The sequence below is a fragment of the Mytilus californianus genome, unplaced genomic scaffold (assembly GCF_021869535.1).
Source record: "Mytilus californianus isolate M0D057914Y unplaced genomic scaffold, xbMytCali1.0.p SCAF_11, whole genome shotgun sequence".
Lineage (NCBI taxonomy): Eukaryota > Metazoa > Mollusca > Bivalvia > Mytilida > Mytilidae > Mytilus > Mytilus californianus.
Window position 1 is genome coordinate 33,718,927 of NW_026262593.1, and position 66,452 is coordinate 33,785,378.

A 66,452-nucleotide genomic window follows, 5' to 3' on the forward strand; every position below is an offset into this window, starting at 1 on the left:
CTTGAGTCACATATCAGTTAGTAACATATCAGTTAATAACATATCAGTTAGTAACATAGCAGTTAGTAACATAGCAGTTAGTAACATAGTAGTTAGTAACTAGGTTTCAAAATCCTAGTACCCTGTCTCTTACAAAGGTTGTGATTTTTGTGATGATCAATATTTAATTCACTTGTATAGTTGAATGGGTATAAAAGTACATGTAGGGTCACCCCGAGATTTCTCTTGTAGGGCCTAACAAATCCAATCTAAATAGTCCGTCTTGCTGTGTGTGATGTATTAAAGATACCCATCCACATCCGATTAGAATATGACCGTTGAATCTCACATTTTTTGTAAGAAGGATGACACTCTCTCTGTACATTAACGAACCCTTGTAACAATTGTTAGGTGGGACTGTAGGTGGCCCGATGCGATACAAAATTTCAGTTCCTCTCCGACATACCTCATTTCCTAGACGCATTCGAAATTACAGCCTATTGGATTATCAATTTGTTCTTACCTTGAATAGGCATGAATAATTTGCCACTGGACGTTAATCAAACACCAATTAATCAATAAATCATTCTTTTTTATTTCTATATCTTACGAAGTCTCATTCATTGTCTTTTGGTGATTTTTATTGCAACTTTGGTACATGTATCTCCTTACTGTTTTTAAAAATGTCCAACACTTAAAAACTAACTATAAGAATATAACGACACGTATGCATATACCAAGGAAAAATTATAGAAACAAATAAAAAACCCAAACGGTACAAGAAAAATACTCAACAATTTACTAACACATCTAACATACAGCAAGGTCGGGATAACATGTAAACTACAAGACAAAATTGGAATAACTAAATATATACACATATATACATTGCAATTATTGAAGCCCCTGACCACATCAAACACTGCATGTAAAAGACATTTGCAAATTAAAAGCTTTCGTGACATGCAAAGGTAACACTACCCACGTGAAACTTTCTCTTTGAAGATTGTGGTTAGAGTGGTGTTTATCAAATTTGCCTTTATACATGCTAGGAGCATGGTCGATGAAAGATGTAAAAGAAAATGTTGTAAGTTCGTCTCTGGAGAGATGACTTTAAAATCTAATCTGTGTGTACAAATGATTTTGAGGGTTGAAATTACTTTGACATTAATATTGTTTGGTTAATCTATCGTATCGTAGACTGGAATTACTTTTGAGACTTGAATTAATGTTTGAATTGACTGGAATTTTTTATTTACGTGCATGAACACACGAACTATATAAATCATGTATTACATTATACGGGAAAAAATTACTTCTACAGTAACAGTAGACTAATTATTTATGTTAATTATTGTCTTTCTCATCTTTAAATCAAACAAATCCACAAGCAATTCAAATATTTAACTTGTAATTACAGACGATGATATGTATAATCAGACTTGTAATACGTTACTAGATAAATAACAATGGGTTTTTTCTAGTTAAGATAAATATTTCTGCACAGTGTGAAACCTACTTGGCATGTATTGCTTTTCTTTATATCAGTTACATGTATCAACATAATGCAAGCATTTGTCACTTTCTTATGTATCCACCATAACCATCAATCGGTCGCACAACGCATTTCCCAATTATTGTGCTTATAGGCACATGCACAAAGATTAAAACATTATTTTGATACACTAATAATTACAGTAGAGCAAATTGAAAGTAGAGGTTTCTTAATTACTTCCAATTCATTTAGTCTCTGGTAGATAGTTGTTTCATTAAAATCATACCACATCATCTCCTTATTTTTATATATTTTGGTTAAATCGTGTAGCTTTTTACTTTTATTGTATTTAACAAGGCAGACCAAAAATGTACCAACGAAAACCCTATCAACAACATAACGATTGTCAATCAGTGTATAGTGTATATATATATATATATATATATATATATATATGAAAAGTATAGTGTTTAATAAATGAAAATTAAAGAAAATAATATTTTCAGAATGTTATTACAACTATAGTTCGAATGTAAAGTCATAATAATATGGGGTTTTTATTAATAAAGAGCTGCGCAATGAGCGCATGATACGCTCGTTGCCCTTTTAGCTCGTCTTTTGCTTTAAATGAATTTATATGATCAACTAGAAATACTGTGAGCACTCTCAAATAGACCCCCCCCCCCCCCCAAAAAAAAAAAACAAAAACAAAAACAAAAACAAAACAAAAAAAAAAAAACAAAAAAAAAAAAACAAAAACAAAGACATGCACAGTGGTACCCATTGACACAAAACATGAATAATTTGGCACTATTTAGGCTACATGTACCTCAAGTTTAACTTAGTGTGTTGCCTCCGTTTTTGAACGAATAAAATTCTATTGTTGTCCAAAGTGTGACAAATTGTCAGTTTTCGACGATTTTTCAACGAATAAAGTTCCATATCTCAGAATTGTCATATCAGAAATTAATTAGAAAAAAACCCAAAAGAGCTTTTATATCAATAGATATAAACAGTCAACCAAAGTTATCCCCCCTTTTTATGGATAAAGTCCCAATATTCCAAAAAGTAAAATCAGAAATTTTTTTTAATCGAAATGGAACTTATGTCAATATATATGAACAACTCACTAAAGTTCCATGAACATTGCTCAAAGGATTTTTGGGTTATGCTTCGAAAACTGGAAAATCTCCCATCTTTTATGAATAAAACCCCATAACTCAGAAACGTAAAATCGAAAGGGAGCTTACGTCAATAGATATAAACAATTCACCAAAGTTTCAAGAAAATTGGTGAAAACGTTTTTGAGTTATTGTCCGAAGTGTTGACGACGGACAAACTCCGTACAGTGATCGTTTCCGTTCCGGAACTATTTTCCTTTACTCCATCAATCACTGCCACCGGCTTTCATAAAAAATGAGCATTAAATTTACGCACAACGACAGGACTTTTTTTATGTGTGTATCCTTATCTACGTTATCCTCTCCAACCCTTTCGAAAGTAAATATGGAGGGAAAAGTGAATGATTGTGAATCAGATATATATCTTAAATGTATATTAGGCGTAAGTCCAAAGGAAAAACAAGCTATTGAAGGCCGTACGGTGACCTATAGTTGTTATATTATATGCCATTTTGTCTCTGGTGGAGAGTTGTCTCATTGGCAATCATACTACATCTTCTTAATTTTATAAAACTGAATAATATAGTTCATTTGGATTATACATTTGCATTGGCAGACCAACTTTTAACGAAGAATTGAACTAGTATATAAGATCAAAATGTTTTATTTCCAAATGGCAATATGTCATATACCACCCCTCTTATTCAATTATTAGACAGGATTCAACACACTTAAGTAGCTCCAGTTGATTTGAATACGACTAAAGTATTTAATGTTATCTTCTCAAGTATTAGACATGCTGAAAAAAGGTCTGAGTGTGTGAATTGTGTTAGGAGTATACATTTGTGTTTTAAATAAAAGTGTTACGATCTTACAACAATGAAAAATATAACGAGAATAAGGATAATTAATGCATATGACGATATCAAAGATAGCATATCTAAACTATGCGCAACGTCTTTCCATGAAATGCACGTATTGTTTCGGGTGTGATCACTCCTTAACAAATTGCTTTCAGACTTTTTATTTTCTTCCACATGTCCATCCGAAACTTGTCGAGTATTATCCGAAACTTGCCGAGTATTACCCGATTCTTTTGCTTCGTACAAAGGTTGTACAAGATTATTCCTGTGAAGACCTAACTTTTCAGAAACATCTCTCCATGTAGCTTCTTCTATTTCTGTTTCCTCCGCCGTCTGAGAATCGATATCTCCATGTTTCCATGGAAATTTAGTTGCAATGGCTTTCCAAAACCTGTTCATTTTTTGTTTTTCGTCTCGACAATAAATAGCAGATATTATTATAACAGAAAAGACAATCATCCCACTTACAATTATTATTACCACCATCATTATCAACAAGATGCACATAGGATTAGACGATGATGGAATCGCGGCGGAGACAAGTGTTAAAAATATTGCATAAGAAAGTAAAATTGTCATGGCCAAGCTAATCCGTTCACCAGATTCAACAGGTAGAAGGAACACTAAGGGATTCAATAAACTAAACAGCAAAGTTGGACAAACAACCATCAAAAGAAAATACAAAGGTTCACGTTGTATGGTAATGTCTACATTATATCCACTATAACCACCAAGACTATATGTATACGGCCGATTACCAGTCAACTTCCAGTTTGAATTTGGAACAAAAAAAGTCAGATCAAACGAATTTGTAGGAGCAAGAGATAACGTTATATCTGCCTGGGTAAGTCCCCATGTAACAAACTGTAATGTGCACGTTTGAGAATCAAACGGAAATTTCGATATGTCTGTAGTACACTTTGCCTTCATAACTCCGCCCGGTGCCCAAACGGTAAAACCGTTATAGTATATGGTGGCCATGAATTCGAATTCTCCTTCGATAGGTTTCAGGTCTTCCACATTATTAACTAAAACCAAGGGCGGAGTCCATATATTACCTTGTAATATAGAGAGTGAGGACTTCCCGCCATATTGTGTCGGATCCCATGATATTCCACCATCGTTCCAACTGGCAAATAAACCAGCATTTACTTCAATGGTTTCGTCAATTTCCTCGAATTCTGTAATTGTCAATAAGAAAAATCCTATTTGAATATCCATTGGGTTAGATCGGTTTGCATTTGGTATCACCTCCTTGTTGTAATTAGCAAATACATCGGAATGCAGCTGGTACACATTGGCTAAAGTTTGTCCTTGAACAGCAATAATTAGAATCTTAATGACAACTAAAGTTTTGACAATCACCATTTCAGCGAAATATTTGTAGAATAAGTTCCTTCGCAGTTAAGACTACTATGACATATATTGCCTTATTATTTTTGAGATCATGCATGAAATGACATCTTTGTAAATGATATATTTATTTATACTTACTGATGTTGTTTGATTTAAAGGTGCTGTTGTTTGTTTAATTAGTATGGGAATGGCAGATTAAGAATATTTGATTTTATTAGAAAGTTGTTTGACAATATATATTCTACTCTAACCTATCATGAATAGTCTATTACGCCATAGCTAAGTGGCAATTTTTAGAGCATGTTTTCTTTAGCTACTTATGAATAGCAATTTCTTAAATTTGTAATATGTATTAAGTATCCCTTTTAACAAATTTTCAAATATTTTCATAAATTTGTTTGATATAATAACAACGAATAACGAAATATAAACATGTTTTTAAAGGTCTTTATTCGTAAGATTCAAGCAAATATTAATTGATTATATAGTTTACACTGTTTTCCATATTATTGTGATTGTCTTCAGTGGAGTTGCTTTTAATTTTTTTCCCCGCTAATTTTATAGATTTGGTGGTAGTATCTTTTGAAATAATTCTTAAGGTGGTACCTAACACTACAGGGAGATAACTCTGTAAAAATCAGCTAAACGTTTGAATTACGTTGTATTGTTTAGGAAATATTAAGCTTCTCAATGATCAAAATTAGTGTTTGTCAAACTGCTATATAACCAATGAAATTTTTCTGATAAAGTGGTTGGTTCAAATTTTTTGAAATTTTTATAATTTTGTCAAAGGGTCAAAGTAAACATTTTGTCAAAATTTTATGAAAATTAAACGAGCCAAATTAATATTAGTCAAGGTGTTGGGTACCACCTTAAAAGTACAATACAAGTCAGTTTAGATAAAAAAAACTGAATGAAGCAGGACTAAATGTAAGAATTTACTCAAAGGAGAGTAAAGTTAATTGTTAAAGCATATACATAAGGTCGAGAACTTATTTTTCTTGAAACCCTAAGGTTTTACTGGGATATAGAAATATCATGGCTATTCCTTTGTCCTCTCCAATCATGCAGTAAAAATCTTGTTTTTAAGTGGGGTGTTCTGTTGTTGGGGATGTATGTCTTGTATGTCTCCTTTCCAGTATCCTCTCATATTCTAGGGTCTGTCGAAATTACCGCCTTTCATCCCGGTCGACCCTTTTTGCAGTTAATTGGTTCTCGTCCGGAAAAGGCATGCATTAAGCATTTTCCACAGACAAATAACTATCAATCTTTCATTAGATTTGTTGTTCCTGTTAAAAGCATGAAACAATCAAACTCGATGAGGGATAGACAATTACATGTTATTGAAAATAAATTAAGAAACTAGTTGTGTTTCTTAGCTGTATGTAGTTATAGTCTGTATGTAAATGAGGAGCTCATCTCTCATGTCAACAGTAGCTACATGTATGGGTTATCAAATGAAGTAAATATGTCCTCAATCTCTATATTATAATGACAAAACCAGTATACTCTAACACGTCTGAATGTAAAATATGGAACTGGTTATTGCAAACCTACCAGTTTTGCTTAATAAATCGCTCAAGTTTTGACTATGTATGTCAGGATTCTTAAAACCATATATTGAAATGCTCGTCAATATTCAAGATTCCCGCCTAAATAGGTACCAGTCCTACGTAAGACCGCGTATGTATATTATACCTTGTGATTATATATTCATCATATGATTGTATACCTATAAAGATGTCAATTTTGACAAGTTGTTTTCTCTAAATATACTCGGCAGATTAACGTTCCATTTTTGTACATTTTACATAATTATTTTGCAGTATTAGATCTTTTTCTTCCGTTATTTAGTTAAAATTAAGGATGTACTTAGGTGAAATCAAAAAAATCTAGAATTTAAAATAGATACTTCAAGTCAGAAAAGCATCATTTCCGAGATATTTATCTTTTTTTTAAATGGCGGGAAAAGGCTGACTCGGGCTTAACCTTATATTTGCATTGGTATTATTTGGGTTTCAAATCGAAAGAAAAGAAATATAGAATCGTTTTAAATTTTGGTAGATGACCTTTTATGGGCTTTTGAATTCTTATATGAAAAGAAAAATGGTTGTTATAGGGCAAAATATTTTACCCTGTGTCGTAGGAAAAAAATTAAGACCGAACATATGACAAAAATTCCTAAACCTGACCTAAGTACATCCTAAAGTGACGGGCTTTTCTAATCATCAAATTTTAAAAGACTTCAGTTTTTCCAAACAACTTAATTTTATCAAAAATTAGTGTTTTTCAGAATTTCTATACTTCTGTATTCCTTTAACTGGTTTGATAAATTTTGAAAAACCACAGTTTGATCAATGTTGATAAACCACAGGTTGATTAAATTTATCTCGTATGATTTTCCGCCATATCGATTCGGAACATTGTACGAAGCATTTTCCATTATATCATAAGAAAAACAAATTCTACCACCGAATCCGTTTACTACAATATTTATCCAATTAATTAATTATTAACTTCATTTAAGTATCTATTGAGAAAAAAACACTATACAATTATATGTTTTTCCATATTGTTTTTGTAGGATTTGTGAATAGTTCTCACTTTAAATTATGTTTAACCTAATTCTTGATAGACAGCAAATTTTAAACATAATTTTAAGGATTATTTCCAAACACTAAAGACAACATTAATATTAGAAATGGATTTATTTTTTCTCAGTTCATTTTTTCCCTCAGTTTCATAAATAGTTAAGAGGTGGGTATCTTTCAGAAAATGGATTGGAGCTTCAGTCATGGAATAATATCAAAATGGACATGTTATACCATAGGTAAGCTCCGCCTACTTTCCTCTTAGATTCTAGTTAATAAACCATGGTATTCCATTAACACACCTTTTAAGCAGATTATTTCTTTAAAACATCAAAAGAAAAATGCAATTTATATTACAAAACGAATTAAAACAATCTGTGTTAACTGATTTAAATCGTTATGACGAATTACAAATATCTGTTATAAATTATTCTATATATTCGTTATCTTATATATGATGATATTCGTGATTATGATTTTAATCCGTGATTAAGATTTTTTTTAATTCGTGATTTCGATTTTGATTATATTTTTGGAGGTCCAAATGGGCTTCCGTAGCAAGCAATTAGGACGTTTAGATTTTCAAAAACACAAAGATCAACATGTAGATTTCAAGAGCAAAATTGGAAACGGATGTTTACGTTTTAGCATACAAAATCGATATCTATATAACTCAATCTAGTTTTAATTATTTACATTAAAAAAATTATTAGACCAGTGGTAAAACTCGCCAGTCAATAATGTCCTATACCGGACTATATTTCACGTATTAATCGTTAAATTTATATCAATGAATAGAGAACTGTTCAAATACTTAACAAGCAATACTTTTCTTCCTTCACATTAATCTGGATCAATGTTTCCCACTTTTGAGAAGATTTGTGAAACATTCAAGTCGCTAGCTACCAATAGTTCATTGCATAGACATAATTGTATTCTACGTGAAGTTGTCAGTGCGACAATATATGACAGAAGTGCGATGACCTTTTTAACAAAACTCCTTGTCTTTGTTGTCTTATTGTGTATCACGGGATTACTTCATGGACAAAATTTATCGGACGTTTATAAACTTCGCAATGACATACTGTCCACTTATGATAAGGATGTAGTACCAGCAACTGACCAGTCACAACCATTAACCATCGAAACTCGTTTTTTTCTTGTCAACATTGCAATGTTTGAGGAAATATCGGAGACTATCAGTATAATTGCGGCTATAGAACTGAAATGGACAGACGGAGGAATATCCTGGCAACCTGGTGATTATGGAAACAAAAGGCGTTTGACTATAAAACAAGGGAACATCTGGACACCACCAATTATGCTACTTAACAGCATCGACGAACTAAGACCTTTTGAAGGGGAAAACGAATTTATGGCCACATTGCTATGGAATGGAACTGTGGCATGGGGACCAGGGGGTGTTTTAAATGCAAAATGTACCGTTGACATATCTAAATTTCCATTTGACTCTCAGACATGCGTATTACAGTTCGGAACATGGGGATTAGGTACCGAAGATGTTATCTTCGTAACTTCTCCTTATCAACAAACAGTAGACTTATCATTTTACACACCTAATGCAAATTGGAAGTTAGAATCGTATCGGGCTAATACCATAGCCGATTTTTCTATAGGATATAATGTTTTTGTAGTAGAATTGACAATAAAACGTGAACCATTATATTTCACATTGATGGTTGTCTGTCCTACTTTGCTTTTTGGTTTGTTGAATCCATTAGTGTATCTTCTACCAGTTGAATCAGGTGAACGAATTGGACTCTCAATGACGATACTTCTCTCTTATGCAATATTTTTGACACTCGTCTCCGCCGCGATTCCGTCATCGTCTAATCCAATGTGTGTCTTGTTGATAATGATGGTTGTAATAATAATTGTAAGTGGACTTATTGTGACATCCGTAATCATAATTTCAGCTTTGCATCATAGAGATGAATCAAGGGAGATAAATGCAGTTTGGAAATTTATAGTGACACGGTTGCCTTGGAAACGTAAAAATACAATTAAGCCACTGCAGACAACCAAAGACACATCCCGAGCTTTGCCAAACATACAAACAAAACCGAAATCAATCATTACACCACCCGATATCAGACCCTTATATGAAGAAAAAGAAAATGGCCCGAAAGAACCATGGACGGACCTAGCAGATCGACTATTTACAAAAGAGTCAACTGAGACGAAAACAACATCAACTGAAAAACAAATCCGTGAGAAAGTTTCTTGGCAAGACGTAGTGGAAGGCATGGATATTATATGTATGATAGTTTCCTATGTCACAATCATTTTAATTCTTTTTCTTTTCTTTGTTATTTTAACTACTTAGAAAAACATTTTAAGTAAAAGTTTTCACATTATTCTTAATTGTTTTACTTTGTTTATTGTGTGTATCTTCTTTTCAAAATGTTGCTCCTGAACAATCAGATTTTTCTAAAAAAAAATGATATGTTGTTGATACAGGTATTGCCGTTTTAACGGTGTAAAATAATAATATGGTCACCGACTTCTATTTTACGGTATGCATCATTCAAAGTGGTGTTCAATTTGAAAAAAACATATTAACATTATTTAGATATAGGGTGTAAGGAACAAAATCTGAAGTCTTTTTTAAGTGTTTTCAAATCCTAAAAACATGCAATAACCGACTTATTGCAATCAAGGGAGGATTGAGCGCTCACAAACATGTGCCAGTCACGAGTCGGAAGCCTGTATTTAGTGGATTTTTTTGGTTCATGTCTGTCATATTTATTTATCGTAAATTGGTTTTTTTAATTATGCCGTTAGTTTTCTCGTTTGAATTGTTTCACATATTTCATTTTTTGGCCTTTTATAGTCGACTATAGGCTTAATACACCAAAAACGAAGTCGGTGACCATATGTCTATTTTATTTCTCAAATTTTTTTTTAATCGATTCTCGCCGATTCTTTGTGCTTTAATACAAATATTAATCTGTTTTGAAGGCATTCTATCAGTAATGAAAAAAATGAAAGAAATAAATGCATTATTTTTTCGATTTTTCAGTTATTGTTCAACGAGCCAAATTTTTATGGAAAATTTTACCAAAATCTGTGACTTCCCATATACTATTCCTTGATATTCAAATAATTTGATGCATTATCTATGTTAGAATCAATAAACAAACAATAGCATGCATATGTATTTAAATAGTTTATGAACCGTCCAAATCGGTTGCGATTATTTTAGTTTCATAAATGTTTGGATTTCTAAATGTACTTTGTAATGTAACATTTCATCAGAATTTATCATGCCATAAACGACTTATTACAAAGAAAAGACGTTTGTACTTTTTTTAAGTTCAGGAATATCTTAGAAAGAGGTGTGGGATATATGTCAACAAACCAATTTGAAAGATATCAATAACCAGAGACATCTGGAAGTCATCATGCTGTCTTCAACAATAGACAGGTGTCTGTCTACAAGATATGTTAGGTTCTAAATCACATGTCACAAAATAACCTTGGAATATAACAAATGGCAACCACTAACAAAGTTCATGACTTGGTCTATCACAATTTTGTTTGAAATCTCAACCCTACCCCTTGTTTCACCTCCAGTTAGTGAACTAATAAAATAATATTTAATATATAATCGGAACAGAAAAATCACGAAAGCATGTCACTATCGAATTGAGACATAGAAATATCGTATAGGTCAGGAAATTTCTGATGGTGCATGATCGGAAAACTTATGTCAGCGTTGATTTCAGTTGTTCTTTGTATAATAATCATTATAATTATAAATTATCTGTTCACAAACTTTGAATATTTCAAAATTCTAAGGATTTTCTATCCCAGAAATAGATACTCTTAGCTATATTTGACAAAACCTTTCGGAATTTTGGGTCCTCAATGCTCTCCAACTTCGTACTTTATTTGGCCTTCTTAACTTTTTTGATTCGAGCGTCACTGATGAGTCTTTTGTAGACGAAACGTATGTCTGGCGTACAACATCTTAATCTTGCTATCAATGATGAGTTTATTTCTCATATTTTTGTCGGAACCGTTTTTGTGTTACAAACTGGGTAAAAATATCTGTATAATGCGAACATGCACGAGCATAGTGTATCAATTGGGATATGTAAATGCCATTCGATGGGACAGAAGGTATGTTACTGCTGCAAAATGGGAAGTTGATAATTAGAAAGCATAAATCATCAAGTATATAATGAAATAAATATTTGAAGCATCACATTAGCCTACATGACGAGACATTCAAGAACAAGGAAACATCAACAACAAAAACATAAGACTTAGTAAACACATCCTGAAACTCACAACACAGGAAAAACGTTTATATTACACTCTGATTTAAAATATATACATGTGTACAAAATGTTTACGTGCTACATATAACACAAAAAAGTACAAAAAATATATACTTAGTAAACACATCCTGAAACTCACAACACAGGAAAAACGTTTATATTACACTCTGATTTAAAAGATATACATGTGTACAAAATGTTTACGTGCTACATATAACACAAAAAATTACAAAAAATGCCGTCTGATTTGAGATCAAAACGAAGTCGAATCTAATTTATATAAGAGATTTTTAATAGATAGAATTGATTCATAATGATACGCTTACAATAGTAATTGTCGAGTAGGGTACACATTTGTCATGAAATAAAAGTTCCTTCCGAATGAAGTTCCAAGAGGAAAAATATCCTAATATATTATTGTCACAGGTAAAAATATTACAGTATTTATTCCTAGCGGAATAAAGGGTATAGAATAAAAAGGAAAGTTCGAATTTTTTTGGGGAACTTCAAGGTCATTTGAATAAAGAAAGTGTTTGCAAGATGAGTCTGGAAATCATATTGACGCCGATATTCTAGTGAAAAACACGTCTTCATATCGCTACAGTATACCAGGAATTAATAAAGCTGCGCCATAAGCGCATGATACGCCCGTCGTCTTGTGTGTGATTTTTTATGCAATAATCATAAATAGTTTCTGACATACGGCCTGACATGCGAACCCCCCCCCCCCCCTTTTTTTTTACAAAAAGCTCAATATCTCTAAAATAAAATTTTGAATCAAAACCAAAAAGTATACAGATCTTAAGTTTAATATAACTAAGAAGATGTGTAAAATTTTAAGCAATAATCATAAATCGTTTTTGAGATACGGCGCGACATGTGAAAACCCCCCTTTTTAAAAAAAAATCAATATCTCAAAAATAGAATTTTGAATCAAAACCAAAAAGTATACAGATCTTTAGATTAATATAACTAAGAAGTGTGTAAAATTTAAGCAATAATCATAAATTGTTTTTGAGATACGACGCGACATGTGAAAAAAACCCTCCCCCTTTTTGACAAAATACTCAATATCTCTAAAATAAAATTTTGAATCATCACCAAAAAGTATATACAGATCTTAAGATTAATATAACTAAGAAGTGTGTAAAGTTTTAAGCAATAATCATAAATTGTTTTTGAGATACGGCGCGACATGTGAAAAAAACACACACCTGTTTTAGTTACTAAGTCCCGTAACTCAAAAAGTTTTAATCTGATTTTCACCAAAAAGTATACAGATCGTTTGACTATCATAAGAAACAACTATGTTAAGTTTCATGAAATTTAGATAAGACGTTCCAAGTTACGGTGCGACATGTTTACGCCGGACGGACAGACGGACAGACGACATTTGTATACCATAATACGTCCCGTCAAAATTTTGACGGGCGTATGAAAATTAAGCATTATCTTAATGTACATGCAGAGTGATTTCAGATAAATGTGTGTTACAATCCGAATTTTTTACAAAGAATAATGTGTCCTTTGTTCAACATAAATATGTCTTGTCAAACCAAAACTATCATTAACATATAACACAAAGACATGCGACTACTATTTGCATATCATTTACATAATTCAAATATGATAATAAGAATACAAATACTAATGTAAACAATTTCATCCATAATATAAGCTTTTACTTTTTGTATAGAGGATTGTCAGCTGAACAGTTATTATGATGTTCACTATGGTATTCATTCCGTAAAACACATTCAAGTAAAATCTTATCACACTCACACAACTTTCTGTCATCGGTTTCAAGAGCATCTGAAATTAAAGACATCAAATGACAGTTGCACGGAGAAGTTTCAATTGACGGCTCTTAGAACGTATTGAAACTGAAAGACGAATTTTACGCATTTTTATATTTTTCGCAGAAACTATAATAGATAGAGAAAACTTTAAATAGCAAAATGATAGAAAAATATGATCTACAATTAAGTCGACATTGCCATAATAGTCAGTTGATCGACATTGTTTGACCCTTGAAAGATAATTTTTACCTATTTTTGCATTTTTTGCAAACTAAATCGAGAGAAATTGTAAATAGCAATGATATTTGTTGCTGAAGGGTAGTCGAAAAGGTTTGTTGTCATTGAACTTTAGATAAAAAAATTAATACGTCTTTGAAAATATTTGTCCCGAGAAAAAAACCATGCCCCCAAACACAAAAGATGACTTGCCGCTGCCTTAGCAGTAAAACATATCATTAATGCCTCTAAGTAATATTAACAAAGAAGCAAGTATAAATGATTGCAATGAAGGTAAATTGAAATATAAATATAAAAGATTTAAATGGCATATTTTTACCCGATGAGCAATTAAGGTTTTTCGGAGACTTTTGTTTGACATATTATGTCTGTGTTGCGGCAAAAAGGTAAAGAAGTAGTACATCACATCCATGCTTTATTGGAGATATGAAGATGGGTTACATTGTTTTACGATCGGACTTTTTTTAGAGAATACATTACCCATTTGAATCTCTAATAAACCATATCCGCCAAGAACTATTACGATTTTTACTTAGACAATTTTAAAGAAAACACATTAGCGTTTGATGCAGACATATTAGACACGTTAGAAGGAAAGGACATATCGATTTTGATAAATCGAAAATATTTTAGAAAACCAAACACTTCACAATTCAAAAGTGTACACATACATATATCCATATTTTAAAAAAAGGTATAGAATTGACTAGCGGACAACATTTACAGGAGTACCCTTTTTTATATCAAGCATCGTTCAAAATACAACTTAAGTGGCAAGTTAAATGTTCATGTAATATGCGAGTATACCAAAAGTTGTGTTCGAATTAGAACATTGTTTTCTTTACAAAGCAAAGAGAGCTCGTTATTTAAGCATTAGAAAATGGGGCTAACATTTTAGATGGTCGTTGGTATCTATTGAGTTCAGTTAGAATTTGTCTACATGACTCATATTTAGCCATGCGGTGTCGATGTTTTCCCTTTTTAATGGTGACCGCTAGATAGCTATTGTGTTTATTAATGCTGCCCTACTGACGTTTACTCTAAATCTCTATTTGGTTGTATTTCTCGAACTCTTATGCTTTCAAATCATTTCTCGGTTCTCAGATATGTAAATTGATGAATCTTGTTTCAGTGGTTTGGATTTTGTTGATTATATAGATGTATTTGTTATTGTCGTTTGTTTCGTTTTACAAATGATAAACTCACCATCACATTCTATAGTCTTCGTCTTCAACTGATAATTATACCAATTAACATAATAATGTTTTTGCTCCAATTTAACATAACAGTCATCATGGGCTTTACAACATCTTAAAAAAAATAAGGGAAAAGCTTCTTTTAGATCAAAGATTTCGGTGAAAACCATAGTCATACATAAGGGTAACATCATGGATGCATTGCCGAAATAAAAAGCATAGTTTAATATAAAGTTTTGGTTTTGTCGAATATGTTATGTGCATCTTAAACAGAAATTGAAAAATTTTCAAGTTATAATTGATTGCATATCTTTTGTGGTTCCTGTCAAAGTTATTCCTAAACATGAAAATAATAAACTCAAAAAGCTTGTCTTGATATATATATGCCACACAACTTGTGCTTTGCTAAAGTCCTTATGTTGACCTCGTGATTAACTTTTTGGCGGGTTTCTTGTGTTGGTGTCTCGTTAGCGTATAACTTGTACCTTATAGCTCCTGTAATTAATATTTAAAATTACTAAGTAAGAAAAAAACAGAAACCATGTAATAAATTTTAAAAAGGAAGCAATAACAACTGTTCATTTGATTTCTTTTAATCATGTGGGTAAACAAGGGAATATCATTTACCTATCTAAGTTATCCATAGGTTCTCCATGACCGCCTTTTCCACAATAACATCCATAATCCATCAATTCAGAACCCTGTACCCATCCACAATAATGTACTATTTCATAAGCTAACTGTGCTACATTTCGTTTCATAATGTTGTGTTCACCTAAATAAAATACAATTCTGTAATGAAATCATGCTAGAATCACAGCAACTATTTTTTCATCTAAACTGTTTGGTCCAAAAAAAAACCTACTTACTGTGTTTATGCCTAACCATAAAAAAAAAACGTTTTTACACAAAAACGTGGGAATGGTTGAGCGCAAGCAAATATTTTTGACCCCACCTCATTATGTGTGTGTCTGTTCCAAGTCTAGGGCATGTAGTAAGTGGTTGTCGTTGGTTTGTGTCTGTCAGATTTTTATTTCGTTTATTGTTTTGTCAAAAGTAATGCCGTTGTTGTTTTGTCATAGGTAAGGCCGTTATTGTTTTGTCATAGGTAATGCCGTTGTTGTTTTGTCATAGGTAATGCCGTTGTTGTTTTGTCATAGGTAATGCCGTTGTTGTTTTGTCATAGGTAATGCCGTTGTTGTTTTGTCATAGGTAATGCCGTTGTGGTTTTGTCATAGGTTAGGCCGTTGTTGTTTTGTCATAGGTAAGGCCGTTGTTGTTTTTTCTTGTTTGAGGTGTTGACCGTTTTGTCATGTCGGGCTTTTTATGGCTGACCATACGTCATGGGTTTTTTTTTCTCATTACTGAAAGTCATATGGTGACCTATGTTTGCTTACATCCTAGTCATTTTAACTCTGTTTTAATGAGACCATAAAATGGATAAGTGGTATCGCAAAATAATATCGCAGAGTACAGCAGACTGCATCAGACGTCAACAACCGACTCATCCCAAAACATCAGACATTCTAACAAAGACAAACAACAACGAATGACACACCGTCAAGACAGTCGGACTTGGTACTGGATCAAAATGTGGTGGAATTAACCAGATCTTCGTGAGAACAAAATCCCTGTGCCTATCTGGACTTTATGTAATAAAATTTAAACACACAATAAAAACCTGCTTTGTACAGCTATACCAACAGGATGATCACTAACACGAACAAGGAAATATAAAACGATAAATAATTTGGAAATGCTCGCTACTACAGGAAGCTATCTAAGGTAGCTACAGCAATTGATTGGATGCATGGGTATAAGTTATGACTTATTCAACACACATTAAACGGCCTTTATTCTTAAATATTTGGAAACTTTAAGCCTAAACATTTATACATGCTATGATCAAAATTACAATATTTTGTTATTCGAACCTCTGAGATAATGCATGACACTGTCATATTGTGAATTTAATGCTGCGTTCACATGTAATTCGAATTCGATTCGCAATAACTAATTCGAATTAGTTTAATTCGCATTCGAAACGTTTTACGTCCGAACGTAAATTTTAATACAATTGCAATGCGCGTCAAATTCGCTATACTGTCCGAATGACGTTAACTTTTAATTCGCATTATCAATTAAATAATTATAATTTGACTCGAATTACAATTAGACAGTGTCCACACCACCGTTTAATTCGAGTTAAAGCGAAGTAACTAATTCGCATTAACGAAAACGCATTTCTAATGCGAATTGGATAACGCGAAATAGCCAATTCGAATTCGAGTCGAATTAAAAAAAGAAGAATGTGTGAACGCGATTAGCGAATTCGATTCGCATTCGATTCGCATTCGATTCGAATTCAATTCGAATAAAATGTACGTGTGAACAAGGCACTAGTTAGGATGGAAATGTATGAAAATTAAGAAGAAATTGGTACTTTTTTTAATGATAAAAACAATCAATATTCCTAAATACATTTTTGTTTATCTGTACAATAATGCAACATTTCAGTTTATATCTCTTTGCAACGACTGCGTAACAAAGTTTCTGTGTGACCTTTTGACGTCTTTTTTGATATAATAAATGACTGCTAAAATTCGGAGAATAGATTAATGAATTTTTCATTATGACCACTGTAGCAGTCTTTTCTAAAATATTCAATGCGCGTACTTTTCCATTTACTTTAAGTGTGTTCATATGTGTATTTGCAACATCAATTGATAAACATGTAAAAAAATATGTTTTTTTTTTACAAATATTGGATATATATCAAATTTTAATTTAAAATCACGCTTACCTGTATCCGATGGGTATACCAAGAAAAGTACAACGACTAAAATTATTACTTGTGTTGTATTACAGTCCTGCGAAGAAAAAAACAATCATTTCCATTACATTGATAAACAGTATACTTTTAATTCCTTTGTCGTATGGAGATAAGACGATTTGTTAAATTATGCAAGTTATATTACTTGGTTTGCAAAATGCTTTACCAAGTTTCTCTCTAAATTTACAGCAAACACATCAGCAACCCAAACTAGTTTTCAGCGACACAATGAACCAGCACAATTCCCTCATCTCATGCAATAGTATGTCTTTATGACCTCTTTACCTTTCATACAAGTATTCGCTGTTCTACTCTTAAAGACAGTTGAAACAATTAGTCTAAATAAGTCTGCAGCCATTGTTATATTATGATTTCCAGAGCACCTTATATCACCCTCTGTTTTTGTTGGGGTTCGTGTTGCTCAGTATTTGGTTTTCCATGTTGTGTTTTGTATACCTTTTATCGTTTTAGGGGGGGGGGGGGGGGGGGCTAGGGTGAAATTTGAAGAAAAAAAATAGGCAGGACAGGAGTTTTGAGTAAAAAAAAGGCAGGATGAGACACTTGCAAAAAAAAAGTCAGGATGACATTTAAGGTAAAAAAAAGTCGGGATAAACTTAAAAAAAGGACCGAATAGAGTGAAAAAAATGGCAGGACAAAATTTTTCATCCTAGCCCCCACCCCCCCCCCCCCCCCCCCCAATAAAAATCAAATGGTAGCTTCCTTACGTTTTTTGCCATGGCATTATCAGTAGATTTTTTTTTCTTGACTGATTAGTTTGAATGTCTATTTGGTATCTTTTTTGTCTATTTTTGGCAATATTTGAAGTTCTAAATCGCCTCAAGTCTGGAAAGGTGTAACTGTTTATACAGAGACTATCAGAGATCTTTTAACAATATTACATTCCCTTAAAGACAAAACAAATAACATGTTTAATATGGTTCTTCACTTGGGAACACGTCCGTTTGGAATGGGGTCGCTTAATCTCGTTTTTTCTGTGAGAGAATGCCACACTCTCGGCAAGGGTTAAAACTTGAATTTGAAACAACTCCTTGAGCAGTCTGTAGTTGACCTGTTGCAGAGTAAAATGTCTGCCCCTATCCAATACTCACTCTTTTTTCATCGGCAGTATAAATTATGTGCCCTTCAATTCTGTTGACCACACATTGCAGAGCATACCTTTCATTTCTTTCTTTATTTTTATCTTTTTTTCAGTCGTTTATTTTTAAGAACTTAACTTTGAATTTGATGGCAAAAATCTCAATCAGAATTGTTTTTTTTTTCTTCTGCTTCATTTCTTTAAAGCTGGGAATCAGAATATTCTTAAGAGAATAACCATAACTCCTACCCTATTATAAAATATGATTTGATATACTTAAATAGAACTTCTAAAGAATTAAACAAGAAGACTTTCTACCATGCCCGAAAGTTTAAAGCATAAACCTTTAAGTTAACAAAAAAGAAAAGAAAAAAATATTAGCATTACTTATTTAAGTTTATAATTTTGTACACGTAGATAGGTCCGTTTCATTTACTAAAACTTATATAATGTATATCTTACCATTTTGATGTACCGCAAGTTACTTATTGCCAATAGCTGCTTACTTGTTTGCTACTGCTAGTTGCATGCATTCTAAAAATATTTGGAAAACCCTGAAATCACTACAAAAATAAACTTTTGCAATCAACATTTAAATTCTTCTTTTCTTAATTGTTCTTATTGTTTAAACTGGGACTACCAGTAATACGTTATTGAATTTTAAACTCATCATAGTTATAAATATATTTAATAGACATGTAAATGCATACATTGTAATTTGTGAACGACTTAAATTAAATCATAGCATTTAAAAAAAAAACACACAAGGATAGAAAAGGTTTTATTACCATAAAAAAAGAGACCATGTCATTCTTAGTCTTGGCTAAGATCCTTGTTCGACATGTGACTATACCTCAAAATCCGTTAAAATTTATAATATTTGGCTTACTTTCCAGACAAATAACATAGACAGTAAATAGGTACAGACTCATCAAAGATACCAGGCTAAAATTAAGAAATTTATGAAAGAGTAAATAGGCTTTGTCAAAGATTTTGGTCAAATTACTTTTTGTTTAAAAAATAATTTTCCGTTTTAACGATGTAAAATATATATGTAGGACTCAAATCTATGGTGGGTTCCAGATCCATGGCAGATCCCTGATCTATGGTAAATATGACGTCCTGCCATTCCAAATCTATGGCAGATTTTTTAGAATCCTAATATATGGCAAATTTTAGTTTCCTAATCTATGGCGGATTTCTAGTTTTCAAATCTATGGCAGATTTTCTTCAAATGGAAGAACAGTCAATATATGTCTGGCCAATGATTTCAAAGTTGCCTTCAACATGTGGAAGTATCCTAAGGTATAACGAAAAAGCCAGTATAAGAATAACGGATAAGAGGTACGACAACGGAAGCATATCCATAACCATTTGTGAAATAGACCTTCCATAATGATCAACCAAATCGTGATGACAACCATAAAATTTTCTTAGTAGGAAATGATATATACTCATACAGACTTAAGGAATGAAATGATGTGCTCCGGGAGAATAAGCATTTACTACTCTGTGCATGATACCTTGTTGACCCTGTCATTTAACCAAGTCCCTTAAAACACCCAAAAAGCAGTTTTTATTAAAAAGTTTGACTTTTAACCTAATATTTATTTGAGCGTTAAAAAACTGATGACGATTGAAGTCAAAGTCTTGTAATGGCCAATGGCTTGTCTCAAAGAAGTGACTTTCTTCAAAAATCCAAATTTCTCCAACAGTACAGTTATTCGACATAAATAAAGCTGAACATAATGTGAATAGTTATTAGGAATGTATGACAGATTTTTTTTTTTAGTTTTCAAATGTCAAGAGGGATAATTTGCTACAATATAACAATCGCTGTAATAAAGCTGATAAGTGCTAAAGATTATGTTTAAAGCAAATTTGAAGAGTACCATATGGATGAAAAGGCAACAAGAAACAGCCTTTGCATAAAAAAAATTATTAAAACAAAACATACCAAAGTCACAGTAAAAACTCGTAAAATCAAGAAACAATATAACACCAGGAACACAGACGAGGATAATAAAAGAAGGAGCGAAAACAAACACGAAACATAAACACAGAAAACACCAAAAACACAAAAAAACATATTCATTTGCACGAAACTGCCTTCACTAGCGATTTTGCTGCTACGAATGACTATGGGTTTGTTTGCTAGTATCATCCGAATCAAATGAGTAAATCTTCTCATTTGCAGTGATTTCTGTCACCGTAGACTAGAATTCTGAAATATAATCTAATTTATGGATTAGGTTCCTTGAAAACTGGCCTTTTCTTTTCCTTCTATAGAACAAAACCGTCAGCGTTAGCGGCAGCGTGAACATTATGCATGTTATAGTTTACTCCTCTTCCCGGAAAATTACGTAATATCAAAATCTGCCATAGATTAGGAGAAAACATAAAACTGCCATAGATTTATGATTTGTTTGGCGTTTGTGACGTCACATTTACCATAGATTAGGAATCTGCCATAGATATGGAACCCACCATAGATTTGAGTCCTACATATATAAAATATATTCGCCGTTTCAGAACCTAAAGCAGTGGGTAATTGCGTTGTTCGTACCCCAAAACGAAAATTACGTCACGTCATTGGTTGGATTGCCATTTTTTAAGACGATGTTAGCCAATCACTACGCTTGTGAACAGTATTACTCAGAATTCATTAGATTCTGAAACGACGATTTATAGTAACCGACTTCGTGTTTATCGTATGCATCATCCAAAGTAGTATTTTATGTGAAAAAATACAAATGATTGGCTAATACACCAAAAGTGATTATTTTAGATCATTTCAACGGAAATTTATGTATTAACAACTTTTTAGATTTTAAGAAAAATCTATGCATTGGTAATTGGGGTTTGGGATTTAAAACAAAATTTTGGAACGTTTTTCGACGATTGTATGTGCTTTCTATACAACTGTGCATCTATTTCGAAAGAATTGATACTGAACAGTTATATTTCAAAAAATAATAGAGATTCAGATAAATGCAGTATTTCTTCGACTTTGAACCAAAGCTGTATGCAAACATTTACCATGATATATGACATAGCCCATTTACTGTACCTTGACTTGAATACTTTAGTTCCGAGATAGTCCGATTTCATTAAACAAAAACACATCACGTGATACATGTAACGTTCGATGCAATGCTTGGATCAATACAGACATTCTAGAGTAGTACGATAGGTTTTAATTGGGCTGAAAAGGGGAGGGGGTCAAAATAGATGTGTGTGTTCTAATATTTTAAATTGAAATATATTAAATCAATTCCTTTGCTTAGTTTGCCTATGTGAAAACTAGACAGATGAATAGACAAATGCCAAGTTATACGACTTAATTGTTCAACCTCCACTTTGATACAACAACTATCCCGGACCTCTTGAATAAGCAGTGTGAATATTTTAAAATCTGTATTTTCGACGTATTTTCGATGATTGTTTGGAAATATTGAATATCTCTTTCTTAATAATCCGTTTTACCTGGTTTGAACGTAAGTTCATCGGCACCAATTGTAAACTTTGAGGGAAATAAATATGATGTGGGAAATTTTGCAGTATACATCCATTGCAGTAACAACGCTGTCAACACAGATACCATTACAGTTGTTTTGTATCTTACCTTTAGATCAAACGGAAGAAATCTTCTTACCACGAGAAAGAAGATGTAGAAGATTTTGTGTCGTCGGGTTGCTGTCTCTTTTAGGGAAACACCACATCTCCTTTTATCAATATTTAACAATTGAATGCGTCGATAGAAGTAAAAAAAGTTTCTGGGAAAAACTGTTTCCGCGATAATAAACATTCAATTTCCCGTTTTATTTCTAGTTGTATTTACGATGACGTCTTGATAAAGGAATCTAATGAAAGGACTTTTAAAAAATCTGGAAAAAAATCATTGCGCAAAATTGTCCTTCGGATTTATAACAAAAGTATTGTTTTTTTTTTTAATTTTTAATGAAAAGAGAAGGCTCCTTCATTGTAAAAATTCGAATTGTTACCCTTTGCCACGATATTTACAATTTGGCGGGAAACGTCGTTAAACATTTCCGAAAGAAAGAAGTGATTTGCCCGCAAAATATGAGGCACAAAACAAGGAACAATTTTTGTCTCTCTCTAAAATCAGTACGGTATCATATATCAGTATGTATTTATTTTAAAATATACAATGAAAGCCAACTCATATAAAACATAAGAACAATGACAATAAATGAAGCTTGTAAAACTTTTCAATAAATGTCGCCATCTTTTGTATGGCATGTAATACGAAAACTCGATCAAGTTTTGAAATGAAAAAAGTGCTGACCTGTTACTTAATTTTTTCCTGATGCATATTATCAGAGCTTTTAAATTAAATCAATAAGACTCTTTTATTGCAATTTATATAACTTTTATAAAATCTTAACGTTGTAAGAAAATTTAAATGATTTTTCAAAGAATTCATCTCGATCTCCAACATATATCATAATCACAAAAATGGCATTTCAATGAGAAACTGTATCAACTCCCTTTAATGAATTACAATTATTATTTTTTTTATATATATAACCATAGGATATCATTTTCTGCGTGAGGGGAAAAGGGTGGGGCGGTATAGGAAAATACTATTGAATTTTCGTGCATTTTCAGTTCCCAAATTTATTAATTTCCGATTTCAGTATAGTAAATGATTTCTTAAACTTCAGTTTATTTTTTAGGACACAGTTATATCAGAGTTTCGTATAAATGATAGCAAACGTTTTTTATGAATATATAAATACAATATTAAAGTGTATTCTGTCCTAATTTTCAAGGCTTTGGGTTGACCTGGCCAGGGGATCAACTTATGACCGTCTGGATTTGAGGCGGCTAGCTAACAAGATGCGATATAAGATAAACTTATTTAAGCTTGGTATTCTCTGACTGTTTATGCCGTATTTACACTAAATCCAGTGGATGTTGGATGTGAACTGATTTATATTTTAGTCTTTGATACCTATTTTCTTTCATTAGTTGTTATTGACTTTGAACTAGCTGTCAGTAACTGCGAGTACTCTCAGATCTGTACTTAGTGTCCTTTTTGCTGTTAGGGATTAGGGAGGATAAATACCCTGCCACGTCCGATCTGTGTTTATGCTTGATGTTTTTTCTGATTTGTATCGATCTGATGAGTTAAGCCTTTTTCAACTGATTTTTATAGTTTGTTCTTATGTTGTGCTGTTACACCACTGTCCCAGGTTAGGGAACATGTTTAACCCCGCCACATTCTTTGTGTGGCTGTCCCAAAAATGTAGTTCAGTGGTTGACGTTGGTTCATGTCTGTCATATTTGTTTTTCGCAATTTGTTTTGTTATAAATTATGCCGTTAGTTTTCTCAATTGAATTGTCTCATATTTTTCATGTCGGGGCTTTTTATAGCAGACTATACGGTATGGGTTTTTCTCATTGTTGAAGGCCGTACGGTTGCCTATAATTGCTTACATTCACTTTATTTGAACTTTGATGGATAGTTGTCTCATTGGCAATCATACCTCATCTCCTTATTTTCATATTCTAGTTACATTTTACAGTATTATAAATCCAACAATAACACAAGTTAAATTAATCAAACAAAAAAGCCCAATTATACAAAACTCTAACCAAAGGGAGATTATCAAACATAAAAGTCAGATTTTTTGACGACATTTATTCTAGTTTTTATTGATCACCTGTGGGTAAAACAGAGTGTGAATTATACTTTTTGAATGTTTCGGTTTTTCAATGCCTTTTAATTTTGTAATTGATTGGCCTTCTATCTGTTTGGATATTTGTTTAAGTAAATATAACGCGTCTGGCGTATCAAAGATATTAGCTTAGTTAATATCTTTTTTTTACATTTTGTATATATCAATAGGTACCTTTTACTATCGTGGATGGTTGTGTATGTTTCATTTTTCCAAATAATATATAATATAATAGAAACTTTATGCTAGATTTGTATTCTCATTACTAACAATAGAATTGAGAACGGAAACGGGGAATATGTCAAAGAGACAACACACCCGACCAAAGAGCAGAAAACAGCCTAAGGTCACCAATGGGTCTTCAACGCAGCGATAAAATCCCGCACACGGAGGCGTGCTTCAGCTAGCCCCTAAACAATAATGTATACTAGTTCAGCGAAATGGACGCCACACTAAACTCCGAAACATATAAATGAACTGACCTAGAAAATTAAAAAAAAACACACACGACTAACAAAGGCTAGAGGTTCCTGAATTGGACAGGCGCAAAAATGCGGCGGGGTTAAACATGTTTTGTGAGATCTGAACCCTCCCCCCTTTACATCTTGCCAATGTGAAATAAACAAATACGCACAGTAAAGCTCAGTTTAAAAGAAGTCCGAGGCCGATATAAGAATAGTTAACAGAAGAAACTAGAACCAAATGACAATGATCAACTTAAATTGACAAATGACTACTACCAGTTATTGACATGACAGCTCCAGACCTTAATTAACTGATCGTATGGTTATGTCTTCATCATATGAAAATCAAACATAATCTCTCCCGTTAGGGGTTCAGTATCATGCCATCATATTAAATTTAACGAGAATATAACCCGTAATATTTTTTCTAATAATATTTTTACTTTTCGCTCAAAGTTTAACAATGCCTTAAACCATTTGGCGTGGGAAGAGTTTTATGTTATACTATTGACTTTTTTTAAATCCTAAACGCTATATTTGTTTATCGATCGAGTCAAGATATAGGATGGTTTAAATATAGCTCGTACCGTATATTCACACTTGCAAATTACATGATATATAAATGAAGGTCAAGATTGAGGGTCCCTCAATTCTGTATTCTTTACTTTTTAAGCCGTATTTTTCTATTCTTTTAATCTTTGCACATTATCCTCAGTTCTTTATATGTTAATACCCCATTTTTCTATATTCTTTATTTTTGGGCCTATTTTTCTATATTTCTATTTTATTGGCCGATGTTTCTGTAGAATTGGTCCATTATTCAATTTTCTATAAAGCTCAACCAGATCCTCACATTTACATATGTTTTGTAAAACATAGATCAAGTGATATTGAAAATTTATCTTGAACTGTAAAAATATTAATAAAAAAAACAATTTCTATAGAATCACATATAATTCTAAGGAAAGTATTCGTAAGAAAGCAAATTTCATTCATATCAGGAATGTTGGTAATTGGTTTGTGCTGTTACACCACTCACCATAGCGACTGTCCCAGATCAGCTTCACGGTTAAGGGCGCGCCATCATGTTTAAACCGGTAACATTATGTATACGCCTAACCAAGTAATGAGCCTGTAATTCAGTAGTTGATGTTTGTTGCTGTCTGTCATATTTGTTTTTCGTTTGTTGATTTGTACATAAATCAGGGCAGGGCGTTGGTGTTCGTTTGTATTGTTTTACGTTTTGCCATATCGGGGTCTTTTATAGCTTGCTTTGCGGTATGTATTTGCTCATTGTTGAAGGTCATGTACTGTTACCTATAGTTACTACATATACTTCATTTGGTCTCTGTTGAATAGTTGCTGTATACTTGTCTCATACCTTGACCCTAAACTTATAAAAGTTATAAAATATAAATCCAGTCTCCCTCGGAAACAATTATAGTATAATTCTAAGGAAATATGCATAAGCAAAAATCACAAATTAAAAGAATGTTCTTTGTATTTGGTATACAATAAACCGAACAAGGATGCAAGTTAAACGTGATATTAACACATTAGGAATTAAAGGCTTTGGTACATAAAATGGTCATAGTAATGATTATCAATCAGATAAAAAAAAATACGACATTTTCAAAGTAGTTTAGTATGAACACTAATGGCGCCAATCTACTAATACTGAATACAAATATATCAAAATGGGATATTTGATGTCATAGCAATAAGATTAAAACAGTATTTTAGCAGATTACGTCTTAAGCCTCAAAAGGTAAGATAAGACAGCATGTTAGACAATGACTTTATTCAAACAGAATTCTGATTTTATCACACACTTTTTACTCGGATTACCGTGAGAGAATACAAAGTACTGTTATGGCAGTTTCTGTGTGTGCTTTTAAACACGCATTACTGCGTATACATGTAAATACGCTGACGTTATCGAGTGCAAAATGGAATCTCTTTATTGCTTCATTTATATTAGTATTATCAATGAAATTTCATGAAAATGTCTCTTTTTTAAATCTTTTTTTCTTTTTCAGATGCGGTTAAAACTACATTCGTAAATGCATCAGATATTTGTCAAATCTATTTACCTTTCCTTTAAATAGCGTAAGCATAATAGCTTTAGGTAGATTTGTTGTCAAAAAATACATTATACGGTATGTATTTGCGTTATTCAAAATATATGAAAAGGGTAGGGTACTCAATCTGTGTCTGTCAGCTGCTCACCCTACCACAAAAAGGTTGAATTGCCCCCTCCCCCTCCCCGTAGAAAATGGCATATATTTATATTCAGATATATGACTTAATATGACTGATACGTATATATCGTCAGAAAGCAAGCCATTTTTGTGTATGAAATTGATCTTTGGTTACACATATTGTTTAAAGGTATATCCAACTGTTACAGCTGAAACGATTTACGATTTACCTCAAATTCTATACAAACAATGCAACAATGCTCTAAAAAATGTTCTAAATATTGCCTCAGTTAAAGTGAATGTCAATAATATACATCGAATTTCAACCTGCATTGAAGCGTACTGTCCTATATTTTAAACCTATAACTTTTCTTTAAATACCAGGTTTGAATTGACCACGGTTCACAGTTTAAACATTATTTGAAAGTGCGGCTCGTTGAAAAAAACAGGATAAATTACAACATGTCGGAGTCTTATAAACTGGTCTATTTCGCAGGAAAGGGAAGAGGTGAAATATGCAGACTCTTGTTTGCAGCTGCTGGGGTGAAATATGAAGATAAAAGAATCAACTTCGAAGACTGGCCAAAAGTAAAACCAAGTGAGTACATTTAATATCAGGTGTGCAATCTGATGTGTATTTCGGAATCTTTAATGTGGTGTGTTTCCTTCTATAGAAATGTATTGTTATTACCGTAAAACAAGCAAATAAAGTAGCGAGCTAATAAACAAATCAATTAACAACTAAATTTTTATTTATTAATTACCTACATAATTTATCTCTAAAGTGGGACGCTGTAGAGATTTTTATCGTTTCATTCTCACACTTACTTATCTATTAAGTCAGGATGTGATAGTAATTCGTTAATTGTTTAAGTTTTCTAAGTAGTGTTTTGTAAACTGTGTCTTTTCGGCATTTTTCGTTTTTTTTTTTTTTTTGTCGTGGCATTGCCAATTTGTCTTCGAATTATGAGTTCGAATGTCACCCTGATATCTTCCGCCTCTTTTTTATTTTGTTCTATCAGATGAAATATTATGAATAATATCTTGGTTTTTCGACAGTTTGTATGACTATTTTTATTATGTTTTTAATTTTTATATGGAAGCAGGATGCAGATATGTTTAGAATACATACGCTTCATGTGGCGTTGTCAGTTTCTCTTCGACTTCTGAGTTTTGAATGTCTACTTGGTATCCTCCACTTGTTTTTCCTAATCTGGAAATTATTTAGTACTTGTATCATAAGCATATGCCCCCCTTGATTGAAAAATATATAATTTTTAAGCATGAAATCGTCCGATTTATACCCCCTGGTATTATCCCCCCCCCCTTTTCAAAATCCTGTATTTTTCTTCCAATTGTTAGATTTTATCTGTATTTAACTTCACTTGTTTAACTTAAATATCTAAATTGTCATAACACACAATCCAGCCATCGACACACCAAAATGTTGTTTACATTTGTACTTAATAAATTCATTTAAACTGGTCTTGGTCAGAAAAAGAATAAGTAAACATAAATTTCGATTTATTAAAAAAACGTGTCATTACATATTCCAATCGATTTTGAAGGTTGTTCTTTAAATGCATATATTAGTATACAATGAAATGTGTCTGCTATAGACTGAAGACATGTTTTATCCGGTTATTGTCGAGCCTGCGACTATGTCGCAAAAGCGAGACATAGCGATCCTACATTCCGTCGTCGGCATTGTCGTCGTCGGCGGCGTCCACAAATATTCACTCTGTGGTTAAAGTTTTTGAAATTTTAATAACTTTCTTAAACTATCCTGGATTTGTACCAAACTTGGACAGAAGCTTGTTTATGATCAAAAGCTAGTTTCTAGAAGGAAATTTTGTAAAAATATATTTCCTGTTTTTCCGTATATTACTTATAAATGGACTTAGTTTTTCTTCCAGTTAACATTACATTCACTCTGTGGTTTAAGTTTTCAAAAATTTAATAACTTTCTTAAACTATCCTAGATTTGTACCAAACTTGGACAGAAGCTTGTTTATGACCAAAAGCTAGTATCTAGAAGGAAATTTTGTAAAAATTTATTTCCTGTTTTTCCGTATATAACTTATAAATGGACTTAGTTTTTCTTCCAGTTAACATTACATACAGTCTGTTGTTAAATATTTTAAAACATTTATTAGATTCATAAACCATTCTGGATTTTTACCAAACTTGGACAGAAGCTTCTTACAATCAAAAGATAGTATCTATAGGAATTTTTTTTATATTTTTTCCCCATTTTTGTTGAGCCTGTGACTAGCAGCAGAAGTAGGCGAGACACTGGGTTCCACGGAACCCTTTTGAATTTTTGCTTTTGCATTGATTTAGACCCAAAATGTTAGTCTGATCATTTCAAAACAGAAAATTTTATATTTTATTCGGGATTTTCACAAGGAATTTTTTCTCATATTCTCTGTCAGTGTTTTATATCACCTGAGGTGTTAGGGGAAGAAGATATAGGGCACTGACTGGGAACATGAACGCATATCACCTGTGAATCCTGTGAGATAATAATGTTATACTCAACATTTATTACAATGCTGATCTTAGTTTTTTATTCACAGGGTATATGGGCTCATATCCCCAGCCAATGTACTGTACAATGTATAATCAAGAAGCAGATAATCCGATATATATCTCTCCAGTATAATATAAAATGATATTTATTTTTCAGCAACACCTCTGGGCAGTCTACCATATTTAGAAGTTGGCAAAGAAATCTTAGGACAGAGTCTAGCAATAGCAAGATTTCTGGCAAAAAAATTTGGTGTGTATTGTTGCTTTTTGTGTTATTTCCTAGTTTTTTTTATATTGTTTTATTTCATATATTTTTGGCGGAGAAGATTTTGATATGTCTTTTCAAAACCATGTCCTTTTCAATACAATTCTTCTGATTTCATATTATTGATTTGTCATTCCATTTGATTTTTAACTAACTAATTTGACGTATGTTTTTATAAGATAAATGACACTGATTCTAAAAACGTTTACTTAGCCAATCAGTCAATATCATATATTTAAATGTTATAGAACTCTTTCTGAAGATGAGCTTAACATTTTCAACGGAATTTTCTTTTAAAATCTGCCCATCTTAAACAATTCATGTAACAGTAAAATATATTTAATTTGTATGGGTAAATTATCTAATTATGCCCCATTACTCGAAATATAACTGCCGTTATCATTTGCAGATTTATTTGGAAAGACTGACTTAGAATTTGGTAAGATCAATGCCATTATGGACACTTTGGTTGATTACAGATCCGAAGTGTATAAGGTCATGTTTGAGAAAGATGAAGCAAAGAAGGTATGTTGTTAAATGGCATAGTGAGAAAAATTTGAGCAAAAATAAAAGTATGGATAGGGTCAAAATATCCGTTTTGTAGGCGTCGACAAACAATCGGGATATTCCATATTTTGAAAGAGATGATACATTTGTACCACATGTTGGTACCATTTCTATCAATATATGGAATATCAAAATTGTCTGTCATGTGGTTATGGTTATCAACCACTTGATACGGTTAACGGCTTAATTTCATTTTTTTAAATGACAACATAGTAATAAATTAATTATTTTTTCCATTTTCTTTTCATCAGATTGTAAATACATGCAATGTAGGTCAAAGTAGATGGAACGTAACGAAATACGAAAAACTGTCAAAACATCTACTTTGAATAAGGGGGTATGACATTAATATATGGTAAAAATGAAAACTTATCGATTAAATGCGTAATTACACTGTATATAAAATATTACATTTTAAAATGGAGGCATATGTGTGAGCCAATGCTCCGTGTTGAAGGCCGTACCTTGACCTATAATGGTTTACTTTTATAAATTGTAACTTGGATGGAGAGTTGTCTCATTGGCACTCATCCTCAATCCTCAATCTTAAGGCCTGTTGGCACGAATTTTCCCAATGTGCAGGTTTTCTCTTTGGTGCGTTTTTCTCGGCGTATTTTCTTCTCTGTGCTTTAGTTTAGTATGCGCTGGTTAAGATTGAGATTGAGGAACAGCAGTATCAAATCTGCCTGTTCTGTCAATGTAATGTGCCACTGTTTGTAGTTTGGCTTTTGTCTCTTCGGTGTTCTCGCCGTCTAGTCTCGTTAGCATAGTAGCTAAATTCAGGTTTCTGATCCCGACCTCTTTGGATATTTGTTGTAACATATCTGCTCGTTCGTTCTCATAGCAGGGACACTCCAGAAGGAAATGGTGAGGTGTTTCAGGTGCTCCACAGTTGCATGATTCTATGCCGTTGGTTTGGCCTACTCGGTTCTTGTAGTAGTTGAGTTCTGTATAGCCAGTTCTTAGTTGGGCGAATATACTGAAATGTCTTTTAGTGGGAAAATCATACATAATTGAGTGTTTCGTAGTTGGTATTTTTTCGTAAAGGTCCCTGCCTCTCTCAGATATTTCCCATCTTCTCTGCCATTTTTCTCCTGTACTTTTATAGGCTGCCTGTTTGACGTCCTGTAGTGTTATGACGTTATTTTCCGGTGGTAGTTCTTTTGCTTCCTGTGCTGCTGTTTTTGCAAGGATGTCAGCCTCGTCATTGCCAGCTATATTGGCATGTCCTGGTGTCCATGATATGATTACATTTAGTCCTTTTTGCCTAAGATGCTCAATGTTTTCTTTTATTTCTCTTATTACGGAGATGTAGCTATTTGGGGCCCAGTTCAGTGTTAGTAATCCCACGGCGCTTTGACTGTCAGAGAAAATTTTGATTTTTTGTATTGTGTTGTACATATTTTCTGTAATGCAGTATTCAAGGACCATGAGAATCGCTATGAGTTCCGCCAGGAGGATGGATCCTCTTTGTGCCACAGGTCTGTGTAGTCTTGCAGCAGGTTTAATGTGTTCTGCATAAATAATTGCTCCTGCTCCACAGGGTCCTGGGTTCCCTAAGCATGATCCATCTGTGAACGATATTGCTTGTTCTTGTGCGCAATCTCCCATGAGTTGGTTAATGGTTTCCTGGCAAAGTTCTTGTTGCTCACTTGTCCTTGATTTTGAGTTGCCTAGTCGACTCCAATATGAAGGTTTTGATTGGGTCATTTGAGTTTCTCCCAGTCTGTAGGTAAACTCAGGTTCTATGAGATTGATGTTAATCTTCGTCTGTTTGTCCATTTCTGCTGCTTGGCTTAGTGCTTTGCCCATTGGTGTTGGGTACTTGTCATAGGTGTCCTGATCTTCATACCTCACAAGTTGCTGTTTGATGGGTTCCTGTGCAGATTTGGATTTAATCTTTGCTATCTCTTTTATGGCTATTTGTTCTAGCCTAAGGTCTATTGGCATAACTCCTGTTTCGACTTCTAGTGCTTCTCTGCCAGATGTTGTAGGCATATCCATGCATAGGATTAGTGCTTTTCTCTGTACTCTGTCAAGTTTTTGCAGGTCTTTTGGATCTGCTATTTGCCATGCTGGGCTACAGTATTCCATGACTGATCTAACTAGACTGTAGTATAATTGTAATAGCTTTTCTGTCTTTACTTTGCTAATCTGTCTCACTTCTCTCAGAATAGTTAAATTCCGGTTTGCTCTTTTTTCAATAGCATCTATGTGTTTGCTAAAGGTCATTTTCTCGTCCATAATGATTCCAAGGAGCTTTGGTGTCGAGCTGTATTTGAGTTCTTTACCTTGAATCAAAATACGTTTGTCCTCTTCATCGATTGTCTTTTTTGAGAAGATGCATATTTCAGTTTTGTCCAGGTTGATGTTTACTCTCCATTTCTGAGTCCATTTCACTGCTTTTGTGATGTCATCCTTCATTCTATCCTTTAGTTCTATTATCTGGTCTGGTTTAGCTGTTTGCCAGATTGTTCCATCATCAGCAAATTTTGTGTAGTCTCCTAGAATATCTCCCAGTAGGTCGTTGATAAAGATGTTGAATAATGTGGGAGCAAGAACTGATCCTTGTGGCAGCCCTATCTTTGTTTCAAATTCTTCGCCTACATAGTTTTCAAAGGTGCATCTTGCCATTCTGTTATTTAGGAAATCTTTAATCCAGGCCCATGTTTTTCCTCTAATACCCAGATGGTGTAATTTCACTAATAGTCCCTCTCGCCAGATTGAATCATATGCCTTTTCTAGGTCAATAAGACATGCAAGGGTGATTTCTCCTTTATTGAATTTTTCTATCGTGTTTTGGATAAATCTGATCAGGCAGTTTGATGTTGAGTGTTTTTTCCTGAATCCTTCTTGTTTTTCTTCTATAAGCTTCATTCCTTCTATGAACGCTGCCAGCCTGTTAAGAACAATTCTTTCGGTAATTTTGCACATGACACTGGTTAGACTTATAGGGCGGTATGATGATGGTGAGTAGTAGTTGGTTTTCCCTTGTTGCCTCAGGAATTTGATGTTTGCTGTCTTCCATTCCTGTGGTAACCGGCCATGTTTTAGTGTGAGGTTCACCATAGTTCGTATTGCTTCTATGAGGTTTTCTCCTGCAAACTTAAATAGTTCTGGGAAGTGGCTGTCAGCTCCAGGTGATTTACCTATTTCTAGTAGGTATATTGCTGCTTCAACTTCGTCCGTCGTAACCTCATAGTCCAGTTTATGTTCTCTTTTTGTCAATCTTTTCTCCAGTTCACATATTCTTTTGTATTCCTCTTGAGTCTGTTTGTAGAACTCTTCGTCAAATTCATCGGTCTTTAGATGTTTACCCTCAAAAAATGTTTTTTGCAAAATTTTACATTTTTCTTGATTTGAAAAGGCTGGTGGTTCGTCTTGTTCTATTAATGGTAGGATGGTGTTGCAATCTTTCTTTTTGGTCAATTTCTTATAAGTAGTCCATACCTCTTTTGAATTTCTGGATGTATTGATCTGGTCTACTAAGCGTTCACTCCAATCATTCATAGCTTTCTCCTTTTCATTTTCAAACTTTACTTCTGCTGTAACAAGGGCTTCTTTGTTTTGTGGGATGTTTCTCTTCCTATATTGCCTTTGTTTATAGTTTAAGTTTTTCTTTGCTTGGTTAACATCATAATTCCACCATGGAGGTTTAGTTGATTTTTTATCTTTCATCTCTTTTTGGCAAATAACTTCCTGCATTGTTTTGTCAATAGCCGCTTTAAGTGATTGATATACTTCGTCTACATTGTCATTGCTTGGATTATTCAGTAGCCATTCTTCCATGTTCTTTTCAGCCTGTTCTTTCCATTTATTCCAGTCTACTTTGTTAATTTGCCATACTTTCCTTTTTGATGAGTTGTTTTGTTCCTTTTTGCATACATCAAGTTCTGTTAGTATGCATATATGGTCAGATCGTACGTTTTCGTGGGCTAATGTTGAGCAGTTTTGTACTTTATTTTTTGTGCTGGGTGTTATAATTACTAGATCAATGACACTTTTGGTATTCCGTCTTGTAGGCTGGCCATCATTTACACACAGCATGTCTGTTTTGGTCAGGAAGTTTTCAATTATTTCCCCTGCCTTGTTTGTCTTGTCATTGTTCCATTCTAAGCTTTTAGCATTAAGGTCTCCCATTATAATCAATTCATGCTTGTTGTCTTGTTGTACCTTTTGAACTTTGGTTGTTAATTCTTCAAGTTGTTTTGTTTCTTCTGGTGGAATGTAGGGTACTAGCAGATTGAATATGATGTTGTTATCTGTGTGTATGGTAGCTGCTACGCTTTCATAGTTTGTGTCTTCGAAGTCTGTGAATTTAGTGACTGTGAAGTTGGTTTTGTGAGTGTTGATGCAAATAGCCACGCCCCCGCCTTTTCTTCCTTTACGTGGTTTGTCAAACACTTGCCAGTCTAAAAATGTTAATTTTTTATTCTCCTCTTGGTGGGTTTCATTTAAACAAACAATATCTACATCATAACTATTTACAATATGTACAAGTTGTTGGTAAGCCGTACTAATGGCCTGTGCATTCAGGAAGAGGAGTTTCATTCTGTGTATTCAGTATGCTGTAGAGTCTCCTCTTGTTGATTATTTCAAGGTATTTTTTACACCTTGTTGATGTTGCTGGGTGTATGTTCCCACAGTTTACGCAACACGGGGTGTTTTTGCAGTCTTTTATCTTGCAATTTTCTTTCCCACAGTTTGAACAGGTAGCTAGATTTAGACAGCGCTTGCCAATGTGTCCAAATTTGTTGCAATTGTAACACCTCACGACTTTGACAGGTTGTTCTGCTTGAAATTTGGAATATGTTGTTGTGCCGGGATGGCAGTATCCTTTGGAGACGATAGCTTTTTTTTCGTCCTCGTGGTCAGCAAAGGTTACTTTTACTACTGGCATAAGTTTCCCAGTGTCTCTGTACTTTTTTCTTTTCACTTCTTTAATTTTGTAAAGATGTGACAGATCTAATGATAGATTTTCCTCTGATAGATGGACAGGAATATTATGTAAGTAACAAGAGCTTGTTCTGTGGTTTATAGATCTTGGTTTGTGTGCTACAGACTTTTCACCAAATACTGATGTGTTTATTGGCCACGAATTAATGATTTTGTCCCTTGTTTTCTGGTCTTTCAGGTGGATAGCTATTCCCCCTTTTGGTAGGCTATACGCCTCTTCTATTTGATCTTCAAGTGCTTTGATTTTTGTTAGCTCTTTTCTGATTGTTGTACTGTCTGTAACTATGTTTGGCTGTTCTATGTTGTCTATAATTATAATTTTTTCTGGGTCTTTCTTCTCTCTCAGTACCTTTGGTAGTTTTCCTTCTGTGTTCTGCTTATGATTATTACTTTGCAGATAACCTTGTCCTATTGTTTTTGTGATCTCTAATAATTTATCTATTTTCTGGTCTGTTTTGGTATCACTAGTTGTTTGATGATACTCAGCTGTAAGTATATATGGTTGTTTTATGATACAGAGTGCACATGGGAATTTAATACCTGTACTTATAATTTTTCCTGCATCCTCTGTTGTATATCCTGCGCATACACAGTGCCACCACTTATTGCACAAATCGCATGCAAGCCAGGTAATTTCTTTCACAGTACTTACAGTTTTTGGTGGTTCGTCTTTACAACACCCAGCACATAAAAAGCTCTCCTTTCCTTCTGCAGGGTTGTTCAACTTTTCTTTCTCCTTCTTGTCCTGTGTTTCTTCAGTGACTGAGTTTCTCTTCCTATTGCTGGTCAGACGGTTACTTCTTCTAATGGTAGGCATGGATTGTTTTCATGAGTTGGGTATATATCTATATTTATATAATGATATGTTTGTATTATATATGTTTATTCGGATATATGCTTTGTACTCTATAAGGATCTAATAATATCTACCTAGCAAGATGATTTTAAGGCTATCACGCAGACTTTTGTGGTATTGTAGTGGAGTGATAGGATAAACCCACCTAAGCTCTACTACTTACCTGTTTTTTTTTGTTTTTTTTTTGCTTTGGCCGAAGGTGTCCTGCATGTAGATATTTTTCCAGTACTCTATTCCCAACTTCTATTTGATTTAAACAGAAATCTTCCTAACAGGATAAACTTTAAGGCTATCGTGCAAACTTTTGTGGTGGTGTAGTGGAGTGATAGGATAAACCCACCTATGCTCTACTACTTACCTATTTGTTGCTTTGGCCGAAGGTGTCCTGCATGTAGATGTTTCTCCAGTGCTCTATTCCCAACTTCTATGTGAGGCTCATGTTTAGCGAGTCGAATGTGTGGTATTTCTATCCTGGTAATTGGTGCTTTTTTTAGATGGTTGGTTGATTGATTGATTGATTTGGGTAGCTGTCGGTTTTCTAACAGTGATAGGATAAACCCACCTAAGCTGTTAGAGAAGCGAATTCGTCTCCTCAATTTCAATATCTATTACCAAGATGTCTTTTTCATTCACCTCTTGGTAGCACTCTTTGTAGGTGTCCAGGAGGATATGTTTTGTTATTGCTAGACTTAGACTTTGGCCAGGGTGGACACCGTCCTTGTTATTTATGGTTAGGTTAACAGTTCTCCTTGTCCAAGACCTTCCTCTCCTTTTTCTTCCTCTGAAGAAGTATCTGCTGACTTTAATAGAGTTTTTTCTAAGTGTCGAGTTAATTTTCCAGATGTTTTTGTTTAGCGCTGTTATTTGTTTTGTTAGGAGACTGTCCTGATTTTTGAAATTTTCTGGATGTTTGTGGCCTTTTCTCTTATTCCATGTAGAGATTGATAGGACGGGACAGTCAATAAATTTTATCTCAGCTGAGGAATATTTGTTTACTATGGATATTGCTCTCTGGAACTCTTTTTCTATTGTCTCTATTGATCTATTACCTTTGTGTCTCAATTCTATGAATTTACCCTCTTTATGAGTTAGGTCACACGTTCCTGCCCAAAAATAAACAACAATATGATTGTGTCTTTGTATTGCTTTCTCAATGCGATCTTTGAGTAGATCCACAAGTGTGCTTGTTCTGGCGCCACTGATACACCAAGATTCGATAGGAAAGTTATATTGTTTACATGCGTCTCTCAAGCAAAAACCCTTGCTGTCTGATATCAATATGGGTACTTTATACCTTATACCGGAGGGTCTGTGTGGCTGTTCTTCAATATATCTCTGTAACTTTCTCCTGCTCATCTGATTGTTAAGGTTTTCGTGGTTTTCTTACTTGTAAAGTGAATGGAACTGTTCCCGGTTTGTTTTGTATTTGAATGGAGAGTTTACCTAAGGGACAATACTGTTGTATTTACCCGCCAAACTGTCAGAAACTGGCCGGTGGAGAAAAAAGTAAGATCGGGTTTGTTTCGATTTAAGGAAGTAGCATGTATTGCTGATGTTGATCTATTGTGTATTTATCGTATAATTATACGTAAAGGATACTACTTATCGATTCTTTCAACTTTTTTCAAACTTTTCTTTGGAGCTGTCAAAAAAGTCGACCATTCATTTCCAGCGCATGCGTATCTCCTATATCTATATATGACATTATATGCAATGATAGTATCGTGACATCATATATAAAACATTACATTATCATTATTTAAGATTATAGGCACATGACATTATATCAAATGGTTCTCCTCGGCCATTCCGTCTTACTTTACCAATAAAAACTGACCGCCAATTTTTTGCCAAAAATGCTGAAAGTGGCGTTCAACACCAACAATCAATCAATCAATCAATCAATCAATCAATCAATTAATCAATCAATCAACCAATCAATATATCAAATGATTGCCGCATGACACTGGAATGGAATCGTTGTCATTTATGTTGATATGATTCATTATGATCAGAAGTGATAATCTATAGTACACAGGTCGTCAGTTAGCAAATATGGTATTTTTTTTAAATATCACTATTTTTTGTGATTCTAAGTATATATGTATTGCAATGTATGTTAATTGCAGGCAGAAGGCATGAAGAAAATGGATGAAGAAACTCTACCAAATCTGTTAAAGAATTTGCAGAAAATGTTAGAAGCAAATAAATGCAAGGACTGTGGATTTTCTGTTGGTAAAAGTGTAAGTAAACGGAATTAGCATATCTAGCACAGCCCTCTCAATTGTATATCAATTATACCAAGTACTTAATCATCATCCTTAGGGCAGTTTGTGTATAGAAAATAGATACTTGATCCCAAGCGTCTGTAAACAAGGGTCCCATATAGGTTGTATCAATCCAATGACAATGTTTTACTCGTCGTTTTGGTACTTAAGTTTAGTTTAGTTTAGTTAAAACATATTTTATTGTCTAAATAATCAATAGGATTGGATGAAAGTTGTAACACAGTAAGGCATAATGCAAATAATTACAAAATACAAAAAATCCTTCTTTTGGAAGTTTCATTTGTTGAATTGGTTATAGACATGACAAAAACAAGACACTGTGAAATGTCTGAAGTTCAGATAGAAAGATCGGTCATACCTGTGTGTTGCTTAATTCTTTTGAGGGAGGATATGTACCAGTTAGACAACACTAGACTATGCTCAACTACTCCCCATGAGTATGTTAGCGGGTGATCTAATTGGAATAAAAAAATTAATGTTGACCTTCATTTGTTAGTTTCTGCTCGACTAATAAAGCAAATAGAAAAAGCAAAAAGGATCAAATATTGATTAAAATTATGGGAGGGGATATATTTAAAGAACGTTGTATATAATTGCATGACTGATTTATTGAGATATTAAAATATGTGCAAAAATTTTAATTTAGTAATACGGTATAGGAATCATGTGACTTGAAAATTTAAAACGCAGTGGTTGTCATTGTTCTAGATATTATAATATCTTTGATATTCGGTATCTGATGATATGCTGCGGTCCTGTTTGTGTCTGTTATAGACATTAGATAATGAAAGAAGATTTGGAGTCGACCTCTAATTTAACCAACGAAACTTTAAGACGTAACTTAAAACTGACAAAAATATTTATCTTGTGGAATCCATTTCTTGTATAATATATATATTTATATCATCGAAAAAGGGATTATTGTAAAAGGGGTACACAATCTGATAATTTTAGTTACTAGTATTATAAATCAATTTATATATTTTTCAGACAACTGTTGCAGATTTATACCTTTACGATGTATTGGAAGGTGCTGTCACCACGAAGGCCGATGCGTTGGATAAATACCCGGATGTAAAGGCTTGTTACAAGAAAGTAACATCTCTACCCAAAATAGCTCAATGGTTGAAAGATCGTCCAAAATCAGATTTTTAAATGCAGAGAACAATATTACTCACAGACTTTTCTGAAAATAAGCAGCAATTAATAAAATACTCCTGTAAAATACAATTTCACCTTCACTGTTTTTTTAACATTTTTTGTAATATTTTATGCAATGTTTAGAGCGTACATTCATAGATATATATGTACACCATAGTTTCGAATCTTCGACTGCAAACTATAAATTGGTCATATCCTATTAGACGATTCGATGTCATGATTTTTGTCTCGCCTTGACGGAGTCAAAAAGCGAGACATAGGTATGCTGTTTCCGGCGGCGGCGGCGGCGGCGGCGGCGGCGGCATCAACAATGTATTAGTTTGTGATTAGGTCTACTTCATGGTGAACCACTAGTGGTAGGTCAGTGATATTTGGTATGCAGTTGATTTAGCATTGGCACATCTCATTACCATGGAGGTTATTTGGCCCCGCCCCCTCAGTCAAGGTATATTGACTTTGAAACTTTTCATAGTTAACATGTATTAGTTTGTGATTAGGTCAATTTATGGGGAACCACTAGTGGTAGGTCCATGATATTTGGTATGCAGTTGTATAAGCATGGGCATATCTCATTTTCATGGAGATTATTTGGCTCCGCCCCCTTAGTCATGGTCTATAGACTTTGAAAATTTTGCTAAGTTTACATGTATTAGTTTGTGATTAGGTCAGTTCAAGGGGAACCATTAGTGGTAGGCCAAACAGTGAATGTTAATTGGTGTTCAGTTGTATAAGCATAAGCACATCTCATTTCCATGGAGAATATTTGGCCCCGCCCCCTCAGTCATGGTCTATTTACTTTGAAACTTTTGCTTAGTTTACATGTATTAGTTTGTGATTAGATCAGTTTAAGATGAACTGCTAATGTTAAGTCATTGATATTTGGTATGCAAATTTATTGGCATTTGCAAGTATCGTTTCCATAGAGATTATATAGCCCCACCCCTGATCATGGTTCATTGACTTTGAAACTTTTACATAGTTTACAAGTTAATGTTTGTGTTTAGGTTTGTTTAAAGGGAACGACTTATAATAAGTCAATGGTATTTGGTATGCAGTTGTATTAGCATTGGCACATCTCATTCCATGGAGATTGTTTAGCCATGTACCTTCAGTCATGGTTCATCGACTTTGAATATTTGCATTACTTGCATGTTAAAGTATTGCAATTTTAATTTCAACATTTGCATTATCAAAATAACAAAAAGGCGAGACATATCTCTGTGAAAACAGTTTATTCTGATGAAGATTCTGTATTTCGTCCTGAAAGATCCCCAACAACTTTTAATATAACTGGTTCAGCTATTTTGAGCTTATGTTATCGTTTTTACGTTTGTTGTCAGGATGTATAATGTTTCAAAGCTTTTCTCTTTTGAAACTATATGTTCACCTGATACCAAACTTTCCCACTATCACTGTTTAAGAGCAGATTAGTTTTATATCAATATTCAACGATTTCAAAGACTTATCAACAAGTCCGACATTCTATGATCTTCTATGATTAGAACATTAACTACATGTATATTTGTCAGTTTGTTCTGTTCTGTAGTTTTACAATCCAATATAGACTACATGCATTGTCATAATCTCTTATGGTGCATTTTCAGAGTTGTTTAAATGACCTCGCATATCCATCCATTATAGTTGCCGTTCTTGTATATTTATAAAAAAAAAATAGAAATAAGAAAAACCATCCGGTAGTGGAAGGATCAACGTATATATGCTCGTCACTATTGAAAATTTGCGACATTAACAGCAACATATATCTAGAATTACTATACGGTATACATCAATAGAAAAAGGTCTAAATGATATTTAAGGCCGGTCTCAAAATATCCCGAGGTAGAAAATTTGTGAATAAATTAAACAGATCCTATCAAAGATCTTCCATCAATACGAAATTCCTTAGATGACCAAAATTTATTTACAACCCAATATACCACAAGAGTGCACACGCTGAAATGTCTCGCCTTCTTTACTAACCACTGATATTATGTTGTTGGTCCTAAATATAAAGCTTTACTACAACTATCAACCTTACAATCATTCAATACACTAAATATAGTTGACCTATTGCTTGTAGTTTCAAAGAAACAGACTTAACCAAAAAACTAAACATTGACCAATGAACCATGAAAATGAGGTCAAGGTCAGATGAACCATTCCAGGCAGACATGTACACCTTACAATCAACCTATGCATTAAATATAGTTGACCTATTGCTTATTATCTAAGAAACAAACTTAACCATGAAAACTTAACATTGACCAATGAACCAACAAAATGAGGTCAAGGTCAGATGATACCTGCCAGACAGACATATACAGCTTACAATCCTTCTATACAAAAAATATAATTGACCTATTGCTTATAGTTTAAGAAAAACAGATCAAAACACAAAAACTTAACATTGATCAATGAACCGTGAAAATGAGGTCAAGGTCAAATGAAACCTGCGCGACTGCATATAGATCATAAAATATTTCTATACACCAAAATAGTTGACCTATTGCATATAGTATTAGAAAAAAAGACCAAAACTCAAAAACTTAACTTTGACCACTGAACCATAAAAATGAGGTCAAGGTCAGATGACACCTTCCAGCTGAACATGTACACCTTACAATCATTCCATACATCAAATATAGTAGACCTATTGCATACAGTATAAGAAAAACAGACCAAAACACAAAAACTTAACTATAACCACTGAACCATGAAAATGAGGTCAAGGTCAGATGACACCTGCCAGTTGGACATGTACACCTTACAGTCCTTCCATACACCGAATATACTAGACCTATTGCTTATAGTATCTGAGATATGGACTTGACCACCAAAACATAACCTTGTTCACTGATCCTTGAAATGAGGTCGAGGTCAAGTGAAAACTGTCTGATAGGCATGAGGATCTTGCAAGGTACGCACATACCAAATATAGTTATCCTATTACTTATAATAAGAGAGAATTTAACATTACAAAAAATCTTAACTTTTTTTTCAAGTAGTCACTGAACCATGAAAATGAGGTCAAGGACATTGGACATGTGACTGACAGAAACTTCGTAACATGAATCATCCATATACAAAGTATGAAGCATCCAGGTCTTCCACCTTCTATATTATAAAGCTTTTAAGAAGTTAGCTAACGCCGCCGCCGTAGCCGCCGCCGCCGCCGGATCAATATCCCTATGTCGAGCTTTCTGCGACAAAAGTCGCAGGCTCGACAAAAACTCAGATTTATATCTACAGCTATAACATATATCTAGAATTACTATACGGTATACATCAATAGAAAAAGGTCTAAATGATATTTAAGGCCGGTCTCAAAATATCCCGAGGTAGAAAATTTGTGAATAAATTAAACAGATCCTATCAAAGATCTTCCATCAATACGAAATTCCTTAGATGACCAAATTTTATTTACAACCCAATATACCACAAGAGTGCACACGCTGAAATGTCTCGCCTTCTTTACTAACCACTGATATTATGTTGTTGGTCTTAAATATAAAGCTTAACTACAACTATCAACCTTACAATCATTCAATACACTAAATATAGTTGACCTATTGCTTGTAGTTTCAAAGAAACAGACTTAACCAAAAAACTAAACATTGACCAATGAACCATGAAAATGAGGTCAAGGTCAGATGAACCATTCCAGGCAGACATGTACACCTTACAATCAACCTATGCATTAAATATAGTTGACCTATTGCTTATTATCTAAGAAACAAACTTAACCATGAAAACTTAACATTGACCAATGAACCAACAAAATGAGGTCAAGGTCAGATGATACCTGCCAGACAGACATATACAGCTTACAATCCTTCTATACAAAAAATATAGTTGACCTATTGCTTATAGTTTAAGAAAAACAGACCAAAACACAAAAACTTAACATTGATCAATGAACCGTGAAAATGAGGTCAAGGTCAAATGAAACCTGCGCGACTGCATATAGATCATAAAATATTTCTATACACCAAAAATAGTTGACCTATTGCATATAGTATTAGAAAAAAAGACCAAAACTCAAAAACTTAACTTTGACCACTGAACCATAAAAATGAGGTCAAGGTCAGATGACACCTTCCAGCTGAACATGTACACCTTACAATCATTCCATACATCAAATATAGTAGACCTATTGCATACAGTATAAGAAAAACAGACCAAAACACAAAAACTTAACTATAACCACTGAACCATGAAAATGAGGTCAAGGTCAGATGACACCTGCCAGTTGGACATGTACACCTTACAGTCCTTCCATACACCGAATATACTAGACCTATTGCTTATAGTATCTGAGATATGGACTTGACCACCAAAACATAACCTTGTTCACTGATCCATGAAATGAGGTCGAGGTCAAGTGAAAACTGTCTGATAGGCATGAGGACCTTGCAAGGTACGCACATACCAAATATAGTTATCCTATTACTTATAATAAGAGAGAATTTAACATTACAAAAAATCTTAACTTTTTTTTTCAAGTAGTCACTGAACCATGAAAATGAGGTCAAGGACATTGGACATGTGACTGACAGAAACTTCGTAACATGAATCATCCATATACAAAGTATGAAGCATCCAGGTCTTCCACCTTCTATATTATAAAGCTTTTAAGAAGTTAGCTAACGCCGCCGCCGTAGCCGCCGCCGCCGCCGGATCAATATCCCTATGTCGAGCTTTCTGCGACAAAAGTCGCAGGCTCGACAAAAACTCAGATTTATATCTACAGCTATGACGTTAAAAGTACGGATAATTGTTTGATTTTAGAAGGACGGAATGGGCCAAAAAAGTATACATGATACCAAATAATTTTGAATCTTGCCAACAATACTAACTCAAGTAAAAACTTCAAGTACATGTAACTATACGTACACGTGCAACAGTCAACATCAAGGTCACTCTTGTAATACATGTACCAAGGCCACTCTTGTAATACATGTATCCGTAATGACACAATGTGCATGTACAACAGTAAAACTTCAAGGCCACTCTTGTACATGTAATACATGTAACCGTAATGACACAATGTACATGTACAACAGTCAACACCAAAACCACTCTTGTAATACATGTATCCGTAATGACACAATGTGCATGTATGACAGTCAACATCAAGGTCACTCTTGTAGTACATGAATCTGTAATGACACGATGTACATGTACAACAGTCAACATCAAGGTCACTCTTGTAGTACATGTATCTGTAATGACACACTGTACATGTACAACAGTCAACAACAAGGCCATTCTTGTAATACGTGTATCCGTAATGACACAATTTACATGTACAACAGTCAACATCAAGACCACTCTTGTAATACATGTATCCGTAATGACACAATGTACATGTACAACAGTCAACATCAAGGTCACTCTTGTAGTACATGTATCTGTAATGACACACAGTACATGTACAACAGTCAGCAACAAGGTCACTCTTGTAATACGTGTATCCGTAATGACACAATTAACATGTACTGGGAGAGAGTACACTAAAACAATGAATCCTATTCTAAGCAGTGTTTCAGTAATGACTAAAATGTTTACATTGTGATACAATTTTCTTCACAATACGATTATTTTAAAAAATAGTTTATCGTCAATAACTTTTTATTCCCAGTTTTGCATATACGCTTAAAGTCAAATCCCCATTTAACATGTATGCATATCATTAGAACTATCTCATATATAATGAAAAAACCACACGCCATATTTGCAATAAAAAAAAATCGAAATCTCAACAATCGGTTCCTTTTTTAATTTTGAAAATCAAACTTCTGTTTATTTGTTTCCATTCAATAAATTGACTACATACAAATCAACTGTAAAAAAAAGTTCTAGATTGCAGTAGGTAAGTTAAGCATAGACTTTATACAGACATCAACAGACGAACAGACATCATCTTATTTTTATAAACAAGGTAGAATGGTCCCTCGAGTAGAGAATAAATTGAAAAGAAAATAGACTTAAAACTATATGTAAATGACAACCTTGTTATGTTGTATTTGAATATAAAAACACAATTCGACAAATAAAGTGATCGTACAAAAGACGAAAATATGTAAAGGATTTAAAGGCCACAGTGTAATTTAATATTTATAATTGACATCTTACTGAACTTAGTGTTTAACTTAACAGGTAAAAGTTGTTTTGAATTTTGTTAAAATACAATACAAATAGTCTGGTCGATATGCTTTGGCACATCTCTTTTATTTTTACATTAAATAAAGTCCTTCAATACAGATTTTTTTATTAGAACCAAAACAATTTTACAACAGACAAGAGACGATTTAATTTCAAAATGATAGTTCCTTCATTTACTTATTGTACCACTAAATAACTAATCTGGTGTATGTCTTTAAGTGGAGGTGCAATGCATGCATATCTATGATTCTTTGTCCTGATTTGGATTTACTTTCGGTCCTTTTTGGTTTTATCAACTCTTCAACGTCTTAATTACGTTTTGGATTCTCAAATATGTTGGCCTCTAGCATCATTGAAGAGACATTAAATGCGAAATGCGCATCGTGTGCAATTAAATTGGTACCACTTGTTTTAATGTCTACCACTGGGTCGATATCTCTGCTGGTGGACTGTTAGTCCCCGAGGGTATCTATAGCACAGTAGCTAGCCCTCCGATATTGGCATGAGAATATTGATATTGTTCTATTTAAGTTTTCTGTTATAAAATTAGAAATCATAGCAAAGCTCTAATTCCTTGTCAGGGTTTGGCTATAGTTTTGGTCCTTTTTGGTTTCGTCAGCTATTGAGTCAGGTTTATGACTTTTAAATATTTTGACATCGAACATCAATGAAGATACACTAAGTGTCGAAATGCGCAGTTATTACTTCAAGTCGACCTATCATGACTAAGTAGACCCTCTTATAGTAATTTACAAATTAATACACATTAGAAAATTTCATAGATCAAGGGTCCAGCCAGAGGAATACTGCTGATCATTTTCAAAATAAAGGTCTATAATCTATAATCAAATGGTCCCAGTAGTGAAGTCGGACTTCTCACAAATTTGGAACCTATATTCCTTGCAGAGGCACTAGTACTCGGTAAGCGGTTATAAAACATTTTTTAATCAATGTATATTAAATTTGTTTTCCGTTTTTCCTGTCTATATGTATTATATTGTTAATGTTGAAACTAAGATTTGTATGTTTACTGGCAATGTGCAATATAAATATACTATCCATACCTGTATACTGACAAAACTGAAAATTGTTTGATTTTCTAAACACCTACCTTTATAGTCGTATTAGTACACATTCAGATCATATAAAACTATGGTAACATTTTATTTCGCACTATTTTGCACTAAATTTGGCTTATCTCCCCTGGTACGTTAGAATATAAGTTATCTACGTTCATATCCGTAGATATGGATATTTTAACACCCTGAAGTATCCAAGTACACCCTGAGGCGCAGCCAAAGGGTGTATAGGGTACTAAAGGGTGTTAAAATATCCATATCTACGGATATGAACGTAGATAACGAATTTATCCCCGGTCTTAGTCTAAATCTGACGATTTTTAGAGAAATTCGACCACAAAGTTTAACGTGAAAGCAACGTTTTTTTCATTTTTTAAATATCTTTTATTTAAATTTGGGAATTTGACATATTTTTAACGGGGTGTAGGGTACAACCTTTGGTAGAACCCTACATGTAGACAAATATAAGACGTTTTTAAACTAGAGACAGAGAAACTGAAATGGGTCGAATTTGGCGCGCAATGTTGTGACAGTTACATCATAAACGGTGTGACGTCAACGTGTGTCATTTGCATAGCTAGGTCAGTAGTACCATTCATTGACAATGTGGCTGCATAGTGATGCATTTACCAAAATAATATAAATACTACTGAACATAATGCATAAAGCACCGAACATATTAAACAATCAACATCAGAAGACAGTCATGGCGTTCCATATGAAACTTATCAATCAAACAAAATGTAACACTTTCAATTGAACAGTTAACGATGATATACTCATTCTACACTTTTGGAATTTTCGTTCCTCTTTGCTCAACTTCGTCCTTGATTTTGCCTTTTAACTTTTTTTTATTCCAGCTCACTGATGAGTCCTTTGTAGACGAAACGCCCGTCTGAGGTACACAATTATAAGCGTGGTGTCTTTGGTATTTTTTTTGCATGCCACTTATTAATTACATTTTATCATTGAATATAAGAAGAACAATATGCATCGTATTTCGTTTACTTTGATGCATAATCTATCATAACTTGCCAAAAGAAAAAGATTTATAGAATTGATTTTGGGAATGAAATATTCCCGTCCCAAACCAAAATTCATTTGTTGGTAGGTCGTCTTGCCCATTTTGCCATATTAGTTATTATAATTTCTTGTTGTCGTTATGAAATTTTTCCCCTTTTGTCCCCTTGACAATAACTTAAGAAATTTCAAACAAACTTGGCCTGAATGTTCCTAGTCGTTCTCTGCTAATCAACCAACATGGCCACCATGGCTGAAATAGAACATAGTTGTAAAATACAAGTATTTGTCTAAGGTCTTGAAATCATGATATGTAGAGTATTCGAACAAGGCTGAAAATGTTGATGATGGCAAGATTCCAGCCACACCTATAACAATTATCAGAATACTGTTTATCTTAATAACTTTCAAATTAAGGGAAAAGTCCATATTCCTCCATGAAGGATATCAAAATTAACATTAAAGGAGTCCATAACCTATCAAAAAAACATAAACCTCATAAAGCCACTTGTCCTTATTCAATACTATCATTTATACTGAAAGCAGCTGCAGATGAACTTGCTTCAATTCTAGATCTTACAGGGCTGTACCAAACATCACAAATTTAAACACTGGTGAAGTTCCAAAAGATTAGAGAGATGCACATGTAGTTCCGCTTTAAAAAAAAAATAGAACGGAATTTTTTAGCTTCCAATTACAGACGTGTATATCTTACCTCCATCACATGTCAGGTCTTCGAATACATTGTACAGAGAAACATAATGAACCAATTGGGCATAAATGCAATTATTACTAAGTTAAACGCATAACACGAATTCTGCATAAGACAATCATCATAACCATACACGACATCGCATGAAAAATTGAAAAGACGCTGTCAAGTATATCATCATTTTAGATTTTGCAAAAGTGCCACATCACCGCCTACGTCACAAGTTAGAATAATACCCTAAAGCAAAAAGGTGTATTAGCTCCTTCCCCACAGAACAGAAATCAGAGCGTTCTATATATACGTGAGGGAGTTGTCTCGACGCAAATGCCAGTACTCTCTTGTATACCTCAGTTTTCAACCTTTGGACCATTACTACTACTGGACTACATCAATCCAATGACATGCTAGGAACAGCAACTTCGTCATACCAAATTCTTTGCCGATGACAACCTTTTTCTTCAAACCACCACAAACCAAGCCTTGTACCGAGAGATTTAACATTACCGGAATAATAGGAAAACAAATGACAAATAAATTTGAACGCCAAAAATGCATTGTAATACTAATATCACAGAAACATCAACCGGTGATACAATTAACATACAAACTCAAAAGATAATAGACACTTAGGAAACTATCATTGGCGTTTTTCGATATTATGCAAGAACACATAAATATTACAATTATCAGCAATTGTGTCTAGCTATAAATATTTGTTTACATTTAATAGGTACGAACACATAAATAATAAATCTCTCATTTAAAGTGTGCAAATTAGACTGTGGTTCATAAGTGTTTCTCGTTTCTCGTTTTTTCATATAAATTTGACCGTTCGTTTTCCTGTTTCAATGGTTTTACACTAGTCATTTTTGGGGCCCTTTATAGCTTGCTGTTTGGTGTGAGCCAAGGCTCCGTGTTGAAGGCCGTACTTTGACCTATGATGGTTTACTTTTACAAATTGTGATTTGGATGGAGAGTTGTCTCATTGGTACTCGTACCACATATTCTTATATCTATTTGAATTCCCTATGTGTCTTTAAACTAAGCATATTATATAAGTAAATACATGCATTTTTAGAATTGTGATGGATAATTGGGTTCCTTAGATTGCCCAGCTTCTTTTCTATTGTCGGTTATAATTTGTAGGCTAACAATCATTAATTGCTTTTTTTCTTCTTTTTGTATATGTTGTTGTTCTTTGTTTCTTTTTCTTGTATCAAAAGCACCTTTTTAGTTACTTTATTTTCCCTGATGATAAAATCAACATCGATAAGGACACAGAGGAGATTTACAATGTTTAAAAAAGAATCTTAGATAAAATGGGTCATAACTTTTTACAATATAAATTTTCTCGGGTAAGGAATAAATATTCCAATTGTTTATCTCTTATTATCCACTTTAATGTATTCAGGGATATACTATACCAGCAGATATTATTTAAAGGATCATTTGTCAGCATGGATATATCCGATTGAGGGATTTATCTTTTTGACATATTTTGAGTGCAGATTGGTGGAGAAGGTGTGTTGAAGTGTTCGATTTGTCAAATTTTGTCAATTTTTAAATGAATGTTGATAGCATGAATGTCAGTAACAACGCGATGTCTTCGGAAGGATGATAGCAACGACATCGATAACAGTTACATAACCTTAAAATCAAATTTATCGAATTCCCAATGCTTTTAAATTGTTCAAACCAAGAATTAAATTGTATAAAAAGAAAGCTAATTAAACAACTGTGCACCCAGAGACCAAATTACGTAATATGTCTGTTGTAAATAATTTGTTGTTTCTAAACAATGAGTTCATATAAAATGTGTAGATGTGTATAATACACAGTAATTCATTATTTGTCCAAACCACAGCAATAATCTATATGTGTCTTCCAAGATTGAATGATTGGTTGCTTGTTGTTTGCCAATTAACGTCCACTGTCAAATAATAGATGCATATATAAAGGACGAGAAAAACTTAACAGTTAAAAAAAATGATAGGTTCTATACAAAGAGGGTAGAACGGGATGAAGGTTCTGAAATTCGATCTACCACCAAAAATTAAAGCTAACGTATATTGGACAATGGCAGAAATTTTGACAAACTGGTTATACGAAACCCTCAGAGAGTTATAGGAAAGGTTATTTAAAAGAGGGGCGAAAGATACCAGAGGGACATTCAAACTCATAAATCGAAAATAAACTGACAACGCCATGGCTAAAAAATAAAAAGACAAACAGATAAACAATAGTACACAAAACACAATATAGAAAACTAAAGACTAAGCAACACGAACCCCACCAAAAACTGGGGGTGATCTCAGGTGTTCCGGAAGGGTAAGCAGATCCTGCTCCACATGTGGCACCCGTCGTGTTGCTCATGTTAGTACAAACCTGGTAAATAGTCTAATTCGATGGGTCACATTCGTGAAATGGGAACGGGATTGTAGTTACGGCATTAAGAACATATCCTCTATCATCTGTGAAACGGATATTCCATAACGGTCAACCAACTCGTGATGACGTCCATAAAATTTACAATATGATTTCAACTTCACCATTTGGAACTCTTGGTTTAATAGCTTCCTTGTGAGCAGCAACCTCTTTCAAGGAAATTATGATAGGCAATACAAGCCCGGGAATATCGTATCAATAAGGAGATATATACTCCGTATGCAGGCGCTGCGGTAAAGTTGCTACATAGAAGTGGAAAGTTCACAATTGGGAAGCTGAAATCATCTCTTTTGTCGTAAAGTTTTGTTTTCAACCGACCCTTATTGTCAATTTTTAGATGTAAGTCAAGATATGAGGCAGACTTAACTGTATCTGTTGTATCCTTTATCTCTAGTTCGATGGGATAGATGCGTTCAACAGTCACCAAATTTTGGATTATTTAGTGAGAGAACATCATCTATATAGCGGAAAGTAAAGTCAAAGGATACGGCTAACTTCTTTTCTTTCCTGTTCCTGTATGAAGTCAGCCTCATAATAAAAAAGTAACAAGTCGGCAAGAAGAGGGGCACAGTTGGTTCCCATGGGAATGCCGATAGTTTGTTGAAAAACACGTCCTCCAAACGTAACAAATATGTTGTCAATCAAGAAATCAAGCATCTTGATAATGTCAGTTTCAGAGAATTTTTTGTTTGAATCAGAGTGATTTTTCACAAAGTAAGATTTATCCCTCCCTTAGACAAGATACTTGTATCTACGTTGGCCATTCTTTTTTATGAAACAAAGCTATACCAACTTTCAATTTGTCTTTTAGTTTGGAATGGGGAATACTTGTGAAAAGTATTGAAAAGTCAAAATGTTTTAATACTGTTGCAAGATGAAAGAGTCTTAGATTGTATTTACCCTTAAATATCTTTAGAATTTTTTAGTATCCACATCTGATTCACGCCACCTCTAGAATAGGCAGTTTCAAAGTAACTTTGAAGCCCGGCTCTGATTGCTGATAAAGTTGATGTTAATAATTCAGAAAGAGGTTTCGTGGAGCACTTGGAAGACCCAGCAATATATCGTTGTTTGTAAGGACACTTATGTAGTTTAGGTATCCAATACAGTGATGGTAATTCCAGTTCTTCATCTATGGTTGAAATTCCAAAGGAACATAGAACAGACCTATGATTACCCAGAATTTCCTCTTTAGTAAGTGTCGTTGGGGTATATGTTGGGTTTCCAAGTGAATTGTCAATACCTAATTCATTTATCAAGCAGTTTATGTAATGTGATTTACACACAAAAACGATGTTGTTTAGGGCTTTATTAGCGGGGACAACAACCTATTTGTCATGGAGGTAGGGCACGTGTTTTCAACATTTGGGTCTTTAAAGAATGACGTAGCATGGGTATTGATAGACCCATTCAGTTTCTAAATTCTGATATGTATCAACGACCTCACAGCCGTAATCCATTCGGAAAGAGTATCTACGTCCTCTTTCTCGTTAATTAAGGTTCCCATTTATTAAATTCGTATGTATGTTTTTGTTGTATCGAATATCGCAATCAAGAGAAATAATCTATCATTTGACATTTTTAAAGCGATTACCCATCAAAAGGTACCAGGCTTATAATTTGGTAGGCTAGTCACGTGTTTTGTCTACATTACACAAATCATCTACCAGAAGTGGCTATAAAAAACCTCATCAATGTAAGCAACAGTAGTTTACCGATGTTCAGAATTTTAGCTCGAAACATAAAGTCCAGTATAATGATTGGTTGATTTCTGAGTCTGAGTACAAAAATCGTTCTCGAAAGTTTTATGACCGCAAGGCCGAATGCGTCGACATGTTGTTTTATGTCAGCTTTTTGGTGTAAATACCGATGAAATTTTCAGTCCGACAATCAATTGAAACTTTTGGGAACCAACTAAGGGTCAATATAATAATTTATGAAAACTTGTGTCATATATTTCATAACTTTAAGAGTTGATTTTAATTTGAATCAATATCATTAAAATACAGTGCAAAATCATATTGTTTTTTTTATATCTGTCATGGGGAATCTTTGCAGTTATGAAGTATAATCAAAGTGTTTAACAAACCAGTTTCCACCTTAAGGATGTATTCTTCTGACGTTTCAGTCTCGTTGAAATCTCGTTCTGGAATTAATTCCAAAATATGTGATACAAGTGGAAAATATCAATGAATTTAAAAAAATAATATAAACAGACTTAACTCTGTGAAAAAAATGTGTATTTACAATAAGTAGTTTTTGAGTAATAAAATTTTCAAATTTTATAACCAATCAAATCAGTCTCATTAGCCAAAATGTTGAGAAAACGGGTGAGGGGTACAAGGAATGATTTTACCAGATACATGTACATCCCATATCAATTTTTTTTTTTTCAAATTTCTTAGATATGTATTTTTTCAATCATTTATAACAAAGAAGTTGAAGTAATATGCTTTTTGTTCTAAAAAAAGAGAAAAATCCCAAATTTACAAAATTGAAACATGGTAAATTTGACACGAAAAAGCAACAAAGTTTTATAAAACTTTCTTATTAACACCTTCCCATAGTTTTTTAAGATCATTTTTTTCAGATTGTCCACTTCATCTTTAGTGAAAGTATGAAAAAAAGTTTAATTGTGAAACTGTGATTTTTTCATGATAATAGACCCAAAATGGGTAAAAATTGATGAAATTTTTGGCTCCTCACAGATGTACATCCATAATATCTGACCTTATTAGTTTGAGAACCAATACATCTATTGTTCATTAATTTATGTTTCAAATTTGAAACAAAAGCCAAACTTGGATATTTAACATACACGATGTTCTTAATTTGTATTTTAATATAATTGAGCTGTAAAAAGTTATCAATTGAAAATTTATTTCCCAAGAGAACCTACAAGAATTACATTTGTATAATGTCTCCCAAGTTATGTCAGGTTATTGTATACACTAATGAGATCTCCAAGAGCTGGCAATGATTCCAAATTTTCGTTAACAATAGTATTGTTTTGTTTGTAACGATTTTGATTGATTGTTGGTTGCTTAACGTCCAGTGGCAAATATTTCATGCATATTCAGGACGATAACGATTTTGAAATATCAAGGATAATATACAAGGGCGTCATTTTGATTATCGAGAACCCAGTCAGAATCTTCTGAAGATCTTGTTTACTGTCACTGCGAATATTTCTATAGTTCAATTTTGCATTAAATACGTCAAGGTCTTAATATATAAGTATGATTCCACTTGTAGAAATTGAAACATTCTTCTTTTTTTGTTAAAAGAAAACAACACATTTGATATAGACAGCCATTGCTAAATTTTTTTGTGATAAATTATAGTATTTAGTATTACATATATCGTTGTATTAAGTGAATCTGTTTAATGTTGTCTTTCTCTATTCAGGTCGCGATAAAAGAAGATAGGTTGAATTCTCGGTAAATAAGAAATAATAGCAGTGTTGGTTTTTTTTTTTAGCTTCGATTTATTGAGAATTGGTTTTATTGTTAGACATTAAGTCGTCTTTGCTGAATTTTACTCTCATCTTGTCTAAAGCATGCGTTTTGCGGACTTATCCCTTAACAAAGGACGTACCGTGACCTCAAGATGTCTTTTGTGATTAACTTTAGTTGCTATTTTGCTGTGGCGTTGGTGTTTATCCGTCATGCCCTTTAATCCACGGATGCCAATAAATAAAACAGGACAAAAGTTAAAAGTGATTTGAAACGGAACTTGAAAATGTTTAATCTCGCACTTATTTGTTAACTTAATTGAGCTAACTACCTGTAATATTGTACGCGTTATCATTAAGAAGAATTGCAAAATAGCTTGGACGTTGATATTGAGTGACGTGGTGATGTCATCCATTTGCTAACCTTGATCGTTGGTTATTGACAGCAATTGTCTTCCTACGACGAGGATGTTTAGTTAAAGTATACACATGAATATTATTCAATGCATGTTTATTTGCCTGTTTTGTTCAAACATTGCTTTTCTGCTTTAAGGTGGTACCCAACACCTTGACTAATATTAATTTGGCTCGTTTAATTTTCATAAAATTTTGACAAAATGTTTGCCTTGACCCTTTGACAAAAATATAAAAATTTCAAAAAATTTCAACCAACCACTTTATCAGAAAAATTTCATTGGTTATATAGCAGTTTGACAAACACTAATTTTGATCATTGAGAAGCTTAATATTTCCTTAACAATACAACGTGATTAAAACGTCTAGCTGATTTTTACAGAGTTATCTCCCTGTAGTGTTAGGTACCACCTTAAAGTTTATTTTTTTATTAGGAGTTGGTTTTATCAGTTTTCAATCAATTTTGAAATGAATATGTCCATATAACCGAGAGGTTACACACTCTTCCATAATTCTATAAAGGACGAGGGATACATTGTTCCCGAACTTTCACTCATTCTTTGAAGAACCATTGCAAAATTTTACATGGCGGAAGTTTTGTCAAAATATGGAAAAGTATCTTCCATATTTTTGTAAAAGTATTTTTGTTATTTTACATTCTACATCCAATGGCACAATACAATGCATTGCCCTGTTGTCCTCGCATTCAAATGTTCAATGATGTAAAATATACTTTCTGGTTTCAATTTGTACAGTAATAAAACTGATTTGGTTTTACTATCATATTTTTAAAGGGGGATAGTTCCTTACAGTTTTTGTCACTTTTCGAATTTTCTCTATTCAGTTTTTTGCACCGGTGTTCGGTGAATTTTATACGTGTTCAAAATATATACAAAATAGACGCATGGATGAACTTAAAGCTTAAGTTTGATACTAAACTATTTCTAATTCTTGGCTATGAAAAAATCGTCACAATGTTAAGAAATAGTTGTTATTTGATTAGTTTTGACTAGAATTTAAGTAGCCAAATCTTTGAACTGTAATTTTGTGCAATTCTATTGTTTGTCACGGCGTCCATTATTAGATTCATTGAGCGGATGTATTTATGTTTGAAGGCGCCCATTGTTGTTTCAATGTGGATAACATTGTATTGGGGTAACTACACAAGTAATAGCTTTTCTAAAAGGCGTATGATTGGACAAGTACTAGTTTTTCTTAAAAGCTTGCTGTCTCAAAGCTGCGTATATAGAAAACTGTTTTTGGCATTGCACTATCATTCATTCAGAATAGAACGTTGCTTATACATTGTACTGGTTTCAAACTTAGGGCAAGAAAATATCTTGTACATTTGTTTAGTTTTGAATTTCCTTTTTTGGGTTGATGTATTATATAATTGGAAGTAGACAAGCTTTTTAGAAAGCTTATTCTTGTATTGTTTTCATCTGATATGAGACCAGTTAACTTCCAGTTAACTTAAATGCATGATAAATTAAAAAGGGGAACTGAATAATTGCATATCATGAGTTACTAAATGACCGACTACACACGATATACCGACATATATGAAACTTGTGAGATTAAAACAAATTGTATTTCACACATCCCGTCCGATATAATCATTTATGCAGCTGTATATTTTTAGTGCATACCAACTGTTTGTCCTTTCTTAACGAATTTATCCCGCTGATGAACATTCTTTGTTCCATGTTGTCAGTCCTTAAAATATTTAAATCAAAATAACGACATGATATCTTCCCTTGTGATTAGGCATTTTTATCTCCGATCAAGTGAAGAAAATCACATTTAGCAATTTGATGCACCATCAAATTCTGCGGATAATCACAGTAATCTATTTTTTTACTGAATTGGTTAATTTTAATTTAGTTTCAGATTTTAACACTGCACTCAATAATTAATCTGGAGTATGTATACCTTGGGAATTCAGCTTTAAAATAATCATATATCATCATAATCCTTTCAAAACAAACTCAGCCTTGATAGAGGATTTTAATTACAATAAAAACAACAAAGAATCGCATCTGATGAAATAGGAAAAGGAATCTGGGATGGACTACTTTGTTTACAAATTTATTATGAGTTTTACAAGAATCCTTCTCTTTACCAAACTATTTGAGAGCTTTATGCGCAAAATGGAATTAATACCAAATGACAATGAAAATTCATAGACTGGTTCCCTGTCCTTTATCTGTTTGGCTCTGACCACACGGGTGACTCAGATACTCGTATGTTACCAGGGAGAGAACCAGTCTAATCAAAATCGTTATGCGTCGAATGAAGACAGACAATAAAATGGCGCCAATAACGAATAACCGACGTACAAAACTACACGGAACTAGTTCGGTGCAATATATACCAAAATAGTCCCTAGGTTGGACATTGTATGACATGCAATTCTTTTCATACACCTTCCAAAATTATTTTTTATTTTTTTATTTTATGTAAAAGATAGAAAGTAGATGGATGAAATAACATTTAAAAAATTGGTCACGAATTTCAGGGTGAATTAGTGATTTGGTCCAGTTGAAAAATGCCAAAAATAAGTACATGTATGTCTTAAGCTATCTACCTAACATAAAATGTCCATATTTTTAGCTTGTAGACTCTTCTAAATTGTTGATATAAATTGTCCGAAAAGTAAAACACCAGACTGTAAACATATCATTGTAAAAAAGAGCTGGTGCAAATTTTTTAATTTGCATTTATTGTTCTAAAGAAATGCATTTCAAAATAAATGTGTTTTCGAGCCCAATTAAAACTAAAGATTTATCCACTCGAACCCTCCTTAAACCCGGCGCAAGGATCATCATATTCATGCTATAGTAATGATACTCATCGCTAAATGTTAGTTACAAGAATAAGTAACAAAAGGGATGCAAACTCCTTTTAATTCTACACAGAGTATACGTTATAAGTGGACAATTGTTCGGCCTGTAATTCATTATAGTTCATATACTTATATGTATATCATTTGAATGGATGGTATATGATTGTTACCGAAATAATGGAAAATAGAATCAGAAACAGTTCATCAGGGTAGATATTGCAAAATGCAGATATCTGATGCATTTATGCATAGTAAATAAATTCTAGATTGTAACGGATCTGTTGATCTGACGCAGACTAGTAGTATTAAGAAATCCCATTGAAGATATGCAGCAAATGCATTTTTAATGGAACGCAACCTGTGAAATAAGGATCTTAGTGAAAAATAGTCCGGAAATTTTGATGTCGCAAATCGCACAGTTTTTTTTGTTTTGTTTTTTTAATATTGGAACACACCTTTTGAAATAAAGAACACGCCCAGAATATCGCAGATCGCAGCAGTACTTGTTCACTGTCTAATCAACTTACAGTTTCAGAATGTCTGTATTGATGAGCAACTGAAAGGTGTCAAATTTTTTTTTCCGTCCAACTGTGTTATGTCGTCCAAAGGATATTAGATATTTTAGAAGCTCTTGACGCAGATCTAGATAAACCTTTATGATAGGGGGGGGGGGGGGGGGGATTACTTCTGTTCTCGTACTATGAATAACAAATTTATTTTGTAAAAAATGTTCCTGTACTCCTTTCAAAAAAAAAATTATATTTAAATTTACCTGTCTACGTTACTTTATTTAACGACATTTTGTCCTAGGTTAAAGTTTTTTTTTGACATTGAAACATCTTTTTTATTTGTATTGTGTCATAGATCAAACTTATTCCTTCAGTGTATATTCACTTGTTTTTGTGTATTGTCTTTTTGATCGAGTTAATCCATTTCAATTGATATTTTATTGTGTGTCTTTTTATGTTGTAATGTTATACCACTGTTTCAGGTTAGAGTGAAGGTTGGCGCCTGTTAAAACGTTTAAACCCGCTGGATTTTTATGCACCTGTCGTAAGTCAGGAGCCTGTTGTTCAGTGGTTGTCGTTTGTTGGTGTGGTTCATAAGTGTTTTTCGTTTTTTATATTGATTAGACCGTTGGTTTTTCTGTTTGAATTGTTTTACACTAGTCTTTTTAGGGCCCTTCATAGCTTGCTGTTGGGTGTGAGCCAAGGCTCCGTGTTGAAAGCCGTACTTTGACCTATAATTGTTTACTTTTTACACGTTGTGACTTGGATGGATAGTTGTCTCATTGGCACTCATACCACATCTTCTTATTTATATTTACCCATACAAAAGATAATAAATTTACTTGTTATCTAAACTATAAAACATCTATTTGAGTTTTGTTAGTAATTATTTTATAATATAATTTGTGCATAATGATTTCCTGCATATATAGCTCTCCCCATGGCAAATATTCCTTCCATTTTGATGACAGATTGAAATGTTTTTGGGTTATATAAATTCAGGTTTCTACATTCTACGAAATCTGACAAATGATTTTGGCTTTTGTGTCGAAAACAATTTTAAAAGTCTCGGTTAAAATGGTTAGAATGTTTGTTTACTGAGTATGTACTTAATTTAACAGATTTTAAAACGGGAAAGGCTGACATTGCAAAACATTTATCTGTATTTATTATTATTTTCTTGCAGTAAAATAATGAACAAGGAATCATATTTATGTACAGACATACCAATTATTATGTTTGATCATATTTCCGCACTTTCCTCAGAATAAATCTAAAGACAAAATTAGGTTCTCCAGAAAGATAAACCATCCTCAGTGAAGTGTAACTGTGCACGATTACAAGCCTCACTTTCAATTTTGCTACAGGAGAGGACACATCTCGTACCTCCAAGGTAAATATAATTTTATTTCTTTTGATCGGAACATGATGTGTTCCCCTTATTTAGGACTTGATTAGTCCTCATTTATGATGTGATTTTTCTTAAGGCTTTGATGAAGTCTTGGTTATATTTAGCCTGATTGGCACTTGAGATTGGCATTTCTTTGTTTGGCTGTCACTTGAGGTCATTTTTATTTCAAATGTTGGCTTTTATCTCTATAATATAGTTGGAATTAATATGTTCCTTATAGAGGACGCTTTTCTAATTTTCTTGTGACTATATTGCTATCCCTATTGTTTCAGATGCCACCTGCCACAGTCCTAAAAAGGAGGCATGATTTGAAGTCGGTTGATAATATGGGTCTGAAGATCCTTAAGAAGTTTAAGGATATTAGAATTCCCCCCAGGTCAGAGCTAGGGAGAGTAAAGTCTCTAGTTCGTACAGAGGACTTATCAGACGATGACTGCAAACGTCATTTCACGAGTATTACTGGGGAGGACGCAGCGCAGATACTAGAGCTTGCGGCTGCACCTGTTAACGGGGATAACTTGAAGAAACTCCTACATGTAACGGTCATCCGAGCTAATGAGATAGGGCAACCGGTGGGGAGGACCTGCGTCATGTAGAAAACGAGGTAAATATATATATTTTATCTAGAGTTTAGTAGAAACCTTCTTCGATAGTACGACCTTGTAGAGCGTCTCCGGTTAGTGACCTCCTTTATCAGCTAAAAATTTGCTTACACGTGAAGCCGCACCCCTTTAGATTTATATGTTGTTTTCGTTCTACAGTTATGTACGTGTACATAAAATAAAACAGATGTAATTTCGATGTTTTTTCAAGGTTACATTCCCGGTTTTGTTTTTCATGTTTTAACATTTATGACTTTTCCCCCTAAGGTTTATTATGATTAAGCACGCTTAATATATTTTTTAAATGAAAATGATAGTAATTAATGTTTTAATGGGACATTAAATACAGATTATAATTGATTGTAGGATTCGGGAGATGAAGACCCTCCTCCTAAGAAGAAAAAGAAGAATCATGATCTTCTGCAAAGAGTAGCAGATCTAGAAAAGTCAAAAGAAGATGACGTTAAAGAGTTGAAAGATAAGGTGAGGAGTTTAGCTTTACAGGCAAACCCAAGCGAGCCTCTAATTCTCCTTAGTCTTGACGAGTTGGCAAAAAAGGCCAGAAGGCAAAACGACGATGATGCAGAAACATTCGATGAATTAGCGCGACAAGCACAGAAACATCAGGGGTCGATAAATGTTGCCACTCTAACGTTGAATGTTCTAGGGGGGAAAGCTTCTGATTTACGGTGGGAAAAGCAATGGCAAAATGTCTCAAGGAGAAGGAAGTGGAACAAAAGATCACGGGGAATAAAGCTAATTAAATGGAAAAAATGGAAACCACTTCTCCCTTGGCTAATGCTTACCCCCCTGCTACCTGTATGCCTAACTATTTCATGCCTCATATGCCCACTGGATGGAAGCAGAGAATGTTTCCCTTTAGTACTAGTCTGTACCATAATCAAGGCCCTAGAAGATTTAGCCCAAGAAATGGCCAGTGGAGGCCAAGAGGAAATTTGTTTCTTCTGTAATTCGAATGCTCACGTTGTGAGGGATTGTGAGAAGATGAAAAACGTTAAGGGAAATAATTGTATCGAGTTTTGTATCTAGTTTGTAACATTTTTATATCTAGTTTTTCATTAATTAGTGCATTAAATCATAATTTGCAGTTTTTATACGACCGCAAACAAATTTTGCGGTCGTATATTGGTATGACGTTGGCGTCATATTGGTATGACGTTGGCGTCGTCGTCGTCGTCGTCGTCCGAAGACACATTGGTTTTGGCATTCTAACTTTAGTTAAAGTCAATGGATCTCTATGAAATTTTACCATAAGGTTCAATACCACAAAAGGAAGGTTGGGATTGATTTTGGAGGTTATGGTACCAACAGTTAAGGAAAAAGGGGACAAAAAGGGGCCAAAAATAAGCATTTTTGTAACTTCCAGACATAACTTGTGTGTTAGTTTATGGATCTCTCTGACATTGTACCACAAGGTTCCATATTACATAGGGGAATGCTTGGATTGATTTTGGGGGTAATTGCCTCAAAATTTTAGGAATAAGGGGCCAAAAAAGGGTAAAAAAACAAGCATTTTTCTAGTTTCTTGATAATAACTTGCGTGTAAGTGTATGGATCTTTCTGAAATTGTACTACAAGGTTCCATATCTCAAAGAGAAAGCTGGAGTTGAGTGTGGGGGTAATTGTCCAAAAACGTTTAGGAATAAGGGGCAAAAAGGGGCCAAAAATAAACATTCTTCTAGTTTCCAGACAATAACTTGTGTTCAAGTGTATGGATCTCTCTGAAATTGTACTGCAAGGTACCATAACACAAAGGGAAGGCTGGGATTGATTTTGAGGGTAATTGCCTCAAAATTTTAGGAATTAGGGGCCAAAAAGGGGCAAAAACAAGCATTTTTCTAGTTTCAGGACAATAACTTGTGTGTAAGTGTATGGATCTTTATGAAATTGTACTTAAAGGTTCCATATCACAAAGGGAAAGCTTGGTTTGAGTTTGGGGGTAATTGCCCTAAACGTTTAGGAATTTGGGGCCAAAAAGGGGCCTAAAAACAAGCATTTTTCTAGTTTCCAGACAATAACTTGTGTTCAAGTGTATGGATCCCTCTGAAATTGTACTGCAAGGTACCATACCACAAAGGGAAGTCTGGGATTGAGTTTGGGGGTGATGAATCATAAGGGGATTCAAAAAATTGGGGGGAGGGATTTTTTTTTTTCTTAAAAATTTTCCATTTTAAATTGGTTATTTCTGATTTATATATAAAAGCAAATAATAATGATATGGTTTGAATAGGTAAATTAAAATTTTTTAAGTTCTTAGACCACATTCATTCTGTGTCAGAAACCTATGCTGTGTCAAATATTTAATCACAATCCAAATTCAGTGCTGTATCAAGCTTGAATGTTGTGTCCATACTTGCCTCAACTGTTCAGGGTTCGACCTCTGCGGTCGTATCAAGCTGTGCCCAGCGGAGCATTTTATTTAAGATTAGTATATTTTTGCATAAATTTTGCCTATGCATTTTTTATAATTTTATTTTCAAGCCAGCAACTCTGTCCGGGGACACTGATTCCCTAGTGATCTTTAGACCACGTGGACTGCAGGTGCTAAGCTTGTCCCTTTTCTTTTTACCTAAGTTGGTTGCTTCCATTATATTTGTATATCTTGCATTTTGGTATAGAAATTTATTCTGTATTCCAGGATGTGAACACACAGAATTCTGGTTTTCCGCACCTTTGAACTCCGGAATGGGAGAAAAAGGTTCAGTTTGATCCTCGTAGTGCCTTGCAACATATAAGGAAGCACCCAACATGGGTAACGTTGGATGGGGACAAGCCGGCAAATGCAGTTCACCATATTACGTTTGATATTTTGAATTCATATATTGTTCATGATATAAAAAAAAATTCCTATTCGAGATCCTGACAGTTTTGTATCAGGTGGAATTAATCAAAATAGCGATGAATGGTTGAAACAGTTCGGCGACGATCTTCCGATACAAATAAAAGGTTGGATAACCAATGGTGCAGACGTAAACGATTTCTTTAAACCTTTTAAAGGCAATTTTAAAGGAAAATTTTATGAAGGAAAGATACCACCAAAAGCTTATTTTCATAAATCTTCTTCATACCGATTATTTATACCTTTTATTGAGAAATAGATTACGGAAAGGTTAAAATCAGGTTCGATACGACTTTGGGGAAAGCTGGGAGAATGTGTGTTGCCTCGTATAATCATGCCTTTGACAATAGAGCCAAGTAAACCTCGACTCTGTCACGATGAACGCTTTGTTAACCTATGGATCAAAGATAATCCGTTTCAATTAGAAAATCTAAAACATGTACCCCGAATGGTTTCGAAAAGAGTCGAGATGATAGCGTTGAATGACAAATCAGGCTACGATCATGTAAAGATTACTAGGGAATCCGAAACTCTTTGCGGTTTTCAGTTTGGTGGCTGGGTTTTTTCGTATACAGTACTCGATCCCTTTCGGCCGGAAAGCTTCCGCTTTTATAATAATAAATAATAATAATAATAATAAAATTCTTTATTTAACGAAGGTAACACATTTAACAATTACATGTTAAGCTTCCATAAGGCCTTCAAAAACTATTAATACAAATAGAAAAGAGAAAAAAAAAACCAAAATACAAACAAAATAAAATACATAATACTGTTATACATAGCAGCTTAAATATTGAATAAGTACATATGCATTCAATAGAAAAAGAAAAAGTACATTAGAATCAAGCATCTTCATTCTGTACAGTTAGAAAATAGTTTGAACATTTTATCTTAAATGTATCTACATTATTTATTTCTTTAATATTATTTGGTAAATTATTCCAGGTAATAAGACCAGAATATTTAAATGTTCTTTTTAAAAATTCAGAATTAAGTCTTGGTACATGAAGAAGTCTTGATGTTGTCGACCTGAGACAATAATTATAAAGATCAGTACAAGCAGTAAATTTAATAGATAGATAATCAGGTGCTAGACCATTCATACATTTAAACATTAACACAGCTTGAAAATATTGTATTCTTGTAAATATAGTCATCCATGCAAGCTTTTTAAACATTAATGTTGATGGAAAATGAAAAGAAACAGATAAAACTAATCTTGCAGCACGTTTTTGGAGCTTATGTATCCTCTCCAGATTACAGTTTGTGGTAATACCCCATACTGTACAACAGTAGTCAATAATGGGTAATATATAGCTATTGTAAAAAAGAATAAGACCCTTTAACGGTAAATAACGTTTCAACCTTTTTAACAGGTATATTCTGGTTGAAATAGTTTCGCATATTTTATCAATTTGATTTGACCATGATAGATTTTTATCAATATGAATTCCAAGAAGTTTTTCAACTTCAACATTATCTAAAGTGATATTATCTTGTGATAAAACACATAAACATTCATTGCAGCTTTCCAGTTTTCTGTCTGATCCAACAAGCATACATTTTGATTTCTTGCTATTTATCATCAGATCATTTTCTTTACACCATTTAATAACATTGTCTAAGTCTTTATTCAAACATATATTTAAATTTACAATAGATTTAGATGACAAATGTAAAGGTGTATCATCAGCATATAGATCAGATTCTGTATATTCTAAGGTTAATGGTAAGTCATTGATATAAATAAGGAACAATAAAGGTCCAAGTATAGAACCTTGGGGAACTCCAAAAGTTACAGTTTTATATTCTGATTCGGTGGTTCCTAACTTAACTTTTTGCATTCTCTGTGAGAGGTATGATGAAAACCATTTTACAGAGTGTTCATCACAATTGTATAATTTTAGTTTAGATAAAAGTATATTGTGATTTACTGTATCAAATGCCTTCTTAAAATCTAAAAAAAGAACAGCGGTAAAATTTCCATTGTCCAATTCCTCTAACCATTTATCAATTATTTTAATGAGTGCTGTATGACAAGAATGTTTTTCTCTAAATCCAGACTGCTGTTGTATTAATAATTTGTGTGTGGTTAAGAATAAATATTGTTGTTTAAAGACAGTTTTTTTCAAATAACTTGGACACTGTTATTATCAATCAATCAATTGGTATGTAAGTTACGTCATTCCTCAGGAAGCTTGATATCTTGACATTACAATACATTGATGATCGGCTATTAATTGCATCTGATAAGCCTCACCTTCCCCATGGAAATATAAACACAATCAGTTATGCTTTAGTGGAATTACTTACTAGACTAGGTTACACACTATCCATTAAAAAAAAGTAGATTTGACCCTTCCACACTATAAAATATTTAGGTTTCTTTATTGAATCAGAACAAAAATGTTTTCATTTGCCGTCAGATAAGAAACTATCGTTTATTGCATTGAGAGAGCTTATCTTGAAATCTGAGAAGGTCAGCGTGAAGACTTTGCAACGGTTTGCAGGTATATGTGTGTCAATGAACTTAGCTATACCGGCAGCAAAATTATTTTGCAGAGAGGTCAACGCAGCTATTTCAAGCGGCATTAAAAATTCACGTGATGTAAACATTAGTGGTGACCTGGAAAGGGAGATCGAACACTGGAATTTTTTTAGATAATTGGAAGGGCGTAACGCCTTGGAGACTCGAATTACACAAGCAGCTGACTATTGCAACAGATGCTTCATTATGACGATTTGAGTCCCGCGTTTAATTAATTGCATGGTCCATCTCATGGTGACATAAGGTAGTTAATCGCCTATTATTGAGAAATTTTGTTTGTTTATGATATACATATATTTTTATAGTTTACATGTGTATGATTTTAGTTTCATTTACTTCACAGATATAGAATTTTGTAATAAAGATGTATTATTTTCTAGTGATATGTTTTATCTATATAATTATGAATAATGGATAACTCTTTGACGTAACACACGTTGTACCGTACTAATTGTATTCTTATTTTTAAGCTAGTAAGTTTTGGGAATACGTTATTCAGTATAAGGCCACTAATGTT

General features: G+C 33.5%; 3 protein-coding genes across 3 annotated transcripts; 1 reads left to right on the top strand and 2 right to left on the bottom strand.

Moving 5' to 3' along the window:
• Positions 1 to 3,243: 3,243 nt before the first annotated feature.
• On the bottom strand, positions 3,244 to 4,782 carry LOC127720976 (acetylcholine receptor subunit alpha-like). Its single transcript, XM_052227698.1, has one exon. The coding sequence runs from the start codon at positions 4,677 to 4,679 to the stop codon at positions 3,459 to 3,461; it is 1,221 nt and encodes a 406-aa protein (XP_052083658.1). The 5' UTR covers positions 4,680 to 4,782; the 3' UTR covers positions 3,244 to 3,458.
• Positions 4,783 to 11,990: 7,208 nt separating this feature from the next.
• On the bottom strand, positions 11,991 to 47,162 carry LOC127719947 (basic phospholipase A2-like). Its single transcript, XM_052226313.1, has 6 exons — positions 47,145 to 47,162; positions 19,336 to 19,407; positions 17,748 to 17,814; positions 15,572 to 15,719; positions 14,955 to 15,058; positions 11,991 to 13,524 (listed from the first exon to the last, which is right to left on the bottom strand). Exons 2-6 carry the CDS (start codon positions 19,336 to 19,338, stop codon positions 13,394 to 13,396), a joined length of 453 nt encoding a protein of 150 aa, XP_052082273.1. The 5' UTR covers positions 19,339 to 19,407; positions 47,145 to 47,162; the 3' UTR covers positions 11,991 to 13,393.
• LOC127719946 (hematopoietic prostaglandin D synthase-like) lies at positions 27,626 to 39,948 on the top strand. Its single transcript, XM_052226312.1, has 5 exons — positions 27,626 to 27,841; positions 29,933 to 30,025; positions 30,450 to 30,565; positions 38,549 to 38,662; positions 39,698 to 39,948. Exons 1-5 carry the CDS (start codon positions 27,706 to 27,708, stop codon positions 39,860 to 39,862), a joined length of 624 nt encoding a protein of 207 aa, XP_052082272.1. The 5' UTR covers positions 27,626 to 27,705; the 3' UTR covers positions 39,863 to 39,948.
• Positions 47,163 to 66,452: the final 19,290 nt, after the last annotated feature.

What these genes read in the sequence shown, in the direction of transcription:
- LOC127719946 (XM_052226312.1), top strand. Translation starts at nt 27,706, where the DNA reads ATGTCGGAGTCTTATAAACTGGTCTATTTCGCAGGAAAGGGAAGAGGT. An exon ending in CTGGCCAAAAGTAAAACCAA is followed by an intron (nt 27,842 to 29,932) that starts GTGAGTACATTT and finishes TTTATTTTTCAG; the next exon opens with CAACACCTCTGGGCAGTCTA. An exon ending in AGAAAGATGAAGCAAAGAAG is followed by an intron (nt 30,566 to 38,548) that starts GTATGTTGTTAA and finishes TGTTAATTGCAG; the next exon opens with GCAGAAGGCATGAAGAAAAT.
- LOC127720976 (XM_052227698.1), bottom strand. Translation starts at nt 4,679, where the DNA reads ATGGATATTCAAATAGGATTTTTCTTATTGACAATTACAGAATTCGAG.
- LOC127719947 (XM_052226313.1), bottom strand. An exon ending in GGTATACCCATCGGATACAG is followed by an intron (nt 15,720 to 17,747) that starts GTAAGCGTGATT and finishes TATTTTATTTAG; the next exon opens with GTGAACACAACATTATGAAA. An exon ending in CCTATGGATAACTTAGATAG is followed by an intron (nt 15,059 to 15,571) that starts GTAAATGATATT and finishes ATTTTTTTTAAG; the next exon opens with ATGTTGTAAAGCCCATGATG.